Raw genomic sequence first — 72089 nt, 5'->3', positions numbered from 1 at the left:
CAAGCGATATTAAGAAGGAGAAGAAATATCCAGTGTAAAAATCATAGACTTTAATAAGTAAATGACAGACATGACACCCTTAACATCACCTGTTAGTGTGCATGTGTTGGAGCCTTGAGTTTAACATTTCTCCCACTAACTTCTAGGGTTTTTGGAACCAGAGGTGGCCATATTTGAATGAGCCAGCTTGATGAGCAGGTGCATCCATTCATGGCACAGACATAGATGCCAGTGGTTAACTCTCCCTCCCCCTCTAGTACAACTGCCACAAAACAGGAAATTATCTATATTTTGCAAAGTTTACCCTTTTAAGATGGAGGTCTGTTAGAAATTACTAACTTTTGGAGTTCAAATCATAGGACAAGCCATTGTTTTTAGTGTTGTCTTGGACGTTGCCATTAGTTGGTTTTTGTTTGTTTGTTTCTTTTTTTTAGTCCACCTATACTTGCAGACTTACTTCTTATGTTGAATTCATGGCTCAATAGCAACATCGCAATACTTGATACAAACATAGCTAGACCAGGCTGATGACTGAATAATGTGTTGCAAAGTGCTGTGTTAGGCATGATCATAAAAAAAGTATGATAAACAGCTATGACTGTGTCAGGCTACCGCAAATGTGCCAAGACCTTTTGAATGAGAAACAGTATGTTGATTTGCAGCTCCATGTTTTTTTTGGTACAGTCCTTCTCTTCATCCTCTGAGTCATACAACCTATTTTAGTGCCTCTTAAATGCAACCCTTTCTTTAAAACAACTTTTTTTTCCTGATTAGCTGGCTCTTATAAACTGAAGTTTTGAACTGCATATATGTATATATGGGAACGCTGTACTTGCTACACATTTAAATCACCTTGTTATTTAGACATGGATTTACTTATTATGTATTAACACATTTTTACAGATGAAAACTATCTTTAATGAATCATTAGCATGATAAAGTCATGATGGCAATATTTAATGGAAGCACGTGTTTATGGATTGTGGCTTTCTGTTTCTGGAGTGCGTAATACCATAATTATTTTTCAGAGTAGGAATGATGTTTTTTTTTTTTCACATTATGATGTAAACTTTAAACTATAATGATGGTTGCTAAACTGTTCCTTTAGTATTTCTGGGAACATGAACAAGGAAAAGTATGTCAAAGTATGTGTCATTTAAAAGTTGTGGACCAAGGTTGAGTGAACATCCCCCACTGAGCATTACCTATTATAATTTTGGAGTGTCCAGTCAGACCCCATCAGAGGGATCAAAAGCCCCATGCTGTCCTTGCATCAGTTCTTGCCACATCTTGTTTTCATGTCCTTGCATTTTTTTATACAGCCCTCTCTGTCTGGGTAAGTGTGAAATGACTTTGGGGAGATAATGAATCAGCATTCGAGAGATGCAGCTGCTGATACTGTAGGTCTTGAAGTTTTCATTGCATTATCAGTAATTTCCTTGTTTAACTTTCTTTGATACATATCGTTACATGGGGACAACTACAGCTTGACGTGATCGACATGTATGGTGTTAATAGAGTTCATTGTGCACCATGCATGTAATTTAATTCCACCATTGAGTCTTAATGGACACAAACACAAAGGTGGAGGTGTATGGTGAAATGACCAAGCAAGAATAAAGTGTCATCCAGACCTTGCATGTTACCTTTTGTTACCTTTTTGAAATAATGAATTTATCCCAGACTCCATTTAATATCCATTAACAGAGTCCCTCCATAGCCAGAGAGTCCATATCAATTTATTGGATTGTTTAATGTAATCATGCATAATGCAGGAGGATTAATTGGAAATGGCTGCACCAAGAAAGGACCAATGCATTAAGGAGCTACTTAGAATCAAAAGAGGATTTGTTAAATGGTCCTTCAGTCTTGAGATACTGGTAAATTAATTCAATAGAAGGAGAGAGAGAGACACTTTTTGGAGGGTACAGTACCTTACTGAAAGATTAATATCTTGACTTTTTTGTAGATACAGAAGTCTTTGGAGAATTTTAACCAGTGTTTGTGCCTAGAGCAGAGTTCAGAGATTTTACAACAAGTGACACATAGTGCGATTTTGTTTTCATTTCTATTTTATAAAGTGCAAGCTGAAACAGAAAACTCTTTGAGGTGCTGAACCGTTGAAGCTCGGATTTCTAATAAGGTCTTTGTAACATTTCATTTTTGTGTGTAACCATGAGCAAATTTCAGTCAGACAAATGTATCTCGTGGTTAAAAGCAAGCTGCAGCAGATGTCAGAGTGTAATTGAATTCATTTCCAACTTCATTAATAGGTTTCCGAACGTGATTAACTAAGGTTACGTTTTAAACTGGAATTACACGGCATATGGCTCACGAAAGCACAATCTTTCATCTTCCAGGTTTTTATGTCCACATCATTACAAACGTCCCTGTAGGTGAGAACATTAGCGCATTAGCTGTCCATCCTTTGTTTGAAATAAAAAAAGATTTTTTGACCTCTGTTACCATGCAGTTGTGTGATCTCTATTCAGAGTAGACGCCATTATCATAACACATCAAGCAGACTGACAGACTGGACGTGTCCTGCCCTGGTGTGATGCACTCCTGTTCGAATAGCATAACCCATCCTGGGAGAAATACCTACTTTTTTATGATGTTAACACTAAATGTACTTTTTTTCTTAATTTTCCTGTGCCTGACCTTTTAGAATACAGCCTTGCTCAAAACTCTCATTAGCATTACTCTGGAACTAGCCAACATAATGACTTGGCTTCTCATTAGTTTGAGTCCGTTTGCCAAGTGTAGAAACAACTCAAGCTAAACCGGTTGGACAGTTGTTATCACCCCAGTTGGTCATACTTGTTTTGTTCCATGCTGAAATACAGAGCCTGTTTGGGGAATTTTAACTTTGTGTGTATCACAAAGCAGTCTGCTGACAGCATCAGCCAGTTAAAATGAAATGGAACTCATAATAATATGCACACAGAGAAGGAGGGAGAGATTTTAGAAAGGACAGCGTTCGACTCACCATCACAATCTGACAAGCAGACAATTATTTGCAAGTGAAATAGGGCATGTCGGAGAGGATTTCAAGAAAAATTACGGTGAAACTAATTACAAAGGTTAAGCGCACAATGAGTAAAATAAAAGCCGGGGTCACAGAAGAAGAGAATCTGATTACGGTGATTAATTTGGGAGATTAGGAAGTGCTTAGCCTATGTATGGCATTTTGGGGTTAATTACTTTGAGAATTTATCACAGAAAATGGTGAATTGTAACCACAGGTTGAGACCGAGGTGGCATCTATTGTTGGTTTAATGATTAGCTGTCATAAGAGTTCTTTATGAAACCCACAAAACAAGCAGATCATAAAAGTATCGCTGAGGAAGACAAGCTGTATCGATAAAATGCATCTAAAGAAGCATTTAAATTGAGAAATAAAAACATTGAAATGCAGCATATAGGAAAAAGGATTTGAAAGGGGTCACTGACTCTGTTCACCTCATTGCCTCAAGCAACTTTTCTTAGCTTCATAGCTCCTTAAAACCTCTGCCCGACGATGTCGGGCCACATATGAGCTTGTATTTGACTCAGATTTCAAATAGTATGACCACAAGCCGTAGATGACCTAAAAGTAAGCTCTTAAAGTCCACTCAAAACACTCTGGAAGATGGTACAAAGACACTGAAACAGTTATGATGCGGTCACTTTTCTTGGTTTTTGGTGAAAGCCTGAGTTCTGCAGAATCTGGAGCCAGTTATTTGTTTGAAGCAGGCCATGCAACATGTGAGAAATGAGGAGATGAAGGCATGTAAACAGCACTAAAACATACAAAACAAATAAAATACATATTATGGAGTGCATGCAAAGAATTTACCTCTACAGTAATTGTTCTAGCAAAATTGCTTATGCATAAAACCCCTCAAAAAACAAATGGAAGGAATAATTCAGGATAGAGTTACTGAATGAATGAATCTGTGAAAGATTTTGGGTCTGGATACTGTAACGAGTTGGTTACAGCCTGTGCCTGGCTTGTGAAAGCAGTGTCCATCTATTGTCAGGTGTTTTGTTATTCCAGCTCAAGAAAAAAAATGACAAAAATGTGTGAGCCAAAAACATTTTGACTCCTTGTAGAGTGAGCATGTTTCTCTGTTTCTGGCGAAAGAGAGGATGTTTAAATGTCCTCTCACTTCCTCACATGGTTAGCAGATGTCTGATATTTCAGTGTTATTCCTAACAGACACACTGTGTTGACTCATTTATTCAGTTATTTGGAGGAAAACACCCCATCCCGTGAGCCTTTAAGGCTGTGCCAGTTGATGACATTTTCAAGGGTTACAGATTGGGAGTGGATAAAACCCCTTCTGAGCGTCTCTGCACACTTAATTTCTTAAAATGAAGATGTTTCAGTGTCTCCAAGGCAGAGTGTTAGTTCAGCATACAGTTACAACCACTACATTTTACTGACTGCATCACTGCTGAACTTTAGCCAAACGACAGTTGTTTCAAATATATTATATGGACAGCAACTTGGAACTCAAACTCGAATTAAAATAAAAGATGGATGTATCCACCAGGAAGAGAACCATTGGTTTGTAAAGCCTGACAGGACTCACAGGAATGCAGACTTTATGTTAACCCACCAAAAATTCTAATCAAAATGTATTTACTTGACTTGAATATATTTTATATACATCATGAACAGAGAAAAATAAAGATGATTTTAAAAAAATGTATCTCTATTTGCTGTTCCCTTTATCATAAATGCATAACTTTACCCCCACATATAGTATTATAACAGTTTAAAATAACATTTGTCACGTGTGGGAATCCTAAGATTTGTTCTAGTGGTGCAGCGCGGGAAAAGGAATTAAGCCACAATATTTTCTATTGAGAGTTGCAGTAGATTTTGTTTCTGTACAGACTGTGATCAATTGACATGTGCTGCTCCTGCTACTCTGAGGTTTACTGCTCTTTGTGTATTCGTGCAGTTCATCAAGATATGCGCATACATTTTATGTACAGTATACAGTTTGTATTGTCTCTATACTAGACTGTATAATTTTTGCATAAAGGTGGAATTCAGTGGTTGAATCTAGCTTTAAATTCAAACTGTTCTGATGAACAGATCTGAATGAATCGGTTTTAGTCTGGTATTTTCATGGAATATCACATTAAAATATCTCAAATGAACGATGGCATTACATGTAAACTCTAAATTTCCAGTTTATCAAAGGTCACTGAGCAGTCCTTACATTTAAAAAAAGATCTTCCCTCATTTTCCTCTTTTTCTTACATCTTTGAAGTGAAGTTATCTCTGATTCTTTTCTCTTGCTGGGAAATGAAGGCAACTATAACTTTAGCTAGCAAACATACCGTGGTCCAGACTGCACAGAATCAGTTTGTGTGTTTGCTGATATTTGTTGAGCTGTAAAAAATGTTGCATTTTGAATTACCTGCCATTTAAAAATGTTTCATCCTCGTTAGTGATAAGGTTTTCTTTCAGTTGTTCTCTTCTTGGTAAAGTAGTTCTGCTGCTCAAGCTGTTACACACTTTAATACAAATCCTAAGCAAGCAATGTAGCTTTCTTAGGATTTGGACTTGGTAAATAGCTCCTAATTTTTCTTTCCCTGCAGTCTGAGCATTGCCAAGCACTGCCCAGAGAACCCACAGCATACTGCCTTTTCCTGCAAAAGAGACATTACAATTAATTAGCATGCATGTCAAAACACTAGCAATGGGCACTTCTTCCTACTGGTGTTCTCTCATACACAACTAACAGCATTCACCTGTGGGAACCAAGTGAGGGCTTCATTCATGGCTCATACTGGGCATGGCTGTGCAGAACAGGTTGGGGGATAATAACGCTGCGTGTGTTTTTACTTTCTTGGTGAAATTCCCCACTGGCTGGTCAAACACACAGCTTGTGACTCCATGTGTGTCAGAGGAGACATGTGGTGATTTAAAATTCTCAGCAGGGGGTGGAGGCAATTAGCAGTGATAGCTGAGCATGGGAGGACTACTCCAAAATGTTAGAAAATGGCTTTTAAAAGAGTGAAATTTGATATATCATACTTAAATAAATAACACTAATGAATAGAAAATGAATAGAAATGTATGATGCTTCTCCTAACTTTAAAAAATTTAAGTTAGAGGACTTGCAAGAGGATGCTAGGGTAGCATGGGATAACGTCCAGTAGCTGCCAAAAGAATGACAAGAAAAGGCAATTGGGGTATGTACAAGCAGTCTCTAATACCCAGAAACCCAAGTTTCAGAGTGCTTCTTCAGGTAGCTGCTTCTAATTTTGGCTCTGTACTGCATGATATTAGTGAGAGTCTATGTGCCCCAACACGGTCATCTCAGGCACACAGCTGTGAGCATAAAAGCCCCACCCAGCTGTTCAAACCTTCTGTTTTCCAGTGGTAGCCAATTAGAAGAACGATGGCTTCAAATAAAGAGGGAAGGGAGCAGCAGCTGGTTTGGAAAGAGTTAGAAAAGAGCATAACTGATCTCCTTCAGCTTTACATGAACAGTTTTACTGATAACATTTTTTTTTAATACATAGGAAACATGTTAAGACTTTATTCAAGCTCTTGGCCTCTCCAATCGTCTGATCGGGGACTTTGAACACTCCCATGCTTTTTTTTATTTTAATCCAGATGTGAAAACACTTTTGAGCTTGTAATACCTAAACTTTGGAACAGTCTTCCACATGAGGTCAAGTAAATCTGTGTTTTATTTTAAACGGGTGCTGAAAACTCTTCAGCTTTTCCTGAACATTTTACTCATTATTCTTGGCTATAGTTCACATCTAATGTGTGCAGGAAAGTCTGTGTATGAATGAATGGATGACTGTATATTTAAGATAAAATACAACTAAATTTTCAATGGCAAGGGGTAAATGTAGCTTTAAAAAGGCACAAGAATAGTGGCAATAAAAAGAACTATAAAAAACAACAGGAAGCATTGCCTTGTTGTTATTCCTGCAGGTAAAGTGCAGACATCAGTGACTTGATGTTAGGGATTTGGCTGTGTTTGTATGTACCGGTGTAAATGTACACTTCTCTAATGTAAGTTTTCTCTAAATTGTGAAGCACTTTGTAACTGTTTAAAAAAAGAAAGTGCGATACAAATAAAGGTATTATTATCATCATTATTTTCATGGCAAATGTCACAGCTGAGAGCGCACAGGCTGGAGTTTCCATGTAATTACCAGCACATGGTCACTCGGGAGGACCAGATTCAACCTGCCACTCTTTGATCATAACTGATATTGAATGGCATTTACCGCCTGGACAGAGAAAAACCTGTTTCTTTGCCTCTGTGAGCAGATGGCCACAGGATGGTGGAGAGTGTTGTTATTATTCAAAATACCGCACAGAGAATGTGGAATGCCAGAAGCTTTTTTACCCACCAGGAGAGCTGGAAGAGAGATCACAACTATTTCTGTGAGGATTTGGGGCATTTGTGCTTCATAACGGTAACCTCCTGTCAAACGCTGAAGAAAATGCTGTCAACTTTTGACATTTGCTGGATGAAAGGTTTTTTTCTGCTCAAGGACTGTCTAACTTAAAAAAACTAAACACTGAAGATGTTTCTTGAGATTCTGTTCACACTCTGTTTAAATGCTCCGAAGACGTCTGCAAATGAAAGAGATATTAATGTCAAAATTCAGTCAATTCATGCCCTCCCTCTTCTATTTGACTTGGAGCTTTCTAAGTTTCATCTCGCCCTTTCCCAGAGGTTGGGTGAATTTTACTTAAGGAAAAAAAGGCATGTTGAGTTGAGGGTGGAGCACAAAAGTTATCCATAGAAATTTCTGCAAGCCTTTGAAAGTGATTTTCAGTCTTGCCAGCTCTTACGGTGTGTTCACACCGAACGCGATAGGCGCGAGCGAAAACGCCCCAAACGCCCCTAATTTGACGCGTGCACATTCGCACCTCGAACGCGTGTCCAAGAAAAATCCATCGCGCGTCAAAATTGCATATTTTGACGCGCGTGAACCGGAAATGTGGGAGGGATGTGGGAGGAAGTTGTGCCAGACAGTATCTTTGCTAGACGGCAGCTGTCGAGCTAGCGTTTCTATTTACTGTGGAGAGCAGAGCAGCAGCGTTAAGGACGTCCTCGCCGTACCTGGGTCCATCAAGTCCTCCAGACGGGTGAGCAGTTTGGTGAGTTTCACCACTTGCTCCAGGAGCTGCGCCTGGATGACAGCCGATTTCAGCGATATCGCCGTCTTTCCCTCGCCCAGTTTGAGGACCTGCTGTCCCGCGTTGGTCCAAGCATCGCCCGCCTAGACACCAACTACAGGCGCTCAATCCCACCTGCAGAGCGCCTGTCCATCTGCCTGCGGTTAGTAAAAGTGTTTAATACGGTAGTCCTTTATTGATACCTGTGCTAATATGCTAAACTATCGTTTATACACTGCTAACATGGATGTGCTATGCTATCAATGAATGCCGTCGGTGTTTACTGATAGCAAACTGTGGTATGGAGACGACTGTTTATAATATTTCTAGTGATGCTTGAAAGGTCTCATCAAGTCCCGATTTAATTCAATTTATGCTGTTATCAGTGTTTGCATTGATAGCATGGCTGTGGTGTCTATCAGTGTATGCTCTCTGTGTTTGCTGATATCAAACTGGTACAAGGGCCACTGTGGGTTAATCTTTGTAGTGATACTCACTCCTTATTTACACCTGGTTTAATTCTGGTATAGATGAATATTTGTATGTAATCCTCGCAGCTGTCAGACTCTATAACAGGGGTCACCAGCCTTTCTTTAAACTGAGAGGTAGATAAAATTGTGAACAGTTTGGTTCATCTTTAGTTATATGGTTCTATCTTGATAAGCTATGTCTTATCACAGATTAATTTTTCAAAAATATTAATGATTTAAGCAAGGAAAGGGCTACATGTCAACATACAACTCTTTATTTCTATTAATGTCTTACTTCATTCCTGCCTGATTTACATGTTTAGGAATTATGAGTGATTGGCTCACTGTAGTGGTAAAAGTTGCTACCAATCAAATTATGATATGGTAAAGTTAAAACAAAACACAACTGACTGTCTTATATTATATCTAATATATATTATGTAATTATCCTTATAATTAGAAAATGTTTTATGTAAGATTTATGTTTTGTAATTTAAATCTGACATCACAAAAGTATTTTGGAATTTGAATAATGTATTTTGTAACTGCAGTACACATAATACTAATTTTGAACACTTTTGTCCAGGTTCCTTGCCACCGGGGACTCCTTCAGGACCATCGCGTTCAGTTTCAGAGTCGGTGTGTCCACAGTGTGCCAGATCACCCCCCAGGTAGCGACGGCCATCTGGGACTGTCTAGTGGGCGACTTCATGGCTGTGCCTTCACCTGGAGACTGGCGGTCCATCACAGAGGGATTCCAGGAGCGCTGGAACTTCCCTCTCTGCTGTGGAGCTCTGGATGGGAAGCACGTCCAGACAAAGGCCCCCCATATATCACATAGGAGACACACACATTGATATACACTAAATATTTATTTCATTTCTTTTTTTGTGGTGCCCAAATTTATGCACCTGCTTGATTTTGTTTAAACAATTATTGCACACTTTTTGTAAATCCAGTAAACTTCTTTTCACTTCTCAAATATCACTGTGTGTGTCTCCTGTATGATATATTTAACTGACATTTTTTATTGTAACAACTAACGATTTATACAGGAAAATAATGGCTATTAACAAGGTTGCCCAAACCTTTGCATCCCACTGTATTAGTATATTCTGTCATTAGTGTAATATGAAATAAATTCTACATGTGTCAAGTCGTGTGCCAACATTTGCTGTGTAGTAGAACTGAGACATTAGTCATTATAAAAATTTATTTGAAATAATATTAAAATTCTCAAACAGAAAAACATTAAACATAAATATATAAGTATTTACAGAGAGACAGGAATAAAAAGGACCCAGCTGCTCTCCAGAGCAGGAACAAGGCTGAGGAGGAAATGCTCCATTGCAGACTGGCGTGGCCTCTTCAGGGACACCAGGATGGCCAGCTCCACTGCCGATGGACCGTCCTGGGACCCGTCCCTCATCTGCCTCGGAGCTGTCCTCCTCTCTGGGCGTGTAAAACACAGCACAAAACACAAAGAAATGAGAAGGCTGCTACTAGATTTTAATTTCAACATTGAAAAAACAAAACAGGATATAATCAGATTAGTTGTAGATATTTAGTAAAGGTGATCACAAGGCAATCCCACACCGAGTAAAAAGCTATCAGTGCTTGCTGTACATACCTGTGGGTGCAGCAGCAGGAGCTCAGGGACTGGGGAGCCAGGAGAAGCAACAGGGGATGCTCTGCAGCAGAATCAGCTGGTTCTATCAAGACAATATTAACTGTTAACAGGTTGAATACAATAATCATAGAGAAAGTATATACAGTGGTCCCTGTTTTATTGCAGCAGGGGTTCTCAGAATAACTAGCCCCTCGCCACGCACTTTATACACTTTTTTCCCCACACACATGAACATTAGTCACAGTTCTCACAAGTTGATTCTCAAAGTGCAAACCTTTGTAGATTGCAAAACGTAAAAGTATTTTTATGCCGCGTTTTGTCTTCATCTGCCTGCCACTTTCGTGCGCCTTTTCCTTTTCCTCCCGGTGCAGGTGTCTATTTCCGAATGAGGGTCATAGTTATGAGTGTTTTTGTGCTGTTTTTTCTATTGGACGTGATGGTTATCAAAACCAAACATGATCAATTTGGCAAGCGCAGGAGACACGACACGGAGGAGATTTGTCAATCAGGCTGCAGAATGCAATGCTGTACGGTGCAATGAAAAATCAGCGAAAAAGCGAGGCAGTGACGGATGAGCGGGACCACTGTGTGCTGTTTATTAATAAACAATATATTCCTATATGACAACATGCATAAAACCAGAACGGTATTTGTACATCAGTGGGAAAATAGCGGGACAGTAGGCGGGCTTGCTAGCTTTAGCGCGGCTTCATCGGGTCAGTCTGAAAATTAAAAAGAAGAACAAATGAACTTACCAGGTTGCCCGATCTCCTCACTTCTGTGCCTCCAAGCTCGGTCCTTTTTATTCCTGTCCCGGTAGAAGTAGCAGCTAGCATCGTATAGTTCTGGACGATTAGCCACTGCGTTGATGAGTTTTTCCTCCATACTGAATGAAGAATGAAGGGCTTTGGTTTGATCTGCCCCTTTGACCTGGTTACAGCCACGTCACCAGGCTCCTGATTGGTTGACGCGGCGCGACTTGACGCTGGAGTTCAAATTTTTCCAACTCGAGCGGTAGAGGCGAAAGACGCGTATGCACAAAATGCAACACAAAAACTCACGCGCGTGGTTTTTTCCGCGAGTCAAACGCGCCAGACGCGCTACACTGACGCGCGTTTCAGGCGTTTTGGCGTTTTCGCGACGCAAATCTGCTTCAGAATTTTCGCCGGACGCGCAATCGCGTGTCATCAGCCTCTTTCCATTGACTTTACATGTAAACCTGACGCTCTGGCCGCCTCTATCGCGTTCGGTGTGAACGCACCGTTAGAGAAGGGAGATGAGAGCTATTGATATCTATATTTGTCCTGTTTTGGACAGTATCATTTTTCTTTCAAGAAATAAAGAAGACAGATAATTTTCCACAGAGCGAGCTAAAGATGACTGAGCTTGAGTTGCGGTAAGAACTTTATTACTTGATGCTGCACAGAAGGGTTTCATTTTATGCCACTTTTCTTTAAATAGCACGAACAACCACTAAGCTAATGCATCTTGTTAGCCTGCTGTTAGAGTTAATTATACATAACAGCTAAAAAAAAACACACACTGAAGAAGGTGAAAACGAATAAAGTCCGATGTTATGACTAAAGACATTATAATAAGAAAAATGTTTATGATTTAAAATTGGCAAACCTGTTGAGCTGATATTGATCCATTTATGTTGACTAATAATTACTGTAGTTTAAATCACGCATCCCTGTATGTGACCGAGACATAATTTGGTGCTCTCTCACTGATAGCCTATAGCCTCTCCTTTAATGCTAGAAGTGAAAAATACACTGTGCAGATAACCCACTGTATCTGCTTATCTGCACAGAGGTGGAAAGAGCTGTACCTATACTGCTGTTCAATTTACAGCACACAATTAGCAAAAGCAATACTGGGTGGATGTGCTGAAACATTAACCCAGCCTAACCTTTCACCTCCATTACCAGTTGCAACCACCAGGCTTAATAACTTTTCTGCCAGAAATCCTGTGTTTGATGTTGAAACGTGGAGTTTTTTTTTTTTCTGCCTCTCGAAGAGAGAGAATATGTAACCTGTTCCGTTTGTTTCTTTCTCTGTGTTTTCGTTAGTAGTCTAGCCTGCACAATTTTCAAGATTTCATTTTGTGTGATGATAGATACCAAAAACAAATGTGAAAATCAGTATACAGTTTATGTTACCCTCAAGTTGTTATGCATTGTCTTCAAACTTCACAAAAATATACTAGGTCTAAGAGAATTTGACCTTGACCTTCATTGTTAGTATCACAGGTCAAAACTGACCTTGAAAAAGATTTTCAAGAAATCATTTTAAGTAACATATCATATGAAAGGGCAGGGAGAGAGCTGTACAACACACTTTTTATTTTTCAATATGACAACCTATGAAGTCACGATGATGCCATGACAAGCATATTGTCCTTGCTCTGTGGGGGTAGTTGCAGTGTCTGAGTGCTCTTCTTCTTTAAATGGTAAATGGCCTGCATTTGTATAGCGCTTTACTCAGTCCCTAAGGACCCCAAAGCGCTTTACACTACATTCAGTCAATTCACCCATTCACGCACACATTCACACACTGGCAATGGCAAGCTACGCTGTAGCCACAGCTGTCCTGGGGCGCACTGACAGACTAACATATGCACGTCTCTGAATGTTGACGTGTGGTCACTACATTTTTTTTGTTTTGCAAGGTTTAGCTCTTTGGTTGTGTCTTGTTGGTTTTTTCTGTTTTTGCAATGTTGATTTTGAGTTTTTGCTTTGATTTTTTTAGTACGGCTGTTTTTGTTGTTTCTTGTTTCTTGCACCTCAGCGTAGGCCATAGCCTAGATTTCCCATAGTCTTTTCAAAGTAAAAGCCATTTAGAATGTCATTCATCACAATTTGTTACTGAGGCCGAGACTTATAGCTGCTTATGGCCATGCTGCCACATGTCAAAATATTACAGTGCCTTTGAATATGTATATTTAGTTTTTGTCTTTTCCCTTTTTACCTTAAGATTGTTAAAATCTCCCAATTCTTTTAATCTTTGGGCTGAAGGAAGGACAATACTCGGTGTATAAATGCTCAATCAACAATTATTTATTTCCATATAATTCAACACTTATGAGCACAAACCATCATGATGGGGAGACATGCATGAAGGGGATCACAGCAAATCTCAAACTGGTGGAGGGTTACTCAAGCTCTTATAGCCTGTAGTGGCCCCCACCTAGTCGTAAAAGCCTAAACATTCACATTCTTTCTCTCACACGGTGCCTAAGTTATGACCTCGGCTCCCTGTTTATCTGCTTCCAACAAGGTGGTGGGGGTAAAACTCCTGTGGAATGTGGTCTGTCTCCTCTGCTATCAAAACAGAAAGGCCCTTACTCTCTGCACGATGGTGCACGATGGGGCGATCGTGTTGGGAGTTCGCCTTGTAATCGGAAGGTTACCGGTTCGAGCCCCGGCTCGGACAGTCTCGGTCGTTGTGTCCTTGGGCAAGACACTTCACCCATTGCCTACTGGTGGTGGTCAGAGGGCCCGGTGGCGCCAGTGTCCGGCAGCCTCACCTCTGTCAGTGCGCCCCAGGGTGGCTGTGGCTACAACGTAGCTTGCCATCACCAGTGTGTGAATGTGTGTGAATGGGTGAATGACTGGATATGTAAAGCGCTTTGGGGTCCTTAGGGACTAGAAAGCGCTATATAAATACAGGCCATTTACCATTTGCACACAATATTTCTTATAACTCCGCAGTATAATGCATCATAAAACAATATGATTCATTCACTATAAATCAGCAGTCTAATCTAATACAAATCAATTTAATAAATCTAATAGTTATCACCTCTTCCGGAGAATAAAGCAAACTAAAACTACATAATAATTTCACAATCATTAATCAGGGGTATAACATGGCATAAGATAATATAATAATCTCACAAGATATTAGCAAAAAAATTAGATGACCTGGATAATTCCATTCATAAGTGTTTATATGAAACAATATTATTTCATACAAATATTTCTTAATCTTTTCTTTTAATTTAAAAATACATTCCTTTAACTTCCCTAAGAGCAACACATGACTGTGAGTGTTAAATTCAATTCAGTTCAATTTTAGTTATACAGCGCCAAATCACAACAACAGCCACCTCAAGGTGCTTTATATCGTACGGTAGACCCTACAATAATACATACAGAGAAACACACAACAATCATTTGACCCCCTATGAGCAAGCACTTTTGCGACAGTGGGAAGGAAAAACTCAATTTTAACAGGAAGAAACCTCCAGAAGAACCAGGCTTAGGGAGGGGCGACCATCTGCCGCAAACGGTGGGCTAAACTAAAACAGAGCACTGGTCAGGCAGTAGTGCCCATGTTTGCAAGTATTTTTAACTGAATTCATCTTAATTGAAGTTGTTGTCATTAACAGGACAAAGCTAATCACCAACCTGATGTTACCAAAACCTGCTGTACTGTAGTGCAGTACAATTAAAAGCTGGAATGCAATTTTTAACTTTTGAATTTTTTTGGACAGTATTTTAGTATGGATGTGACATGCTGCAGCGTGGTGCATTGATATATTCAGGCACTTTAAAATAATCTGCACTACATTATAAAATGTTTATTTTCTGATGAGGAACATTGTCTGCTTTTCTCACTCTCTAAGTTGCTGAGTTACTGTTTGCCTTAAATGAAGTTAAGCAAGCTGTGCATTTTTTGAGGGGAGAAAAAGGATTTAGAAAAACAACTCCCAAATCAGAGCGATATATCAGCTCAGATGCAGTTTATGACTGTATTACGGTGCACAATTATTTTCATCTTCTCATGCTGAATTGGGTTATAAAACTGACAGAAATGTATACCATGGCTGGAATAATAGATTCCCAAAACAGTAATAAGAATGGGAGGATGAAGATTTAAACATCAACAGAACAAACACTGGAGTGCTCAGCAGAAATGCTGCAAAAACCAATAACACTGGTGTGATTAGGCTGGCAAATGCAAGGTTTCAAGAATTTAAATTAGACTGATGGCTGTGTTCATGGTATCATCTGCTGCCAATGATACAGTCTTAATTAACCCATTAAAAAGCAGTGGTGTGTATTTATGTCCATAACGAGGCTTTTCAGAATAAAGGAAGCACATTATTGACAAAATGCTATCCCCACCAGCTCACTCTGATCATTATCACACCAGCATGATTCATTATTGTCATTTGCCAAAACTACTGCAACTTGTCAACACTCTGTGTGTAATGTGGGCATTCATCTCATTCACCCACGTAGTACACTGAAAAAGCAAGGAGAGGGTACTACTTACACATCTTGTGCACATTTTGGTTCTGTTTTTTTGCAGCAAAATCATCAAAACAAAAATGCATAAATGTGTCAAAATGGAAATGGAAATATTAAAATAAAAAAACAGAAAAAACTGGAAAAAGAGTGAGATGGTTTCAAGAGGTTTAAGCAAAAATCAGGTCCGATCATTAGTCTGGGTTTGAAGGCAATCAAAGTTGAATATTCTGCTCACCAAACATGGTTTCTTCATTTTTATTTTACACTCAGGCATTCAGTGAGTTGAAAGGATTCATATGCTAAAAGACAGATATGCAAGTTTTTATTTTATTTTAGTTGTGTAAGCTACTGGCAGAAAAAAGACGTGATGTGGACTTAATATTCAATTATTGTCAGAGAAAAACCTGGAAGGACAGCAAGAAACACAAACTCAGTTTATTTCGTGTACACGGGCGAGGCTTACTGCGTGGCAAGACACAAGCAAGTCGCGCAGAGCCTCAGTCCATTCTTTATTTTATAGCAGAGAATAGCTTACACAGCATCCCTGGGTGGAGCATATGTAATAGAAAAACATCTCTAGATATGGTTATCGCATGAGTGGCCGTTATCCATAAGACAAGAACTTTTGTCAGTTTTAAACCAAAAAATAATACAAACACAAGATATAATTGCAAATCTGAGAAATTACATTGTCATTTAAATCAGTAATTGATTGTAATGAACCACAAAACATTGTTTAAACACTCAATGTTTCAAGCAGAACACTTTGTCCCCCCACGTACTCACTGAAAAACAAGATGTTAATGACAGTAAACAATAGTAGAAGATGTTTCCTAGATAATCAGCCTCTGGTTTTTTTTTTTTTATCTTACTCCTGAATATATGCGTTGTTGCCAAGCTGTTTTTGTATTAATTGTGCTGTTATAATTCTCCCAGGGGATTCGTTTTTTCTCACACATTTTTTTCTTTTGCCTTAAAGCTGCTGCGACAGATGTAGAAATATTGCAAGGAAAATGAAAGCTGCCACTGCCCAGCTAAGGATTGTCTTGATTTATCTAAGGCAGATAAAGGACCTACTTTACATGTCAGTTTAATGATAAACGTCACAAAAGTTGTGCTTACAAATGAAAAAGCAATCCCAAAAATTGCCACCATGTAGCTGTTGTCACAATCACATGAGTTTCATGAAATCACCCAGAGAAATATTCAAAATGTTTCTGAGAAAAAAGCATCTACAAATAATATAATTTGTTCTCTCCAAGGAAATCTTGTTTCTTTCTTTCCAAGTTAGAAAGCTGTTCAGAGACAGAAACACACAACCATACAGTGAAAGAATAAAATGCAGATTTAAATTGTTGTAAAATTACACGGTGAACATTTAACCCATAGTTACACTCAAAAATGTTTAACTGTATCAAAACAAATGTAATAAGAAAGGCACAAGAAGCTGAGTTGCTTGCAGAAAAAGCCTGCAGAGTCATTGCAGGGGGAAGCCTGGTTAGAGCGAGACCAGTGCCTGTACACTGATTGTATCATTACAGGCACTTTTCATAAAGTACACAGAAAAAAGCAAAAGTCAAGCAAGGTTTTAACAAAGAAGGAGAAGAAGGGTGTTTTGTCTACTTCCTAAGGTCGCGGTGTGTTGCACAACTCATGCTTTTTTGAGCAATTACAGAAAATCTAATGTTGCTCCTTGACTGACAGAGTGAATAAAAAACATAATTCTTAAAATGTCAGACAAAACAACCTTCAGACAGTATCACAGATAAAAAGACGGACATGGCCACCATGATGTCCTCCACTAATTCTGTGTTCTTGTAGGCTCAAATTTATTTGGGCCATGTGTGAAGCACGACCAGATTGGGATGAGAAGGTAGAATCTGGATTTTTCAGGTAATGCTAGTGTTAGCTTGTTTAGTAACATCGTCTGGTGGTAAAATCTGAACAGACAAATACTGAGAAAGACAATATAGTACCCACCAGTTGGACTCACCCTGAACAATGACTGAGTTGAGATTTTAAGAGGAATCTAAGAATCAGTCATTGATGGGATAAAATAACTGTTGAAAACCCTGAACTTTATGTCTATGTCCCTTTCTGTTGGGGATTTTAAAATGGGAGGCTGTGGGGCCTGATTCATTTTGGAAGCAGCCTCATGCGGCTGTTCCTGCACTTTTCAACGCTTCTGCATCAATGTTGGTTTACCAATAATGGCCACTGAACAAAGCAGTGAATCTACTGACTTCTTTATTGTGTAAGATGAACTAATAAGTAAGCAAAAATAGGATGCATGATAGCACATACTTGTGTGCAGTAATTTCCAAATCCACCAGTGTCCAATAGGGATGAATCTTTTGGCTGACTGGTTGAAAAGTGGGCCTAAACAAGATCAAGATCAACAGGACCCTAAGAGCCTTCATCAGGAACTCAATGGGGATGTGGCGTACAACACTAGAGGCCAACTCCAAGCCCATAGCACAAGTCACCATCAAGTGCGGGATCTACCAAGGAGATGCTCTGTCCCCACTGCTGTTCTGCATAGGCCTGAACCCCCTCAGTGAGATCATTGACAAGACTGGCTATGGATACCGACTACGGAACAGAGCGGTTGTCAGCCACCTCCTGTACATGGATGACATCAAGCTGTATGCCAAGAGTGAACGAGACATCGATTCACTGATACACACTACCAGGATATACAGCAATGACATTGGAATGTCGTTCGGACTGGAGAAGTGTAGTCGGATGGTAACAAAGAGAGGGAAGGTAGTCAGAACTGAGGGGATTGAACTACCAGAAGGCAACATTGCAGATATAGAGGACAGTTACAAGTACCTGGGGATCCCGCAAGCGAATGGGAACCATGAAGAGGCCGCTAGGAAAGCTGCAACCACCAAGTACCTGCAGAGGGTCAGGCAAGTCCTGAGGAGTCAGCTGAACGGTAAGAACAAGATCCGGGCCATCAACACCTACGCCCTGCCCGTGATCAGGTACCCTGCTGGGGTAATAGGCTGGCCAAAGGAGGAGATAGAAGCCACTGACATAAAGACAAGAAAGCTCCTTACCATGCATGGAGGGTTCCACCCCAAGCCCAGCACCCTGAGGCTGTACGCTAAGCGGACGGAAGGGAGCCGGGGACTGGTGAGTGTCAGCACCACAGTCCAGGATGAGACAAGAAACATCCACGAATACATCACGAAGATGGCCCCAACTGACAGCATGCTCAGTGAATACCTCAGGCAGCAGAAACCCAAGAAAGAGGAGGGAGACGAGGAACCATCATGGAAGGACAGGCCCCTGCACGGTATGTACCACCGGCAGATAGAGGAGGTGGCTGATATACAGAAATCCTACCAGTGGCTGGACAAAGCTGGACTGAAAGACAGCACAGAGGCACTAATCATGGCAGCACAAGAACAAGCTCTGAGCACAAGATCCATAGAGGCTGGGGTCTATCACACCAGGCAAGACCCCAGGTGCAGGCTGTGTAAAGATGCCCCTGAGACAATCCAGCACATAACAGCAGGGTGCAAGATGCTAGCAGGCAGGGCATACATGGAACGCCATAACCAAGTGGCCGGCATAGTATACAGAAATATCTGTGCCGAATATGGCCTGGAAGTTCCGAGGTCAAAATGGGAGACGCCCCCAAGGGTGATGGAGAATGACCGAGCTAAGATCCTGTGGGACTTCCAGATACAGACGGACAAAATGGTGGTGGCTAACCAACCGGACATAGTGGTGGTAGAAAAACAGAAGAAGACGGCCGTAGTGATAGATGTAGCGGTTCCGAATGACAGCAACATCAGGAAGAAGGAACACGAGAAGCTGGAGAAATACCAAGGGCTCAGAGAAGAGCTCGAGAGGATGTGGAGGGTGAAGGTAACGGTGGTCCCCGTGGTAATCGGAGCACTAGGTGCGGTGACTCCCAAGCTAGGCGAGTGGCTCCAGCAGATCCCGGGGACAACATCTCTGTCCAGAAGAGCGCAGTCCTGGGAACAGCTAAGATACTGCGCAGGACCCTTAAGCTACCAGGCCTCTGGTAGAGGACCCGAGCTTGAAGGATAAACCGCCCGCAGGACCGTACTGGGTGTTATATATATATATATATATATATATATATATACATATATTAGGGCTGCAATGATACACAAAATTCGCGGTTCGGTTCGGTTCGGTTCGATACTTTGGTGTCACGGTTCAATATTTTTTCGATACAAAAAAAACTTTCATGCCTTTTTAATTTGTCATTTATTAAAATTATAAATATATATCTTAACTCAAAAGTACAGTTTTTAAATTTAATGTTGCTGAAACAACAAAATAATAAAAAAAGAGAGTTTATTACAGAGAAATGGCTCTTTCCAAAATAAAAGCTATACTATACGCTTCTTCTGGGGTATATTCTCAGCAGCATATTGAACATATCAGGTCCCCATAAGGAGAATCATGTGCTAACGGCTGTCTAAATGACTCGGGTAAAGTTTGTAGCATGCGTGCTTGTTGTTTTTGTCTGCTTCCACTTGTCTTTGCACTAGGATGATGTCGGCGTAAATGTGCAGTCATATTCGTTGTGTTCCCACTAGTACTGTCAGCATTAATCTCGTTAAAATGACATTAACGCCATAATGCGGCAAATCTCCGTTAATGAGTTACCATGGATCGCCCTGTGCGTAGGGCTGGACGGCGTCAACACGTTAACAAGCTAACTGCGCTAACGCACTAGTTCCCACCAATTGAGCATTGCGTGGCACATCCGACATACTGTTTTACTTTTGTCCATGATGCTCTTACCATCAGGGTCATGCTTCACATGAAAACCAAGATAGTTCCAAATGCCAGATCTGAATGAGGGTGGGGGAGGTTCAATTTCGGGTAGCGTTGAGGCAGTTGCCATGTTGCAATGAGCTTAGCTTCTGTCTTGCTAGCTTGCGCTGCGCTCAGTGGATCTGCACTCGACAGTGCAGCCTAGGCGGGGTAGTCAAACGCAGATCCACTGAGCGCTCAACACTAGGGATGGGTATCGAAAACCGGTTCTTGTTGAGAACCGGTTCCCACTGTTTCAATTCCTTGGAATCGTTTGCCATTTTTGCAAACGATTCCCTTATCGATTCCAGTCGCCCCGAATGACGTCACCACGTTGCGGAGCGTCGGAGCGTACCTGGCAGGAAACATGGCGCCTAAGCGGCTCAAACGCTTAAAAGTTTGTTTATACTTTACGAGAACGGATGACAACAGGGCAACTTGCAATACTTGCAAAGTAGATATTTCATTAAGGGAGGAAACACTACGAATATGCAAAAGCATTTGCTCACAAAACACGCGATGAACTTAAATGAATGTCTTTAATTCCGCTCCGGACTCGTGAATCTCAACCCAGCAGCAGCAGCGGTAACGTTTGCACGTCATCTCCCGTTAATGCGGCAGGTAAATAATCAACTAACAGTGCATATTATGTTAGCGCGATCTGCTTTATTACTAAACCTGCCATTACTGTACATTTAGGTGACAATGATGAGACAGACAGAGTCTGGCTGGCGCTCGCTGGCAGTTGTCGCTGCAGTCCACCGGTAGCGTCTCTTTTCAGGCCCAAATGTCACCGAGCAGTGACTAGTTTGTGGTCAAAACCTTGCAGCCATTTGCCACAGCAGATGGTAAGTGAATGTGTTTAATTGTAGGCAGGGACATTACTGGATATTCTTGTGTAATTGCTACAGAATAATTTATGTTATACTTTGTTATTGCTACAGAACAATATTTATTTTATTATTTTACGTTTACAATTTTCCCCGGGGACCCTGTGACACCCCACTGAAGAGCCGTAGGCTGTGGATCTCTTAAGATCTCACTGTTGGGTTTGTAAGGCCATGTTACTCCTAAATTTCTATCTTGTTGAAAGAGAAGATATAAAACAGTTCTAAGCTAATCGACCTTAGTGTTCTCCTTTTTAAAAACAAGAATCGATAAGAGAATCGATAAAGAATCGAATCGTTAAACAGAATCGAAAATGGAATCCGAATCGTTAAAATCGTATCAATACCCATCCCTACTCAACACAGACAGCATCGTCAGAAGAAAAGTTGATAAAATAAATATAAAATTTTGTATTGTTTGATACATATGCGTACCGAACCGAAAGCACTGTATCGAACGGTTCAATATCGATACGAGTATTGTTGCACCCCCAATATATATATATATATGTATATATATATGTATATATATATATATATATATATATATATATATATATATATATGAGTTTATTGAACAGAAGAAAACTGTAAGAATTCAAAGCTATTTCAGGGCTTAAATTACTTGAACCTAAATATTTTTGTTTTCATGTTGAGTCAGAGGGTTTAAAATTTGTACTTTTATATGCTTCTTTTCCAAAAGCAAAAACATATCTTTTAATAATCTGTACACGCTGACAAAAATATGAATAATTTTACAGTTAACAATAAAGCACTTCAAGCATCATGTGATTCAAGTGAGTTTTTAGAAGTTTTGGAGCGCTAACATCATTCACTACCCACCAAACATGTCTAAACACGCTAACTTATTCAGACATCAATGAAAGGAGATATTTTAACACAATCAAAGCATTTTAGATTTTTTTTTCTGATATTTTGCATTTAACAGAAAAATAGTTAAACTTCTGCATGAACGGGGTTTTGATCACTGAGCTGTACTTTCGATAGAAAACAGATTTTCAGAAAAAGAGGGATTTGTTCTAGGGATGCACCGATCCCGATACTGGTATCGGGTATCGGTGCCGATACTGTAAAATGTGTGCGTACTCGTACTCGTAAAAGTCAACCGATACCATGAACCGATACTAATGTAGCCCAGATGGGAATTTGGTAGTAGATACTCATAATTCCCATGGACTTGAACGCCACATAAGGTGTTCACAGTTCACAGAAGAGAACGGAATGGAGAGATGCACGAGGTTAGCTGAACCAAAGTGAGAGACTCGGCTAGTTTTACTGAGGTTAACTTGCACAAAAGAGTGTGTGACTAGAAAGCTAACCGTGTGAGAGCTTCGCAACAGAGTGTGGGTGAAGTGACTTTTTGTTTCAACGGTCGCACCACCGTCCGTGGAAAACTGTGTTTCCAGCCATGACCGCCGAGGCTAAAGGCTAGCCCGGACTGCTTGGCTGCGCCACGGAGGCAGCTGCTATGGACTGTCGGAGAGCTGGACAGTGACTGGCTAACGCGCTGTAGCAGAGACAGCATCGGGTCCGCAGGGAGTGGATTTAGTGTGGGACTGGTGAATGGCGACCTACCGAGCAACGGAACTGTAAGTCAGACTTTTGTGCTCTTACTGGGGAGAAGAGGATTTTTCTCCATCGTCCGGCGTGAGCAGCAAACAGGCCTGCAACAAGTGTGAATGTGAGTGTGTGTGGCGCCCATGTGTGAATATTGTATGTTTAGTGGATTTATATAACGTGTTTTGGAGTGTATATTAGTGAGTCACTTACCAAAAGGTGATAACATAAGTTGGGTTGTTTAATATAATTTGAAAGGGAATTATTTCATTTATACAGTGTATTTCATTTGGTTAAGGAATTGGAATATCATTTGAGTTTAAAAAAGGGATGTGTTGTACAGTATTTGTCTCTGCCCTTACGTTCAGTAAACGTTTCGTTTGTGTTAAAGAGTTGTGTGGGGTCGTTTCTTTACTACCGGTTAAGTTTAACTTGTGTGGCAGAAGTATCGGTTTTTGTACTCGGTATCGGCAAGTACTCAGATCCAAGTATCGGTATCGGATCGGTTTGAAAAAATTGGTATCGTTGCATCCCTAATTTGTTCTCAATACATGGTACACTAGCCATTTTGAGATGAACAGTCAGACTGTCTAGGGTATCTACCCGTCTTTTTCCCATGTGCCTACGGGGACAGACAGACAGATAACTAGTGGCATATTATAATCAAGGCTACGTTTTACACCAGCTGCTTCTCAGCAACTAGAAAAGTTCTGCTGTTTATAGTAATTGAATACTTTAACGTTATTCATGGTTAGTAAAGACTATAGGGTGTTTCAAAAAAAGGGTAGGCTTAAGCTGAAAAGCTCTTTCGGGCAAATATCCAGTGACACAAATATTATAAATAATAATTAAGTTGCATCAGTTTGTTTTGTATTAAACGTTCTTTTTGAAAGCTCCAACATTGCACAGCTGATTTTGTTTTATAAACCCAGCACACCCTCATCTTCAAGACTACTATTATCCCTGTTGACACCCCTCCACCCACTCTGCACTATATTTTACATACTCCTCATACTCTTACCCCTACTGTTGTGCCAATTTCTTCACCTTCCCTCATCAACTGAAGTCCAATTCCCTCCTTCTCGGCTTCAATCGCCCACTTTCCTCTCTTTATGATTTTCCACACCCATGTCAGTCTTTTTACTCCGAAAGAACGCAGGAGGCGTGTGATAGATGTATGTGCGGGGAACACGATGACAGAAGTGAACAACGAACCGTTCCAGGGGTCCATATTTCCTGTGCCCAGAGGAGCAGGTGGGAGGGAGCTCAGCACAGCAGGATGGCCTTTTCTCAGTCCCTCTGAAACCACGGTTTGTGTGTGTGCAAGGTACAATGTATGTCAATGCATTCACATGCATGCATGCCTGTGTGTGGTTTCCAGGACCATATGTTCACATTTAGCTCCCTCCACATCTGTGCTGGCAACAATAGCAGCTCACCCCACAGGAATGACCACAGTCTGTCAGGGCTCATCAGACAAGTCCTAAATTTAAATGATGTGGACGTTTGAGACCCCGGCTCCGTTTCATTGCTTTACAACGGAACCCAGTCACCTTTGCCCCGTACAATCAACTCCATTTTCTGCTCACAAAAAGTGCAGATCTACCAACCATGAATAAGGTCTAACAAAATTGTGTTCCCTCGGGTGATGTTACAGTGATGAGATCATTTTTTATTCATTTTCAGCCTGATTAAATATGAGAACATGGTGATTCTAAGTTTTATGTTCATTGTCTGGTTAATTCAAACCAGCTGTAGAAAGCAGAATCCATAAAATGAAAGTTTTGGCTATAGATTAAGAAGAAGTATTCAGTGAGTTGTTAGGGCAGGCATGCAAATTAGGAGCCCAGCTCAACGAGTGGGTCAGTGATCTCAAAGAGTGATATGAGCCTTCCCTTCTTTCAGTTTAATCTGAAACTGTATGACTCAGTAGGTATTCCAGTCACTGTTCTCAGTATAAGTGTAGGCTTCTTTAACCCTTAGTTATGGCACCTTTCAACTTTATTGCAGTTAATTTATGGCACACTTCCTGCTTCATAACTATGAAAATCATTATGTCAGTTCCATACAGAAGCAGAAGAACCATACAACAATGCAAACATCAAACGCCAGATATAAAATCTGATTTTTTCATAGATCAAAAATAAACAGATGAAAGAAGAGCTTGCCTTTTGTTCACACTGATGACAAAAAATATATATTTCTAATGTACTGAATGCAACCGGTAATTTACTTTTTGTTGTGTGGATTCCCATTCAAGGTGAGTTTAACAATCCAAGTAAAAGACTCTCAGCTCCTCTGAGCTGATTAGAGTATAATGGCCCATTGAATGGCATCATTTTATGGCTGGGTTGCTTCAGATGAGATAGAGAGCTGAGACACTCTTAAAATGAATTTGGAATCTCTCATTAGTTATTTCATTCCACCCTGGTTTTGGCAAGAATTTTAAAATAATGCACAAGGCCACGTTTGACATGAAAAGTAGATGGTCTTGGATTTTTTTCTCTTTTAAATATGCATCTATTTTGTGAAATTGGTGCTTTAATTTACACTCAAGTACCTTCTGCACTGTAGAAAAAAAAAAGAAAAAAATGGAAAATGTCCTGGTTTTCTGCCAGCATATTATCTATTTAACTTAAATTTATAGGCAGAAATGGTAAGAATTAAATGCACTGTTTGTAAAAGTATTTGCATTAAATTAATATAGAAAATTCCTTCATTTTAAAATGTTTTTTCTGGTATCGTATCAGCATCGGTATTACATACATCAGAGCTGCTTATTGTTTATTTTACTTACATTGATTTTCAACAGTTTTGGCCTCCTTATCTTGTACCTGACCATTTTCATGGTAAAGGTTTTTGGGTTGCTTAGTCACTTAACACTTGTGAATCATTCAAGCATAAAAACAACACCTAACCCAAGGGATGAACCAACATTGTGTCTAAACATAACAGAAAATTCAGCGAAAATAAAGATTTAAATTGTATCTTTAGGTACTTTTTTTAATCAGCCTGTTGCCAAAAAACCCCCACATAATTTCTTCACATTGCTTTAGCCTCCCATGCCTTTACACTGTATGAAATATGCCAACATGAACACAGTTTGACAGGCATGACAGTAGTTTTACACCAACAAAGTGTCAAAAGATGCCGTTAACAAAAAACTTGTGTATCTTGACGTAATGTGCAATGTGACCTTATAAAAATGATTAAACTGACAAGTGGAAATAAAGAAATAATAAAGAAGTGGCAGGGCTAAAAAAAATAGCACCTATGAGATACATCTGGACCTTCAGTAGATCTTTTTACTGTTCACCAAAGGTTCATCAGAAATGGTCTCACTGGCAGGATTTTCATGATGACGTTTTATTCAGTTGTATACATTACAAGAGAGTTCAAACTGTGTTGAAGAGTAAAAGTGATCATATCAAATATCATTTACTCTGTTTTTGCATTATACACTATATTTCCATTTATGTTTGCTGGTTTCACCAAATGGCTTCACCTGTTTCCCATTTTTCAAACAAAATACAAAGAAACAATGAAGCGGTTATTCAAGACTTTTGGACAGGACTGTATGTTGTATTTTGACTGTTTTTTGGAAATGGGATGCTGTGTCTAGTGGTGGAAAACCATGGGTGCCTCATTATAACAAAATAAAATATAAATAAATAAAAAATACTTATTAAAATAACACACAGTTGGTTATCTCGCTTGTTAGACAATGTAGCCAATATTTAATATATTTTAAAAAACACATGAAATTAATAAAAACAATGTAACACAGAAATAAAGTCTTACAGAAACATATCTGTTTTAAATTTGAATAACAAAATAAAATAAGAAATAACATTTTTATTCATCTGTTTTGACTAATCTGCATCGACACTTTGCACTGTATTACTGACGGACTGTTTTCTGTGGAGTGTGTCCTTTCAGTATGCTGACAGACAGTAAACGTTAACTAATGAGCACTGACAAACACATGGTATCACTCCTGCATGCCCAGAACAACTGTCAAAGCAGTAACTTGGAAATAAAACAAATCGAAGACCACAAAATAATGAAATAAATGTGGCTACAAAATAAAGGCTTGATCAAATGAGCCAGTATCCTAGGGGACAACATCTGTTAGAAAATCCTTGTTTTTCTCCAGAATAGGTAGGACACAGTAATTATAGGCACATGGCATATTTTCATGTGGAGCTGAACATTATGTGGCAAACAGAAGCCAAGATCAAATATTGCACATATATTTAGTGGTGTGATAAATCCTCACTGTTGACAGCCACTACACCTCATGTACTAAATGACAGAAGCAACATTTGACACGTATTCTTCAAACTGAGCAATTTCTTCAAGTCTTAAAACATGACATAATAACATACACTATTCTCAAAGAAATAATACAATATGAGAAGTATCATTGCACTGCATTATGTAAGGATGACGATCTGAAGCGCCACATAGATACATAGATACTTAGAAGTATTATTTGTAAGTTGGTAACCATGTCCCTCCATATAATCAATACCTGAGTCTAAGATAGCAACATGCTCCCTTCCTAGTGTAACTCTCAGCTGGCAGTCTCCTGTCTCAACTGCATTTATCTGTTTATTCAGATTCTGGTGTGGAGACAAATTACCGCAAAGAGACTAAACCAGTTCATCATTCTTAGATAAATTAATAGTGGATTGGAGTCATTAGTCACCTGCTTCAGATGTTATCAGCCCATTAAATAGTCGTTATCAGTTGTTGTCACTCCCACAGATTTGCTAGAGTGCACCCTCCTACACTTACTAGTAGGCTCAATCAGCTGTTATCACCTCGTTTCATAGTGTAGGTGTCACGTTCCAACAGCTTAAAAAATCTGCATAAGGAGGCGTGGCGGAGTCATGTCTTACTGGACTGTAACTCGTGAGTGTGAGGAGTGAGTGAAGCTAGTGATAGAGTTGCCACGTCTTTTCGATTATTCTTGTCACCATTGTTTAGAAAAACCAGTGGGTGATGTTGGGGTTTTTTTCCCAATCACCATCCTGGTGCTTTGAAAGCAGGTGTGATGTGCCAGGGGTGGATCTGATGGTGAAGCTGCACATTCATTGGCTAATGGCTTGTTAGTCACAAATTCAACACCACCACTGCACACCTTTGCCCCTTTCACCAGGCTGAATCCACAGATTCAAATCCCACTCAGTAAAATGAACACACATTGCTCATTTTCTGTACACTACAGAGTTACAATCACTTCAGCTAATAAATGCCTACATTCACAGGGAAATGGCAGTGCAGGAGGGATGATGTGGAGCCATCAAAGCAATATGTCGTGCATACAATTACATATTGTGAAACATTTGTTTCGTAACTATATATCTTTCAAGTAATCTATAAAAGGAGAGGTATGTGGAGAAATGTCAGCACACATGAAGATCACAGCATTTTTCACCAGTTGTAAAAAATGTATCAGTACGTAAATTGTGTTACTTTTGCTTAGAGGATGTCAGAAGTGATGGCTGGGATCCAGCCTCAAGTCTCTGCTCCTGTGGCCTGAAAAAGGCTCATTTCTTCAAAGAGAGTATTCCTAACAGAGCTGGGCTCTTCATGTTTCCCAAGACCACAGACAGGGAAGTAAATAAATAATACAGGCACAATATGTAATGAATTAATTATTTCTTTTAAAGTGGACTGATATTGTTCCTTTAAATCTGTCCATGGTAATATATCGCTCTCCAATGCATTCACACTCATTTAACGACACGTGTTCAATTAAAGTTTGTTGCCTTTTTATGCTTCCTATTGCAGATGAATACCAACCATACCTAGTATTACTTCACCTTTCAGACAAAGCAGTGAAGATGGGTTAGGAAAGGATGAGGGCACACTCTGGCTGTCTGCACAGAATTAAAATGTCAGACTACACCGCTGAGTCTGTGACCTCTTAACCTTGTATGCAAATCATGCAAGGGTTGACAGTGAAGAAGGTGTTGGGCTCCTGGGAGGAAATAAAGCTGTTAGACCCCTTAGGTGGTGAAATTCAGGATTAGGTTCTATATGGACTTTTCAACATGATAAGAATTTGTGATACTAGAGCAGCCTACAGACTTGAGTCAATTTATTGTATGATTAAATGTTCAGTTTTTGCACAAGTAAACTTCACATATTTGAAATAAGATATTAGATCCTGGCTATATTTTAAAAAGAGTTTTCTATTTCAGCTATTGTCCACTTGCACTGAGAACAAAATAAAGTTACTCTCTGGTTTTCAATTAGAACAGGATGTTTTCTAAATCACCGTGTGTTGCAAGATGTTCATCTTACTTGATCTGACAATTAAGTGTTTATCTAAAGAAAGGCACCATGACAAAATCAATGTGTTGGGCAAAGCCATTGATATCCAAATAAAGATAGTCAATGGTTCTTTTGATTGATATGCCAGTTCTGTTTGTGAGTTGTGATGGATTTTCCTTGGCTCGCTCGGTTTTTGCCTGTAAGCAGTGCTATTGATTCACAGGATAATGAATCTGCCTCGTGTCACTTTTCACGACAGCTGTCACTCCCCAACTCTGCACATCAGTCCCAATCAGGGGAGAGAAAAAGGGGAGTCCGATCGATTGACGTTAATTATGCGGATGTAAGGAGGGACGATGCACATTGGCGTGTGTCTCCTCCAGAGGAGTCGATAAAGGTCAGGCAATTAGTTTTTCCCCACAGTTTTTTTTTCTTCCAGGCATTCAATATTGTCACGCTGAAGATGGAAAGCACATCTTACACATCTCACTTTAACCTCATGCTGTAGATCCAGGCACATGTTCATAACCTTTCAAGCACAAGGTTGTCGTGTTTGAATTCATCATTGGGATGAATATTAAAACTTTCTGGTTGGTGCTTTTGGATTTTGGGGTGTTTTTTGTTTTGGGTTATGGTATCAGGAACTTTTTTTCCTTTACATTCTAACAAAAACTGGGCTTTTTGAGGATAACTGATGGCTATTTATTGGCTACGGCTATTTCATATAGTATGACTTTATGCATAAAAATCATGAAGTCTCAGTTACCAATCACTAACAGAACACAAAGCTTTGAGGAAAATTCTAAAAGACTGTAAAAGTTACTCAGCAAATGAATCAGGCTAAGTAATGCACTCCATAGTCTTCTGTCACCACATAAAGTCTTGGATAAAAAGTTTTCACTTAAAAAAAATAAATTCAAGATTAGTTGTATATTTATTGATGTCTCTGTTTAGCTTTGCCAATATGCATTCTGTATGTGTAACAGCAATAATAAAGAGCAATGTATGAAGAGGCATTGCAACCTTTTTGTGAAATTTATATATTCCTAGCCCGAAGTATTTTTAGAGTTGCACATTTGTTTTGTCTGCATTGTGCTTCAGCACATTCAGTTTGAAATAAAAATAATGGATGCTACATTAAAATGCCAAGTCTTAGCTTTAATTTAAACAGGTTTATGCTGTGCTGGTGATATAACCCTTTTAATACATGGTCTCTAAATACTTAATATTTGTGGAAAAAACATTTGCAGTCAAGAACTGCATGGATTCTTTGACCCACACACATCAGCACATGTTCTGTATCTTGTCTCGTGATTCTCTCTTGGGGATTGACTGCAGCTATCTTCAGCTCTTGTTGTGGGGTCTTTCTGGCTTTCATCTGGTCTACACTAGTTGAAATGTAGCTCAAATGGCAGATTGAGATCATGTGACTGAAGTCAGTTAAGGACATACCAGCAGTTCACCATGAAAAGCTCTTCAGTTGCTTCGGCCTTATGATTGTTTTCCTGCTGAGTGATGAAATGTTATTTAAGTAGCTTTTAAGTATTTTACCAAGCATGGGCACACAGAGAGCTCTTGCACATGTCTGCCTTTATCACTGTGTCTGTGCCAGCAGTGAGACTTCACCCATGGTCTGTTCCATTGGCAGCCATACATGCTAAAGACAGAACAGAAGCGCCACTCTTTGACAGATGTAGTGATATACTTTGGGTTCTGAGTTTTTGTTTGTATTTTTCTCTCTATATTTCCCTGTTTTTATTTCATCAGACCATACATTTATTTCATAGTTCTCTTAAATGTAATCTTACCTTTTTGTTTTTTGAAATGTGCTGGTGTTTTGTAGTGAATTCACTGAGGTCACTGAAGGATTTGTTGATCATCAACAAGAAAACGTGCACCTACATCCAGATCATCGTTCCTGACTTGCTTTTTGTTTTCTCTACATGCAGCTAATTAAGAAAGGGGTGTTTTTTATTTTCCTCTTTACGTCTGTTTTTATTTAAATTTGGCAAACTGCTTTGTTATCCCTGAAAGAAGATTTTAGTTTTCCTTTTTAGATTCTTTATTATCTTCTTCTCTTGCATGGTCAAATTGTTGACCTCTCGCATTTACATACATTTGAGTTCAAGTCAGTTCAGTTCATTGTTGTACAAGCAGAGCCAGTATGATGAAATATGTTGTATCAAACAGGACATCACAACACAACAGTGCAGAGAACACAGTACCATACAATGTAGGATAGTTACAGCAAACACAGTACAATACAGTATCACAAAATGCTCTAAAAGATAAGTTACAAATAAAAGCACAACATTTTTGACTTATTGGTAGCCAGTTATTACAACTCTGCTTCTATTATAAAAAAACAAACAAAAACCCCCCATCAAGTCTCAAGTGAGCATTCTGTGCATGATGTGAAAAAACAAAGAAACACAAACACTGTTCATTAAGAAAAAATACGTAACCATTACTGAACCTTTGCAGTTTGGTGAGAGACAGATTTTTACCTGACAAACAGTCTGCAGTCTACAGTCTGCTCTATTTATATATGTCTTTTCTGCCATGATTACAATTCCATGTAAATTATCCCCACCGCTGACTACACCTGCTGTATGTAAATCAGTGTAATGTTCAGTTCTCAAACTTGTCTAAATGGCTGATTCTCAGAATGGACCGAGGCAGACCTGGCTGCAGAAGCACTGCATTAGTGGAGAAAAGCATAAATGTGACTGAAAAAAGCGATACATTACACAATGCTCTTTTCTGTTGAGTCTATCAAGACATGTTATCCTTTATTTTATTATTTTTCAAAGCAGTTATGAAATTGACTTTGCGAAATGGCTCAAACATGAAAAAAACAACCGATAACTACAACTCATTTTTGAAATGTTGGCCATTTCTCAGATATAAACTGTTAGTGCAATTATTAATGTCTTTCTCAGACAAGCCTGTTCCCCATCAAGACCATGCCCAACACATTTAAGCAATGTTATTACACTGTATTCCCAAGAGAGGTTTTAATTCTCCTGAGTGTGGAATAGCGCCTTTCAGCCTCTTGTGTTGTACCAAGGATTGTAAAGATGAAAAGATATACACAAACACAAAAAAGACCAAACATGAAGCTGCTGTTAGCATGGTACAAAATACTTTCAGTCTCCGTAGCTATTTTCACTTTTTCTGACAGCTGTATATTATCCTGTCATTCTTTGAATCAGAGTGAGGCTGTTATTGTACCTGTATAGCACCTGGTTAAAAAAATAACATTAAATTAAGAAAGAATTTAAAAATGCACAATTCAGCATCACAGAAAATAGATTTTCTGAAATCCATGTCTACATTTGGAATGCTTCTACGCTGTCCTTGTTGCTACAAAGACAGTAGACTGCACATTTGACACTTGAATAGTAGAAATAGCAGGAATTTTTTTCTGCGAGTGTTTTTTTCCACTTATTTTACGTTACACATCAACTCTTGGCTTTTGTTTCTTCTTGTGATCTTTTTGGTTTATTTATTGCTGTCATTCGGTTCACTACCAGAGACATGTAGCAGTAAAGGGATATTCTTGAGTTCCATCTCCTCTACAAACACAAGGTTATTGGTGGGTCTGATGGATGCAACCCAACCATAAAAAAATGCTATCCTGTTGTCTTTGCACCAGCTAAGAAGGATAGCTTCAAGGGTAGGATAAACAAACAAGCACTAAAGCTTGTGCAGTGCATTGTTCTTAGAAGCTGGACACACAGCTTCTGCTCAGCTGTAGCCTAAGAACCCCAAAAGATGCAGTAAAACATCTGCTAGATCACAGGAATCAATTAATTAATCTTTGGTCTTCACACACACACACACACACACACACACACACACACACACACACACACACAAGGTTGTTGAACATCACTGAAAGAAACTGAAACTGGCTCATATTTCGGAAATTTCTAAAGTGCCAACAATTTGATTAATTAAAGAATTTTTGTTCATTTTTAACTGAGCTTATTACCATATTGGCTTGAATATAAGACTGATTATAAAATCAGCTCATCACCAGCATCTGTGTTTGAGAAAAGGGACTTTGAGACTAGTTCTGTAGTGGCAGGTTCTCCAAAATACTGTTGAAACAAGGGGAAGAAAGTCCTTAACACTGATGGATTTTCTCTAATAAAAGTGAACCATGGAGGATGATAACACCTAAAAGTCACATGTCAAGTTTGTTAATCAGCCACACATTCATACTCTTTCCTTTCAGACTCTTGGAAGCAGTTAAGATTATTTTCTATGATGGTATTTTCCAAACTGTGTTTCAGAGCTCATCATCTGTAACAGCTGTAATTCTTGCCTATTTGACAGAGTTTCATTTACTTCATTTCTGCAGTAAAGAAACACTTTGAACTCATTTTTAGTCTTCATGAATATATTTCTTCCACAGTAAGAAAATATGTTCATGTAATTCCTGTTACATGGACCTTCAAAACATCAGGATAAACTGAGCTAACTAAACACTTTTAGGGTTGAATGACACTGAAACACACTATAAGATATTTAATGAAGAGCATAGCTCAGTAATAAAAAACACATTTGTGAGTGTGAACTGGTCAGTAGATGCATGAAGTGAAAAGTAAAAATGGAGCATAAGAAGACAGAAATTGACGTGAATATAAAAAATTAGATGAATAGCAATTGGTGTTTTGCACACTGAAGAACATCAGCATTTTACACATGAAATAAAAGTATAAGAGAGAGCAGATAATACACTTTTCTTTCTTGGGTGGTCAAACTATCCTTGTACATGCCAGCTTTCAAATATGAGACATAAAACATGAAACTTACCTACTTCAACAAAATTGTGGTGAAACATTTGAGGATCAATTCCTGTACCTTATTCAGAGACTGCATAGTGTTTCCACGTACATCTTCTCCAATGCCTCCACTGTTAGGGTCCCTGGGTCATAGACCCAGTGTTTTGAAGTCTTCATTTACGTTTTCTGTACCTTGTATTTTCTAGTTGAATTTACTTATGCTCTTGAGTTTATTCAGTATTTCTGGTTGTGGTGATCTTAATTAGTATTCGGTCCTGTTCATGTTTGCGTCTCCCCTCGTCTCATCTGTTTGATTAGTGCCAGCCGTGTTTCCCAGGTGTTTCCTCTTTGTCCTGTTCCCCCTTGTATTTAGTGTCTGCATCTTCCTATGTTCTCCATTATTCCCAGCTGTGTGTTCTGCCTGCCTGTTTAGTTTCATGTGAGTTTTTCGAGTTTACTTTTGCTTCCATGAGTCTGCATTTTGTGTCCATTTCTGCCTGCCACACACATTGAACATGACATCCACAATAAAAAGAGAGCCACTCATTTACAGGTGATAAATCCCTGTGGTTTTAGCAGAACAGGGAAGGTCCTCTTTACTAGTTGAAGCAGCATTATAATCATATGGAATGTCTGTAATGGTCACACTGGATTACCTTTATGAGTTAACTATAAAAGTCTTTATAATAGTCCACCCAATTCCTCAGAGGTAGTGGTGTAATGATTCTCTAAAACAAGAGTTCAGTTCTTAGCATGATTTTTTTAAGGCTTAAAGAGTAAGAAAAAAAATAGTGTTTACCAAAGGATCTAAAAATACATTAAACATCAGTACTCTAATATTTCCAGTTCATTCTTTGCTTGAAAAAATCTTACCATTCGCACTTTCAGACCACTACCATGCTTTAACCAGGTATTAACAGCTCCACATCGCTAACTGATATAAGCAACGTGTGGCCATAGCTAATTAAGCTATTACAAGTAGATTTTTCTACAGGACAATTGTATTGCATATGTAGTCTTTTTCTCAAGGTTGTCATATCCATGTCTGCACACTGATCTCTGTGTGAATACTATGAATACTGTGTGTATTTGTTTTGTTACACAATAGCTTGTAGGTTCCAGTATGTTTCAGGTTAGGTGTCAAACAGCACAATTATAAAAAAACAACAAAAACAATGTTCTGTGTACTAAAGTGTACAATAATGTAAGAATTCAATTATTTATAGTTAAAAAAAAAATCATGCAGCTGTACGATGTTGCAACTGGAATACGAGTACTCCACTTGTACCTGGACTTACAGTCCAACCAGAATTCTAGTAGTACTACACACCAAACTAAGAGCCTTAGCGTCTGTGTTAGTTTGCTAGAAGTAGGCCACACCTCATCTGTAAGACTACCATTTTTTATATGGAAACATGAACTGTGGCGAGAGAATGTTCCATTTAGTTTCCTGGCATTGCACTATTGTGGTTACAATAAGGTTTGTCAAAATGACCAAATAAAACCTTCGATCATCCTGAAACAGTTCCCTCTGTCTGGGTTTCTGTGTCTCTTTTTTCCTCGGCTGCTCCATCTTTCTCAGTTTCCTCATGTGCAGGCTGTAAATAGAATTTATCTCCATGATCAGCTGAGAAATTAAATGTACCCACTCTGGCCTCAGTTTGCTTCTTGCATGGCATAAATAATAGGATGTGTACTTACCGGCTGTAAAACCATCATAAGTCTTTTATATGAGGCATCATAACCCAGGTATTATTCCTTTCTTTAGTTCTTTTTGTGCTGATTCATGGTGATTATACAAGGCCGCAAACATTCAATTCATTTATTTTTTACTGGTTTTTAAACACCATGAAAAACTTTTTATAAAGGCTAAAGTGCTGATATAAGATATGATCTTTGCCAAGTCCACATGGGTGTTTTCATCATAGCACATGCTATCAGTAACACGTCTGTGCTCAATTTCATACCAATCCATTCAGCGCTTATATTTTCATTGAAAACCACAAATGGCTGCCTGCTGATTTCACCAGTGGAAGGTCACAGCCTGTCAAAGTCAGAGGGAATCTTATTCTGAGTACCATGGATGTATCAAATGTCTTTGCTGTTGATCTAACAGTTCTTCAGATACATAAGTAGAGAACAATATACATATGCATCTGACACTGGCACTGTATAAACTGTAAAAACCTGCAAACATGGAGGATGAGTTTAACAAACTGAGATGCACAAAATGCAATTTTTGACTGTTTTACACAGGATGCATCAGAACAGAATGTGTGATGTTTAGAAGTGAAATCTAAAATCATTCTGATTAACCCTTGGATGTCTCTGTTTGGTCCATTTGTGGTTTAGTTTTGCTCGCACTGGGCTCATTTATTTATCACACTACTTCTTTGAATTATTTTGGTTTAATAACTATGCAAGTAGAAACATAGTTACTTATAGCATATTAGTAATGATTAAACTTGTGATAACTTGTTGTCACTTTTTTCCCCACCCAGTCACAAAAGGCTGATGGAGTATTGTTGTCACCCAGCCACTGGGTGGTGTGGGCAGCTACGTTTGTGACTCAGAGCTCACAGGTCCAGTTTTCTGAAAATTTTGCGACTGCAATAACTCAAGAAGTAGATCACCTAAGATTTTCAAATTGATACCATAGGTGTATCTACTAAAAATCCTGGACAATTTCAAATCTTAGTGACCTTGATCTCAAAGAGTAAGTTTTCTTGGCAGTGGCTATTATTATTACTACTTTTTTTTTTTTTCTGATGTCACAAACATCACTTGAGGGCAAATTTCACTAGCTGGTTGCACACCTAGTGAGTCTGAGATGAGCAGGCGTTTACCCTTTACAGCTGAAAGGTTTGCTGGACAAGGATTTGTTTCAAAATGCGTTCATCACTTATTTTAGTGTATTGTTTATATTATCGTTCAGCTGTGCCGGATTTAATTGTCGCTTAGCTGTTTTTGTGTGCAGCTCTGTGTCTTTGGGTGTTTTTTCACTGGTAATTGTTAATTAGTTGTAGATGTGAGCGTGAATGATCGGTCATGATGTCTCTATGTGTTAGAGTGACAATAGTTTGGTTAGCTTGTCAAACTATAGCAGGACTAACAGAGAGCTGGGATGAACTTTGGCCCCTGAACTGAAAAAAGTAGTAAAGAAAATGCATGGATGGAAAATCCTGCCTCTCAATAACTAAGAGAAATGACATATTACACATTACCCCTTCATCAATCATATGTGCCAACTTTCACAATGTGCGTGAAGTCATACTCACCAAAAATGCTAACAAAAACATGCTAATCTCTTTCTACAACATTATAAAATACAGATGCAGATGTAACTTCAGGTTTTATACCTCATGTACACTATGCAAGGTAAAATGATAGACTGAGTTGCAAAATGTTCTGATATCATCAGAGCTCAGCATCACATAACCTCAGGCTGATAGTTCCTACATGATTACACTTTTACTTCAAGTGGTTTTGGCACAGGGGAGACATCTGGAGAGGGGCTCTTGTTGTTAAGAGTATTTTTTGTAACAGCGGCCAATTTTCTTTCGATAGACTATGCTTTGTTTTTGATAGACTATGCTTTGTTTTTGCTACTATGGGAGTTTTTGCAAGTGCGTAGTACATTTGCAAATAGAGGTTCTTTCAGCACCACGGAGCTGACAGTATCAGGTCTGCCAGTCCAATGAGGTGGAACGCTGGAGGTAAATGAGTGTGTCAAAATACACGAGAAAAGGGGATTGGGAGCAGTAAATGTAGATTATTGCCAGAGGGTTTCATTTCCTTCAAAACTGTATGCATAAAGGTGACTGGGATTCTTTGAAAAGTGAGCTTCATAAGGGAGCTTTTGCAAATCGCTCTTAGTAAATAACTGACGTACATTTGAGAAATAAAACATTTTGGGTAAGTGACATATCAGCTCATATCGCTGGTCTTCAAATCTGTCACACAGGAGTTAATTGTATAAGACCATTCACCATTCATAAAAGACCATATATGTGCCTATAAAGTTATTATTCTAACTGGCTAATAGAGAGTTGCAAAATGGAATTGTTATTGGTGTACATGTCTTTATGGAGATTTATTTTTTCCTTAGCCAGGGTTTCAGATGTTAGGGAAAAATAAGCCGTAGGAAAAATATCAGATTTTTTATTAAAAATTGAAAGAAAAATGCACAACAAAGTTTTGGGCCATCCAATAATGCAACAAAATAGAGGAAGCTGACAATTCAATTTAACTTGCTTTTTAATTATGAGTCCAATTGGAATTATTCAATTTTAGACATGTTACTTTCTCCACAGGTAAGTTCCTGTAACTGTAATTTGTGTCGCTCTATTGCATTGCAATGACCCCCTGAGGCTAATTGGGCAGTGTGGTATTTAATGATTCATCCACACAAAATCAGAGATTACTTGCTTATTACTTGTAAAATCATGAAAAATGGTGGAACTGTCAACTAAAACAAACCAAAAAGCAAATCTGAATTAGTATATTGCCTTGTTAAGTCCTGTGTTTATATGTTCAGTAACACCCAGGATACTATTTAAAAATATACATATAAAATGGGAAAAATACCAAGGAAACCACACTGTGCTTACAAATTAAAGTCATAAAAATGCTATGCCTATACAGTGCTATGCAAAAATTTGGGCACCCCTGATAATTTTCATGTTTTTCCTTCATAAATCATTGGTTGTTTGGATCAGCAATTTCATTTAAATATATCATATAGCAGACAAACGCAATGATATTTGAGAAGTCAAATGAAGTATATAATTACTTAAACTAAATTAGGCAGGTGCATAAATTTGGGCACCCTTGCTGTTTTACAGGGAGTGCAGAATTATTAGGCAAGGTGTATTTTTGAGGAATAATTTTATTATTGAACAACAACCATGTTCTCAATGAACCCAAAAGACTCATTAATATCAAAGCTGAATGTTTTTGGAAGTAGTTTTTAGTTTGTTTTTAGTTATTTTAGGGGGATATCTGTGTGTGCAGGTGACTATTACTGTGCATAATTATTAGGCAACTTAACAAAAAACAAATATATACCCATTTCAATTATTTATTTTTACCAGTGAAACCAATATAACATCTCCACATTCACAAATATACATTTCTGACATTCAAAAACAAAACAAAAACAAATCAGCGACCAATATAGCCACCTTTCTTTGCAAGGACACTCAAAAGCCTGCCATCCATGGATTCTGTCAGTGTTTTGATCTGTTCACCATCAACATTGCGTGCAGCAGCAACCAGCCTCCCAGACACTGTTCAGAGAGGTGTACTGTTTTCCCTCCTTGGAAATCTCACATTTGATGATGGACCACAGGTTCTCAATGGGGTTCAGATCAGGTGAACAAGGAGGCCATGTCATTAGTTTTTCTTCTTTTATACCCTTTCTTGCCAGCCACGCTGTGGAGTACTTGGACGCGTGTGATGGAGCATTGTCCTGCATGAAAATCATGTTTTTCTTGAAGGATGCAGACTTCTTCCTGTACCACTGCTTGAAGAAGGTGTCTTCCAGAAACTGGCAGTAGGACTGGGAGTTGAGCTTGACTCCATCCTCAATCCGAAAAGGCCCCACAAGCTCATCTTTGATGATACCAGCCCAAACCAGTACTCCACCTCCACCTTGCTGGCGTCTGAGTCGGACTGGAGCTCTCTGCCCTTTACCAATCCAGCCACGGGCCCATCCATCTGGCCCATCAAGACTCACTCTCATTTCATCAGTCCATAAAACCTTAGAAAAATCAGTCTTGAGATATTTCTTGGCCCAGTCTTGACGTTTCAGCTTGTGTGTCTTGTTCAGTGGTGGTCGTCTTTCAGCCTTTCTTACCTTGGCCATGTCTCTGAGTATTGCACACCTTGTGCTTTTGGGCACTCCAGTGATGTTGCAGCTCTGAAATATGGCCAAACTGGTGGCAAGTGGCATCTTGGCAGCTGCACGCTTGACTTTTCTCAGTTCATGGGCAGTTATTTTGCGCCTTGGTTTTTCCACACGCTTCTTGCGACCCTGTTGACTATTTTGAATGAAATGCTTGATTGTTCGATGATCACGCTTCAGAAGCTTTGCAATTTTAAGACTGCTGCATCCCTCTGCAAGATATCTCACTATTTTTGACTTTTCTGAGCCTGTCAAGTCCTTCTTTTGACCCATTTTGCCAAAGGAAAGGAAGTTGCCTAATAATTATGCACACCTGATATAGGGTGTTGATGTCATTAGACCACACCCCTTCTCATTACAGAGATGCACATCACCTAATATGCTTAACTGGTAGTAGGCTTTCGAGCCTATACAGCTTGGAGTAAGACAACATGCATGAAGAGGATGATGTGGACAAAATACTCATTTGCCTAATAATTCTGCACTCCCTGTATTGATTTGAATACCTTTAGTACTAATTATTGAAACATAACATTTGTTTGGTAAGCTCATTGACCCTTGACCTACATACACAGGTAAATCCAGTCATGAGAAAGGGTATTTAGGGTGGCCAATTGCAAGTTTTTCTCCTCTTTGTATCTTCTCTCGAGAGTGGCTACATGGGAGCCTCAAAACAACTCTCAAATGACCTGAAAACAAAGATTGTTCAACATCATGGTTTAGGGGAAGTATACAAAAAGTTATCTCGGAGATTTCAGCTGTCAGTTTCGACAGTGAGGAAATGGAAGACCACAGGGACAGTTTTAGTTAAGGCCGGAAGTGACAGGTCAAGGAAAATCTTAGATAAGCAGAGGCAGAGGATGGTGAGAACAGTCATAGTCAACCCACAAACCAGCTCCAAAGACCTGCAACATCATCTTGCTGCAGATGGTGTCACTGTGCATCATTCAAATATTCAGCGCACTTTGCACAAGGAGATGCTGTATGCCCCACAGCATGATGGAACCACCTCTCTTGGAATGCTGTGTTCTGTTTCCACCATGCATACCTCCTCTTGTTACTGGGAATCTTGTTAAAGTTGAGGGTCGCATGGATTCCAGACAATATCAGCAGATTCTTGAGAACAATGTTCAAGAATCAGTGACAAAGTTGAAGTTGCGCCAGGGCTGGATATTTCAACAAGACAATGACCCTAAACACTGCTCAAAATCCACTAAGGCATTCATGCAGAGGAACAAGTACAATGTTCTGGAATGGCCATCTCAGTCCCCAGACCTGAATATTATTGAAAATCTATGGAGTGACTTAAAGTGGGCTGTCCATGCTGGGAAACCATCAAACCTGACTGAACTGGAGATGTTTTGTAAAGACGAAAGGTCCAAAATACCTTCAACCAGAATCCAGACTCTCATTGGAAGCTATAAGGAGTGTTTGGAGACGTTATTTCTGCAAAAGGAGGATCTACTAAATATTAATGTAATTTTTCTGTTGGGGTGCCCAAATTTATGCACCTGCCTAATTTAGTTTAAGTAACTATTACACACTTTTTGTAAATCTTATAAACTTCATTTGACTTCTCAAATATCACTGTGTTTGTCTGCTATATGATATATTTAAATGAAATTGCTGATTCAAACAACCAATGATTTATGAAGGAAAAACATTAAAATTATCAGGGGTGCCCAAACTTTAGAATACTTACTGTCAAACTCTCAGCAGCAATTCTACTTTGATGTGTTTTTCTTAATTGATAAACTGGGAATGAGGAAAAATAACTACATACATAAAAAATGCCATGGACTAGATAGCTCTGAAATGCCCGGCCTCTTTCGGCCCAGAAGATTAAAGATAATCTTGACTTGAAAGCCTGAATTTTATATTTGACCCAAATGTGTCTAACACTTAGTGAATTCTGGTGGGGCTGCAGGCATCACTGATGTCGCATGGGAAGATTTCTATTAGAGGCTCATAATGCTGACACACAGTGTGATCAGGCGTCATACTTTGACATATTTGAAGGGTGTAAATGTAGCTTAGCTGTTGTATGAGGATGGAGTCACATCGGCAGAGGCTGGCAAATAATAAAAGTAACCGAAAAGTACAAGGTGTCAAATATCAGTAAAAAAAAGCCTTGAGGCACTGCACAAGGAAAATTAACACCTTATCAAAGCTAAGTTAAGATAAAAGCAATAAGACTGCTGGCAACTATTTGAAAGATATACTGCTTTTCATCACTGCCCAAGGAGATGCCTCAGCAGTGACGCTTCACATCACCTGCTTTACCCAATCTCCTATGTAACACTAGCTCCAAGGAATTTTCAGATTTTCAGTTAAATAATATCAAGGTATTTCACAGTTTTTTTTTTTTTTATGCAGCTTTGAGAAACTGAGCAGAGTGCAAGGCAACAATGTTTTAAACAGCAGTAATTCCAAAGCACAATGTCATGACTTAATGAATAGACAACAAGGGAATGAGTGGGAGGGTGGGGTGCGCTGCTTTTAACCATGTAAAGCACTTTGTGCTACAGTTTGTATGAAAAGTGCTTTATAAATAAAGATTGATTGATTGATTGATTGAAGAAACTGCTTATTATCTGTTTAAAATAATACAATAATAAATAAGGCTTGAAATAGTAATATTTTAAGTAAGCACACCTGTAACTGTAGGACTGGTGCAAGGCACTGACATTTCTTTTTTATTTCACATATTATTCAGCCATGCTTTTTTGCAGATCTAGTTCCTAGTTCCAGAATTACTGATCACCTTTTCTTTTGTCTGTTTCACAATTTCTTTCTTTTTGCTTTTTTTAATCTCATTCCAATGTGGCATTGTTTCAGTTTTACAGTTTTTCTCAATTGCCTTGACACAATTGTCACATCAGAAATGTCATTCTCACCCCTATTAATGTAGTTCTCATAGCAGTTAAGGCATTTGTCATAACATAGACTCCCTTGTGCAAAGCACACTTCTTTTTTCAACCTTGTTTCCAAAGTCATTTCTAATTGTGTCTGTTCTAAACCTTAACATCTTCAACTCTGCCACCTTCAGCTTGGCTCGTCTTTTATTCAATGCCATCATCTCCAAACCACACAGCAGGTCTCACTACCATCTTGTAAACCTTCCATTTCCCTCTTGCTGCTGTCCTTCTGACACAAATCACCCTGACACTCATCTCCGCCCCCTCCACCTGCTTGAACTCTCTTCTTCGCCTCTCTTGTGTACTATTCTTTGCTTTCCATGGTTGACGCCAGGTATTTAAACTCATTTACTATCTCCACTTCTTGCATGTTCACTCTTCCTCTCATTCCCTTCTCATCATGTATTCTATTTTACTTGCACTTTCATGCCTCTGCTCTTCAGTGCATACCTCCACCTCTCCAGGCTCTTTTCGAGCTGCTTCCTTTCACTGCCGATTAGAATGTTGTGAATATCGTACTCCACCCTGACCTCACCTCTCAACCTCTATCACCACTGCAAACAAGAAGGAGCTCAAAGCTGAACCCTGATGTAATCCACACCCACACTGAACCAGTCTGTTACACCTACCACATACCTGGTCACTGTCTTGCCATCAAACAGGTCCTGCATCTCCCTCACATACTTCTCTACCACTCCTGTCATCACCCTTGTTCTTGAAAATTGGTGCCGGCACACTTCTTCTCCATTCCTCATTCTAGTTGTGTAAAGCAGTCTGATCACTGTCCACTGTCTTTACTCATAGATATCTCCATACTTCTACTGATTTGTTATCTGAACTGATTGCATCTACTCTTCATCACTGTCATAGATGCCCTCACTTCCTCGTTGCTAAGCCCCTGCACTTCCTGATTCACCCATTGTTGTCTATCTGTCCTCCTTTGTCTCATTTCTATTCATGGTCTTCCCACAGTACTTCTTCTATCTTCTCAACACAGTCTTCAGTTGTTAGTCTTAATCTGTATTCCTGTCTGCTTTATTCATCTTCTTTGACTATCCCACTTTTCTTTGCTAAACTCTTCCTTTGGATATTTTCCTCTTTTGCCACCAAGTCTCCTTGTCCCCTTTCCTCTGTTCAGAGGATACACCAAACACCTTCTTGACAGTTTCCCTCAACTCTACAGCTCAGCTGTACTTAACTAGTCCTCTAAAGTTTGCCTCCCACCCAGAGCTAGTCTCAGTTCCTTCCTTAACTGTGTGCAACATTACTCCTTCCAACTTCCACCACTTAGGCCATGCCTCTGCCTTCACTCAGTCATCTTAAAGTCACCACCTTGCAGTCATGTGTGTCCTTCAGATTTTACCATCTGCATAAGATATTTTCCACCTGTGTGCACATTCCTTCACTCTTGTATGTTACCCTGTGTTCACCACAGCCATTTCCATTCCTTTTTTTTCCCTGAAAAAATCCACCACCATCTGTCCTTTTTTTTTTCCCTTAAGGCCATACTTACCCAACACCTCTTCATCACCTTTTTTCTCTTCACCTATATGTCAATTGAAGTCTGCTCCAAACACCACGATCGCTCCCCGGGACACTCTCTACCGCTCCCACCCACTACCACTCTCTACTGAACTTACTCCAGAATTCATCTTTCTCTTCTAACCGACATCCAGCCTATGGAGCATACGCAATGACATTCAACATGATCCCTTCCATTTTCAGCTTCAAACTCATGATCCCGTCTGACACTTCATCACAACACTATTCATGTACTCTTCCTTTAAGATAATCGCTCCTTCATTGCTCTTGGTTTCTACACCTTACTCTTGCTTCCCTTCTACCTGGTCTCCTGTTCACACAATATATCTAACTTCCTTTTCTTCATCATATCAGCCAGCTCTCTAATTTTACATAGTAAAGTCATAGTCCCTAAATGTAGAGTCTATACTCTCACATCCACATTGCAACCTTTCTCTTTCTCTTTCACTCTCTTGACTCCCCCCCCACCTCTCTCTCTTGTCATTGGCCAACAGTAGCACAGTTTCCACTGCACCCTGTTGGCCAACAGCACCAGAGGTGGCCATTGTTAACTGGTGGTAAGAGTATGCTGGATTGTGGCTTTGCAAGAGTAAGATTGTTGCTTTTTACTAAAAAGTTGTAGTTAAATGGGCTGACTAAAAAAGTTGAAGGGACATGGCACTTTTCTTTGATGACAGATGTAACTAAAATTGCTATAGGTGTCCTCAGTAAAATGGCCATGGATGTACTTAATATGGTGGTCACAGGAATATTTAATAAAGTTTAATTTTGAGAGAAAGAAAGATAAAAAAGGTTTACATAGACAGAAATCTCAAATTTTATTTCATTAAAGGCCCTACAAAGATATTCGTCCATGTGTCTGGGGGGGAGAAAAGAGTTTGATTAGAAAACACATGACAAGTTTCAACCAATGACACTCGAATGTCTCTGCTTGTCAGCTCTCAATTTTAACACCTGTGTAAGCACAGCTGCGGTTAGTTGCCATGGCGATGGCGCTGATTGCTAGAGAGAAATTAAAACCCACAATTTGTATGTGACATGCTTTTAAAAACCTGAATATGAACAAGTTGCTTGCTTGTCTTAAGGGGAGAATTAAAATAACATTTTAAAAAATCTGTTTTTCTTAGAAAGTCCAAATTATAATGTGATTGTCTTGGACTTTAAGTTGGGCACTCCATCCACTTCAATGCTTCTAGAAAACAAAAAACAAAACAAAACAAAAATATATGTGTGTATATATGTGTGTGTATGTATATATATATATATATATATATATATATATATATATATATATATAGACTTTGAGAATGAGCTTGTTTAAAAGAAGATACATTTGACTACATTTTGGTGGAAAAATGAAAAATGATGACTCTAGAATGAAAATCTTGGGCTCACCGGCAGGTTGTGAAGAGAAAACTTCAAGAAATATTTTTCATCATCTCCCGCTCTGTTAATTATTCCAATCTAGCCATCCTATTCACTATATATTGAAAACAAATGCGTTCATATTTGCTTTCAACTAAAGGGCAATTTTACCTTTAAGAACTTTAAGTTTTGTGATTGGCCTTATACATTCAGTGCCACAAAAAAGTATTAACCTCCCTTGATTTCTTATTTTTTTCCCCATTTGTCATTTTTAAATGTTTCAGATAAACAAACATGTATTTATATTAGACAAAAATAACCAGAGTAAATGGAAAATAGATTTCTAAAATGATTTCATTTATTACAATTTTTCTGAATCTCATTGACGAGCTGAAACATTTAAATGTGACAAATATGCAAAAAACAAAGAAATGATGGAGTGGGTAAATACTTCTTCATGGGACTCTATGGAATTTTCTTGTAGATCTTGTTTTAAGTAGAAACTGTTTTGATTAGCTGACTGAGATGAGAAATGCACCAACACAAGAAATGTGTTCGTGATTTCAGAACTGCATTAAGAGTATGGAAAATGATTTTCCTCATGTTAGAACTGCATCAGTGTGACTGAGAAAAAATGCAATAAAATATCGGAAACAGTTCAGGGGAAAATGTTGCAAATGAGTGCATCCATTAGCTGATATAATATGATACTATTTCAAATCAACATCAACTTGATGAGGCCATGTTTAGATCAATAAAGAGACACGTCGAATGAGTGTTGTTACATTTTTTTTTTTTTACCAAGCTGTTGCTGTGGTAGTTTTGCTGCTAAGTGCATGTTCTTCCTCATGCTGAAATGCAACCATACCATTACACCACTTTAGTGGTTGTTGCTTTCTAATTTTACACACCCCACACCGAAATCGCCTAAAGTACCATAACTGCTGAAATCTATTTATAATATCAGGTGATTTTTACCTTTAAAGTCATTACAGCTCAGGACTATGCTGCAGGGGGAAGCTATTCTCAGACTGCTGGTGTTGGCTTTGTATTTAATGGGGCCTAAGGGTGCTACAAGAAGATTAAATGTGGCCAGTCAGGGTCCTACTCATGTCACATAAAAAAGAACAAGGGCTGTGGTGCGTGACATTTATGAGATAGTTGACCAAGCAGTGAGTGTTTGGGGATGCTGTTTGCTGTTTGTCTCAGGTGTCTGCAGCTCAGAGAAAGACACTGACAGATGAACAGCGGATTGTAAAGTAAACAACATGGTATGCAAGATAATTACATACAAAAACAAAAGGCCATCAACATTGGCTGTACATACAATGTTTTGTGTTTTGTTTTATTTTGTTTATTATAAGATTAATTTCAGTCTTGTGTCAAAAAATGACAGTAGCCATTCATACGCCCTCTACACCATGGAGAGAACAATCAATATGTACCTATCTGGGTTTGTAATCATCATCATCCACATGTGACAATTTGTGTGTAATTGTGCATGCGTGTCAAGATTCGTATCTACAGATTTAGCAACATCTGACAACAGTGTTTTTCCAGGATTGCTTGGCGTATACATGCCTGTTTAATTAGTTTACCATCCCAAGCATTCTCAGCCTGTAAGAATAGCTTTTTGTTGCTTTCTAAAGCTAGATGAAGGAACGGTGAGAAACAAAGTTGGTTAAATATTGAGGTCCATAGTTCACCCATTTATATGAGTAGTTGTGACATTTCAGAATATGTTTTCATGTAAACTGCCCATTCTCTTTAAATGATATTACATTGTTATCTTACATATTTTTACTCTCTCTCTCTAATATGCCTTGTGTACATCTTTACAATATGTTTACTAAAAATCCCCCTCCCAGCCACCCACTCTTCTTCTACTATATTTTTTGTAATGCATATAATGTGTGGGTGGTTACAGATACAGTGCTGTAGCCAAATGTAAATGATGCTTACATATGTAAATATGCAAATGTCATTTCCCACACACAAACTGACGTCCACAAAAGTATAATGTAAGGTGAAAAGTCAAGCACCTCAAGCAAATTACAAAATATGAGAGTTAACTTGCTGTGATGGGATGGATATCAAAAATGCAAAACACACAAGATAAATAAAAAAAAAAAAAAAGATTGTTAAAGTTCCATTACACTGGAGGTTACTGGAAAGGACTGTGTAGTGGTACACACAATACATAATGGTCATGCATAATGAAATATGCTATTGAACTGTTGGATAATATTACCAACATGGACAAAATGTTAAAACTGTTTTTTCATTGACAAGTGGAACAGGCAATAAGAGCACTTCTACAGTCATTATACTGCAATTGAAATAGAAATGAGAGTTATGTAAACACATTTCTTCATAAATGAGACACATACTGTATGTGCACATGCATATTCTTGTTTTTCACTTTGAGTCCCTAAGTTCTTAAACATCTTCCAATATTTTGTTCTAGTTATGACTAAATAGGACCTTTTTAGGCATTTCATTTTTTAAAATTAATTAATTAATTTATTTATTTTTGTCTTAAGTATATATGGTGTTTATGATAGATATTCATTTTAAACACTGCACCTACACTGACCTCTTTGGAATAATGAGGTCAGTGTAGGTACATGTAGATAAGCCAAAATGTTAGACTTCAGACTTCTCTGAACACAGACTTTTTTCCCTGTTCTTGGCTCTGCATGATGTCAGTAGGAGTGGATATCCCAAACACTGCAATGGCCCACTCACCTGCTGTTCAAACATTCTGTTTGTGATTGGCCTCCAATAAGATTTATTTTGACCTGTTAAAGTAATTCTGTTTGTGTTAAAGAATGTTTAAAAAGCAAGTTTGTTGTAAACTTGTTCATATTTTAGAAGACATTTTCAAGAAGCTGATGCAGTGCAGTACGAACTAATTATAGTAATTAGTAAAAATATATGGTATCTTTTGTTCTATTTGAGTTGTTGGTCATCTATCACAGAGGACCATTTTTTTACTCACCAGGTGACAGGAGCTTATAACAGACCATGCAATAAGAGCTGTACACATACGACCTTTGCCAGCTTAAAAAATCATCACTAAATTGCTGTGTTCATCTGAAGCTGATTCAATGATACTGGAAGGAATAAAAAATATATTACAAGCTAAAAACAAAATGTTCATTTATTCTCCTCGTAGCTACTGACAAACACTGCATTTTTACTGCTTACACTTTAACTTAGTGGTTCTCAAACCAAGGGTCTGGCATAGAGCCACTGCAGTGGGGGCATGAACAACCAGGAGAAAAAATATGGAGTGAAACAAAATTGAATGAGAAAACAAAACAAGAGTTTGCTGATACTCTTTTGCTGACCTTTGTTTCACTAAAATTCAACTTGCATTCTTTTTTATTTATTTATATTTAATGATTGATATCAAAAATGGGGGGGGCGGGAGTACGAACTCTTTTTGTTTCTGCTTGGCAGCATTGCAAAGTCACTGTAGGTTTGTGAGCTTTAAAGTAACTTTGGAATTCAAAGGAAAACCAGGGGAGTGTGTATCTCACTAATACTGATATTCAGTAGTGTTTTAATGTGAAACACACCCACATTTGAGTGATGTTCTTTATGTCCACTGTGGTTAAAAAAAGAAAATAAAAAAAGTGCAAAGTAGTGACCTTGTGACTGAATGTGGGGGGTTTCTGCTGGGAAAAGCAGCACAGCAGCATAAAACCACAGGGGTTCTGTAAAAACCAAGAACCATAAACGGGAAATTACACTTGGAACAAAAGTAGCTGAGTAGATGGTTGGTGTTTTCTTGTTAACAGCGAGTCATTCCACACAATTTAACTGGCACCTTGGGAAATGCGCCATTTCTCTTTTGCCCTCTGCTCTTTTTCACAGCAGCACTGCTCTTGACCCCCTCCTTCAGTTCGACCTCTCCATGTTAGAAGCTTTATCGATGGTTATAAACCCGGCCTCCGCTTTGGCAAAATGGCCAATTTGTATCGCAGTCTCAGTTGTGTCATATGAATTCAGTCCTTGTTTCGCTGTGTGCCTTTTGTGCCCAACAACATCATTAAATTTGTTGTAATTTTGCCTTCTCCAGCAGTGACAGGACAGAAACACTAGGGAAAAAAAAGATCCTGTAACTGCTCTGCCAGCTACACACTGTTACAACACCTTGCCATACATCTGTCAGCTGGTAAGCATGTGCTCTCAAGTGACTTTCAGATAATTGCCACATTGTGACTGACTTGATTTGCATACATTCATTTAATAAATCAGACACTAAATTGGAAAAACCTGTGTGACAGTTATAACGGCGCCAACTCCAGGCTGCATCTGTCCCGTGACCCCACTAATGAAAAGGATGCAGTTCAAGTGTGGGACTGTGCAGCGATGTGCAAAGAGCACTTTTGGATTATATTGTAGCTGAAGTGTGTTAATGGGAATTTTATACTTAATTTCTTGTTATATACCTTCTCACTTCAGTGACAGAGGCATCTCCATAGAATATGTATCGTGGGGCCATCTCAGTGAAATGAATAATGCCTTTTCCATCAAAATAAACAACACTTTACTTTGGTCTTTATAACAATTCATAACTTTTTTCCTTTCTGTATTTGTTATAAAAATAAACCACAAAACAAATCTGCTATTTCAACTAAGCTGGGCTTTTTTCCTTATTCCTCATAACTTTAAACAAATGAGTGCCTTTTTTTTGCCACTATGAAATGAGTGATCGCTCTCTTCCACATCCATCTTCATGCTTTTGTTAGCCAGTGTCAAATGGGGCATCCGTTCTTGCTCAAAGACTTTGAATTTAACTTTTTTAAGGTCATGTAAAGTTTAAGAAAAACTGCTGGGACTTCAGTCTGGCTCATTATCTGCTAACATTTACTTTTTGAACCAACTTTGAAGTTTTAAAGGGGGCGAAAACAGAGAAACTATTTTAACATTACATGAACCAGATCTTTACTTTATTTCTTCCTGGGGAAATATTCACAAGTAATCCTCTTAAAGGGAATTCCCAAGTATTCCCAGGCCTATAACAAGAGCATCAACCAGCTTTAGGTTTTAGAGTTCCTAAACAGTTAACCATAAGAACAACACACATTGCTGTGATGATAGATAAATGCTTATCTATATAAATGTTAGTCAAAGCTATGATTTTTGGTCTTTCAGGAGCAAGCCCTAACAGTACAAATAAAATTATATTAAGCTATGTTTATATGAAATCAACTCATTTTCAGCAGAATGAACCTGGTGGTTAGTTTTGACTTTTTAAACATGTTATGAATCAGTAAGTTATTTTGTCCCATTTTATGTTAAGTGATGCTGGTGGACAACTAGTCAAGTTCGCTTCAATTTTCAGCTCACATAGTTTTTAATGTATTTGTATTTAAATAAGAAATAACAAGTATTGTTTAAAATAAGTACCATATATTCTGGCTAATCTTTAGAGTGATAATACTTAATTTTTAGTTCACTATTTAAAGGGAATCCCACCGGCAACAATTGTTGCCCTTTTAACCCCCTATGACATTAAAAAAATATTTTGTGTAGGGGAAGCATGCACTTAATTTGCAGGGAAAAGTTTGGGATTAAATGACACCAAAAATATACAGGTGATTACATATTAATTTTTACATATTTATATGAACATGAAACTGCCTAGTGTGAAGTATCAGATTAATAAAATAACATTTTTTTTTTTTTTTAATTTAACTCAAGATCCTTGGCTAGCCTGTCAGATGGCCTGTCACACAGCAATTGGCTGCCTGTTTTAGAATGACTGTCAATCAAAACAGCCACTCCCCAACCGTAAAACTGGCTAGTCATAGCAAACAAATTCACCTATTGTGCAGCTTCCTTATGGGAGGAAACCAGCACCCAAACCGTTTAGCATTGCTGAAGTTGGGTGTTTAAATCTGAGGGATTGACTCAGCTTTTGGTGACAGCATTTTACTTAATACTTAAAAATCCTGCATGTTCCCATTTGGTCTCCATTAACTGTGGCTGAGTGAATCTGCTTTTTATATGCTGGTCACATGTGGCACTTTTATTCTATCATACTGTGTTTGTGGCTCCACAGCGGCATTAAAATATAGCCTCATGGCCTAAACTACAAGCTGTTACTATGGAAACATTTTAATTGAAGAAAGGCAATTAGGAATAAAGAGAGGGAAAAAAGAAGAAAAGAAAACTGTGATTACAGACACAAATTCCTGTTGTCTAGGCAGGTCCATTACCAGGCCACTGCTGATTCACATCATCAGAATGGCTGGGAAATTTGTTAATGAGCAAACATTAGCCTTAAAACCCTATCACCACAGTGCTGTGTAGGAAAGGCAAAAATGTTCTAGCTGAATGAATAATTGGCACACATTTAAAAACTGGTTGGCCCAAGATGATCTAAGGCATCATTGCATGTAAACAAAATCAGTGTAGGTGTTAAGTGAAACGAGTGTATTCAGCAAAGCTTCCCTGGATAAATAAAAGGTAAAGTGGACATGTGGTGGACATATTACTGCTGTTAATGGTCTGGCAGCCCTCTGGCATGTGTGAACGTCAGTTGTATGTTTGAAAATAAATTCATTAAAATCGCCACATAATTATTTATGCTGTTGGCTGCTAATTCAGGACCATGGAGAACACCATCTTCTACAGACAGAATCAGCACCAAGGACAGCACCAATTTTGGCCACAGTGTAAAGAGGTAGTTCGCGCTGCAAATTCAGTCTTTTTCAGTCTCTTGTATTTATTTAATTATTTACTGTATTAACGAAGGCAACGAGGGGTGGAACCAGTCAAAAAATATCTTAAAAGTCATATTCAGCTCTTGTGTTTTATTACACAATTCACCGGGATGACTGCCAATATGCCCGGGGGTCAGCTATCTCACGATTCATGTGAAAATAGACATTAAAAACACAATTTTTGAATACTTTCCACTCAAATTCATATCCAGAGGGCACATTTGCCACATGAGCCCTGTGCTGTTCTTTATTTTAATGTCTTTAAGTAATATTTGACTGCTAAACCCAAAAACCTTACTTTTTTTGGCACTTTCTGACAGTGACTTGTTTACCATTCATCATTAATAACCCTCAGTAATTCCATAAGTTTAGGTCAGTTTATTGAAATCTTACTGATTACTAATTATTTGCAGATTTGCTTGAATAATAATCTGCAGCAGATTCTAATTATTTGTTGTGGTGCTTGGATGTGTTCTTTTCATTAAACTCTGGCTCTTTTCTTTCTTCTTTCTAGTGAAATACTGGAATTTGAGAGTTTTCAGTCTGTTGATAAATTAAAGCTCCCTCTTCAGACTGTGCCCATTACACTGGCTTCTGATTGTGGTGCATCACTCAAGCTGCACAGCTGCATCAACCCCCTCCTGTCAAACCCTGCCACATGCTGAGGCCTGGGCTACTCTTGACTCCCTCACAATATGGCTGCCTGGTGCGCTGCACACACACACACACATCAATTAGAGAAAGGTTACCTTGTGCTGCTGCTGGCTGGTTGTCTTCCTGGCACCAAAAGAGGCACAGAGTGAAAGTATGAGCAGAAGAGCTGACTTCTGTGGGCAATTTAATTCTACCCTCTTACTCGCAACACCTCCACCCCCACGCCTCTGTTCCACCAGCAACATTAACCATCACAACCGCCACTCTGTTCCTGTTTTCCAAATTTGGCCTAGCTATTTTCAAAAGGTCACCTTGCCCCTTTTTGTTTCCTTCCAGATTCTTTTCAAACAATAAAAGTGCAAACATGGAGCAAAAATTAATATTTACCTCGGGACCTTTAGAGGAAGTGTGGTTTTTCAAAAATGCAAATCTTAATCTGAGCAATGAACTGCCTTGGGCTCCAGTGCTATTATTTAATTAGACATGGTAGTATGAGGTTCAATATTTATTTGGGAGAGGTGTTGTGTTTATGCCGCTGGATATTTACTGGAGCAGCGGTTAAAATCTTAAGCCAGTCTCCTTTGTTCGTCAGATTAGACTTCTTGCCACCATGACCATGGGCAACTGGTGCAATTGGCATCAACGTATTCATTATAGAAATGCACTGTGCATAGTAAGGCTGATGGGAATGAGCACTTGCGTGTCTATTTCTTCTTGTATATGTGTAAGTGTCTGTGTTGCTGCACGTATATAAGAGAGCACACTGACTATTCCTGCATTTTGGTTAACCAAAGCATACTTCTGGTAAAGAATGGAGTCTGTAGTCTTTAACTCCGTGTGTATGTGTGTGTGGGTTTTTTTTCTCCTTTCACTGTGGGCTCATTTTTCACACCCATATAAAGTCCTGTACCTTTATGAAAAAGAACAATCATGGCTTGAAGTGGTGTGTTCTTCAAAAACCTCCTCTGGCACACTGTCTGGAAACTGGTGGTACAAACGGTCCGTAGCTAAGTATCCATCATAATCACTTTTATTTTATTTTTCAACAACTCTATAAAAACTTGCTCCCCTGTTTTCACTGCCTCTCAAAGTTTAGTTTGTTCTGCAGACAGGCTCATGGTCATAGCTGAGGCGTCTCACTTCTTGTAGCTCAGAATTACAACTATTATTATTAATATTATTATTATTGCAAACTGTGTCATTTTGGCAACTATTGCATTAGACACAGTAAAGGATAATAAAAAATAATAACTTTATTTGTATAGCACTTTTTATAACACAAAGATACAAAGTGCTTCACAGTTAGTAAAAGCCTACATTAAGGATAAGTCAGCGTAATCAACCATACTGTTTCACATATATTCCAATATACAAACTTTCATTTACACAAATAGATAATAAACTATGACTAAAAATAATGGGAGAAATATTAAGAGAAAGCTACTGAATAAAAATGAGTTTTCAGCAGTCGTTTAAAACAAATCTCAGATTCAGCTCACCTGATGAGGAAAGCTTTCCCAAACTTGGGCTGCTACAGCCTGAAATGGGTGATTATATTTGGATTTACAGCAAGGGCGTTGATTTGGTTTTGGCATTGCTGGGGACGGATTATTCAACCACTGAACCCTGCCCGGTTTCTCTCCCCCCCCCCTTTTTGTCTTTGCTTCTTGATTTAAAAAAAAAAGGGAGAACTATACTTGCCTACATATCCTATTCTACATGCTTTTAAACCATTTAAAATGACAATTGATAGTTTTTTATGTGAATTATATAATGTTAAATTACTATTAAACAAATGACTAAGTATTTTAGACTTTAGTTTACTTCAGCCATATTCCATATAAATCAGGTATCATACAAAAATAAAAATAGTTTCAAATACAATCATGACAGTAAAAGAATATAACTTTAAGGACTTAACAACATTACTTCAGTTATATCGTCTTGATGCATGCTCAATCATCCAGGTAATTAATTTTCCAAAAGCTGATTCTGTTCATCTGGACGTAGCGTTTTGTGGGAGAAACGTTTCGTCACTCATCCAAGTGACTTCTTCAGTCTCAGCTGACTGCAGGTTTCCCCAATCGTATAAAGAGTACATTTGCATAATGACTTAACTTCAGTTATAGTACACCAACATCTCTGATACATTAGCACTAAGGGAACACTGAATGACCTGGTGGTTTTTGTCCATAAAACTACTCATCTAAGATTACCACAAAGTAAAAGATCTCTCAGCAAAATTATGCAACATTTTAGGCACTGTTGCCCCGATCAAATCAGTGAGCTGGGATTTTTTATTCTAAACATGACCTACTGTTACAGCAACAGACATGGACTACTGGTGTCCCACACAACAACTCAATTTCCAGTATGTGAAGGAGCCAAGCACATGCCTTCTCCTCTTGTTAATCTATAGCACCAAATCATCAGTCAGTCACCTGTGACCTCGCCTCTTCACCTCTGTCCGAGCTACAACATGGCAGAGCTGCCTCTGTCACCTGATAAATAACAGTGAGACATTCCAAATACATGCAGTCACACGTGTGCTTCAAAAACAGTAATGAATCACCAAGTCATCATCCAATTTCACCTGTGATCTTGTATCACCATTACTCTCTGAGCTTTGTGTTGGTTCTTCTGTCACCTGACAAATAGGACATACATGACAATAAGAATATAATGTGTAGGTGCTTCAGTGCTTCTGTCAATGTGTGCAGATCTTGACTCAACAGTAATGTCTGTAGGGTGATTTTTAAAACAATTTGTGCAAACTGCACTCTAAGGTGGACTATTTGCAAAATCATGACAACCTCATGATATTTTGTCTCAAAAATTAACCCTATGAAAATATCAGTACCATTACAATGAAATTATTGTGTCACCAACATTTTAACATTAGACATATAATTTTAACAGCCTCTGTAAACTAATATCCTGGCTTGCTCGAGGCTGCCGTTTTCTCTGACAGTTTCAATCAAAATTAGAAATGCTACTCTGGGAGACTAGGATAACTAGTAGTGCTGCATGTTGTGCAGTTAGTTTCCAAAACACGTTATTCATGGTTACATACAATTTTAGACTGATGTGGGCCAAAGCCTAGCATAGCCTGTAACGTTATTATGACGGGCACATTTTATGAGTGAACTTGGCTTTAAGTGACTTACAGGTTTCTTTGAAAAATACTTTGTTATATCCAGGTTCTTCCTTTTTTGCTGCCATCCTCCTCTCCTCCTTGCAGGTCCTCGCAGTGCAGGCTTGCCACTGCTAAAACTAAACAGAGCTCCCTGAAAGGCACAGCCAATCACATTGGCCATATTTGTCACATGAGGTAGGACTCCAGTAGAGAAGTAATTTAACTCTTTCTGCACCACTGGGTGAATGAGACGTTGACAGATCGTTTTTTTCTTTCTATCGGGTTTGTTTTTCTTTACTCAAAGAGATCAAATTATTGGTGGGGACAATTCAATAATTGCTGTATATTGGTGGGGACATGTCCCTTCCGTCCGTGCCAAATCTACGCCCTTGCTTTACAGTAAGAAGATGGAACAGACCTTGATCAGATGATGTGAGATGTCGGCAACACTAATAAGGTCTCAGTAGCTCTCATATATAAGCAAGGGCCCATCAGTGTAGGGCTTTATATGTTAATAATAGGATTTTAAAGCAGATTCTGAAGTTCACTGGGAGCCAGCGAAGAGAAAAAAGAATAGATGTGATATGTGAGTGCCAACTCGGTTTTGTTAACAGCCTTCCTGCTGTGTTCTGCACCAGCTGGATATGGGCTATGGAGGACTGAGAGATGCACATGAAAACATGAAAACAACAATCAACACAGGAGAAAATTAAAGTTCCAGATGATTGTATGACAGCAACAATTTGATTTTTGCAATATTTCTTAGATGAAGGAAACAAGATTGGATCAGCTAAGAGATGCAGGGGTGTTCAAAATGCAGATGTTGATCAAGGATGGTACCAACGTTCTTATCAGATGATTTGTTCTTATCAGAGGAGACTGATGTACTGACTGACACCCTTAAAGGAAATCTTGTGCCAAACACAAGAATGGGTGTTACTAGAATTGACAATACAGTTGTTGAGGTTGGTTGGCTTCACAGAAAAGTACACATGTGTGTCATCTACAGTACATAGCAATGATGAGGGCGTCTTTTGAAACTGCTGAGTAGATGGCCCAGGGATAACACACATATAAAGAAAACTGAACTGGTCCAAGACTGGAGCCCTGGGAGACAAAACGGGGGGAGAAGATGAGGACACATAGACTCAAATGAATTCTGAAATATCTGTCAAACTGTTTAGGAGCAGTGCCCGTAATGCCAATGCAGTTTTGTAATCTGTTAATATGAATGGTGTGATCGGTAATAAAGGCTCAGATAAATCTCATAAGAATAAAATCGAATCTCAAAAGGTTGATTCTGTTCATGTAGACGTACATCCAGATGAACAGAATCAACCATTTGGGATTTACTTATCTGGATGACTGAGCATGTGTCAAGACAATAAAATAGAATTTTCACCTTTATCAGTGAGGCAAACGCATATCATTAGTAATTTTCAAAAATATTCTTTGAATGCTGTGATTTGTCGGCAACTGGATTGCAATTTGCCATTAAAAATTTTGTTTCACTCAAGTAGCTGAAAGAGCTGATGAGCAACAGCTTTCTAAAGGGATTGTTTTAATGAAGGGAAGTTTGGAAATTGGCCTGTAATTATGTATAACAGAGGAATCATGGGAGGATTTTTTTAAGCAGAGGGAAGAGGTTGGCTGTCTTAGAGCAATCTGGAATCCAGCCAGATGAACGGGATTGATTTATAATAAAGAGAAATCGGGGAGATGACAGGTAAAACCTCTTAAATGAACTTAGGGGGGATGATGTCAGTTGGACAGGAAGAAGTATGCAACTTTGACACTGATGGTGTTGAACAAGAACTTGGGTTGTATTGACTGTTGTTAATCAAACCAGCAAATTTACTTAATAACTCCTTCATGTGGATGAAAGAGTTAGAAAGCCTGTCATATGGAGGTGGTGTTTTTCCTCCTGTATTCAGCTTTTCTGCACTCTCTTCTGTGGCGACAGATATGATCGGTGATACAAGGTGAAGTATTGGGATGACTGGGGCTAATCTGGCTTTAAAGGACTCCTAATTCTTGCAGACGCAGAGTCAAACTGTAGCAAAAAAAAAAGCAAAAAAAAAAAAAAAAGCAAATGGATCAAAGGGAAATATTTGATTGGATTAGTCGGATGTGGAGCAAACATTAAGAGGGAGAGAAACCAGATTCCAGGTAAGACAAAAGCCTTAAATGTTAATGATGGAATGGTGAAAGAACACTCAAAAGAAATGAAAACAATGGGAACACAGAAAATCAAAGGGAGTGGGTGGGATTTGAAAAAGATTAAAAGGATTGAGACGGAGGCAGAACAGAGTAAATCCTGTGAAGCTGACATGGCAGCAGGAATTTCATGTGAGCCAGAGCAGATCAAAAGTTATTGCAAAGAAGGGGGGAAAAGAACAAGAAATTATGAGGAGGGAAGAATGGAGGAAAAGAACGATGACAGCAGAGGACTCCGAACTGAAGAGGGGCAACAACCCATGAGATGACTTTGGGTAGACACTAGAGGGCCACATCACAGGAAGAAAGACAGAAAAGGACAAGCAGGGACACATCTGTGCGGACACAGCCAGCCATGTGAGACCGATGCTCTGTGGGGTCACCTGTCAGAGCACGGACTGCTAGGAACAGGGGCAAGGGCAACACCACAGGAGGCAGGTAGGAAGACAGTTGTAGAGAAAGAGAGAGAGGGAAAAAAAGAAGCAGGGGTGCAAAGGGTGTGAATAGAGTTCATGCAGACAGAAGGAGAAACACACAAAAGGATTCTGATGCAAGTGGAAAATTTAACCCCCCGCAGAGCTGAAAGAAAGCAAACTCCAAAGACACATAGTGACTGTATGACATGCTAAGCTTCAGTTATTAGTTTCAGTGTTACTGTTTTAGTATCTTTGTTTGGAGGGCATGTGCCGGAGCTAAGATTTAGGAAAATCACTCTAGGAATTACTATAAAAACACATCACCTTTTGACTCATAGACATTCAAAGTCTCACAACTTTGAAATTAATCTGAGTGCTAGCATCAAATATTGCCGTTCAGTACACACACACACATATATACATATACATATATATACATAGACTAAAGAATATTAATTTTGAATCAGGATTTTAATCAAATGGATTATTCAGGTGCTTGTTCGTATCACTTTTTAGCATACTATATTTCATGTACCTGGAAATGTTATCCACAATTTAGCCTAATTGCCCAAAACGTTGTCATCACTACCAACTTCTCTTGATGTCACATTTAAATAAAGTTACGTTTTTTGTTACTACTTTTTTACTACTTACTAATAACCATCTCAGGGCATCAAACAGAAATAATAACCTGTGGACTGAAAGATGAAGTGACAAAAACTGCAGTTTCTCTAATGTCCGTTTCATTCTAGCTCCAAAAGTGTGTCACGCACGTACGTACCAGCACGTTTAACACGTCTGTGATAAATTATAAAAAGGGTAACGAGGCTTAAAATTAGGGGTTTGGTGAACTCCCAACTGTTTTTGAACTTTAAATTGAGTTATATAACACATCCTGATGTGAGGCTGGTAGAAATTTAGTAATTTATTACTGTGGTATTTGTGGTCTGAGTCTGGATTTATACAGTTTATGGATTCAGCTTGCTAACAAGCTTTGAACTGTAACGTATCACCACAAAAAAGCTAACTTTGAGGCTCCAATTAACAAAGTCCAGAAGTAGATGATGTCACTGTGGCTAGATCCACTTTTCATATTTGGTTTCGTGTTTAGACTTCACGGTAAGCGTCACACAGTGTAGCTCCCGCTGGACTCATGGCAGGTTTGAATGGCAAATGCTAATGTTGCGCTTGTTCGCAGTGATGGGCAAAGAACCAGGTTTATCTCAGCTTGGAGACTTCATTTATTTTTAATATTGATGCATATAACTGTGTACCTTTCTGCACGAGTCAATGTAACACTTGCCAAAAAAATAAAGTCAGAGAATGCAATGCACGCAACAATTAAATTAATTCAATACGTAAAATAATATAGTTTTAATATGTGGCAGGAGTTTTCATTTGTTTGGTGAAGTTTCTAAAAACGCGAACTTTGAGCCTGGCACTTTTGAGACAAAAGGCTGTTGTGTATACTCAAAAATCAAGCAAAAGTAAAAAAAAAACAAAAAACAACCAAACAAAAAAAACAATTTCCTGTATATTTCACGCAGTTGAGTCATATGTTTCAATCAAGCTTTACGATCCCGAGTAGCGGGGCAATCAACAAAAATAGCCACCTCTGCAGGTGGGCGGAAACTTTAAACAAGTGTAAACAAGCCATCTATGGAGTCAAGAATCTGGCTTCTGGATTTCTTCACTTTACTCTTTCCTTGCTTGTTTGTGAGCAACATCATTTCCCCTGCTGACAGAGTGATTTATGAGACATAGATGAATAAATACATTCATATGAATGGCAGCACGGTGGCACAGTGGTTAGCACTGTTGCCGCACAGCAAGAAGGTCCTGAGTTCAATTCCAACATCAGGCCAGGGTCTTTCTGTGTGGAGTTTGCATGTTCTCCCCGTGTTTGCGTGGGTTCCCTCCGGGTACTCTGGCTTCCTCCCACCGTCCAAAGACATGCAGCTTGTGGGGATAGGTTAATTGGATAATCCAAATTGCCACTAGGTGTGAATGTGTGAGTGAATGTGAGTGTGAATGGTTGTCTGTCCCTGTGTGTTGGCCCTGCGACAGACTGGCGACCTGTCCAGGGTGTACCCCGCCTCTTGCCCTATGACAGCTGGGATAGGCTCCAGCGCCCCCCGCGACCCTGAAAAAGGATAAGCGGAAGCGAATGGATGGATGGATGGATGACAGAAGTGATAATTACAAAAAGCAAAGAGTTAATTGGTGAAGGAAAGCCACAAATACTGGCACAGAAAAAAGCCAAAATATGAACAATGCCTTGGGATGAGTCACAGAGAGCTGAGAATGGCTTAGGAAGCCTTGCAGATGCTTCCTTTTATCTCTTTGTGCTCTATTTTAGCCACTATACCACAATGACTCATAGGTGCATCATGTGCTCTCTCTTTTTTCATTGACACACCCCTCCCCTTCCCTCCCCCTTTTTTTTTTATAAAGATGCGAATGCTGATTAAAATTTACAGTTTCAAATAGCAATGCCAGGTGACTCAAACTGGGCATTGTCTGATCCTGGTAGAGGGGAGAATTGTGAAAAAAGCTTTCCTTAATCTAAGTGTATTTATCTATATCACCCAACACTGTTCTACATATAACTATGTGTGGAAATATGTCTCACTCATATTTAAATTTGTCATAGTGGAACAACTTAGCTAGTGATAAGAAAAACTGTTAGATTTGTATTGTGATTGTCATTTATGCTTAGAAATATTTACTCATATATGCTTAGAAGTATATAATCATTTGTAGATTGAAAGAATGTCTCATCCCAGGAGGTCTGTAACAACTCTGTGTAGCATGAAGAGGGGAGTGCGTTCACTCCTCTTCAGAGTGTTCTGGCATAGATCACACACCTCCTAGGAGAGGTCGTATCTTCTCTTGCTGATATATGGTACAGCAAACATACGTATATCTGTTTTAGGCTAAGTGCCTTTTGTTTAGATGGACGGCTCTGGGGAGTCTTCCTGGGGTCACAGTTTGACCCCCACACACAGATACACACATACACACACACACACACAAGGTATTCTTTGTTCACATGTATACCTATAAGATGTTATATGTTAATGAACCTATGCATATTCATGTAACCACAATAAAAGAGCAGTGTTATGGGAGAGCGGACGAGAGCAACTGGGGTCAAGCGAAGGAACGGCGCCTGTCCAGTTCTCTCCCGTGCACGTGAAACATTAAGAATGTTGCCTACTCGTGTCTTGCTTGCTGTGTAATCACATTGCCTTCAACGTTCCAGCGAATAGGTTCAAGCTACAAACCTATCAAAAACTATTTTCATAAGTAACAATTATGTAAAAGAAAAATAGGAAAAATCTTAATTATGAGCATAAATTACTACAGGATTTAGATTTGGCTTCCAAAAGCAGAAAATATTACATGCAACACAGAGGCCCCATCTGATTGCAGTAAGCTTTATTGGTACCACTGGTGATTTAGCAGTCAGGCAAACGTCCTCCAGCTATGCCTGGCTGAGACGGGAGCTTCTCAGGGGAAGAGAGAGGCAATAAAGTGACTGAATGCTTTGGCCTGCCTATGACCAGTTTTTGCTGACTTGCCAAATAAAAAGTAGGACTTTAAAAGTGGGAAACATGTTGATTTGTCACACAAAAAACTGGTGTTAGATGTCATTTGCAGTGCTTGCACAGACCCCTTGAAGAGAGACAGATCTAAGCGATGTAAAAGAAAATGAAAGAGTACGTGATAAAATAACTGTCAGAAGCAGAGAGGCTGTTGACGGAGTAACTGGAATGCACTAATCCAGATGCAGATAACATTTAACATTTTGCGATATGTACCATATTTCATAGAGGACTTGTTTCAAATGACTTGAAAGACTAAAATGTTGCTTCTGATCTCTAAGTGTTAACGGGTGAGCAGATTGTGGGCAGTAACGTTTGGTTGCTGTGCACAGTTGGTTGTTTCCGAATTTTGACACATAGCAGTACCGCTAATGGACTACTAGAAGCATTTACCAGTTATATGCTCTAAGCTACTGATATCCTGAGGTTTTTATCCCATCGAGAAAGACCATCAAGAGATGTCAAGAAAAATCACACATTAGCTGCTGCCTGTAGAGGTTATTATCTCTATGTCACCACAGCTGACTCATTCTCAATGATTCTTTTATACTTGATTGCACTTTGTGGCTACATACCGTACACGATAGAAAGATTGCACTTAAAGATTAATTTTTTCAGGCTGAAAGACAGCAGCCTCCTTGACTATCCATGAAAACAACAAAACAGAATAGCTCTTGTACTACAGAGTAGCTAGTTTGCATTCTTATTGTGTTATTACATTAGTTGCACAACCAGGCTGTTTTTAGTTTGGCATACATCTTTTAGGACGCATCATCCAAATAAAGACTTGCATTGTTGAATACAGACAAGACTAAGACAGAGCTGGAAGCTTCCTACACACTTTGTGGTTGTAAACCAGATCAAAACTTGTGCAAAATTGAGTTTGTAAAATTATGTAGGAATTTGGCTTGCACAAAGTCTATTAAGGCCTGACAAGTTAAAGAAAGTGTTAAACTAGAAACAAAAGTGCAATCTTATTTTTTGTATTAGCTAAATATTTCGTGTATATTTTAAAGAACATTAAGCTGCTTTAAGGGCAATCCCAAAAGTAAGGTCTCCTATTTTTTTTTAGAAAGACACAAGTGTTTATTTTCTTTAATATTTACGTCGTTTTAAAGGTTTAAGAATTATTTATTTTTCTACATAATTGCCATTTCAATTGATGCATTTTCATAGACGCTGTGGCAGTTTTAGAATTGCTGTGTCATACCAGGTCGCCACCATGTCCTTCAGGAAGCGTTGAACCTCATCTTTCATCTCTTCGTCAGAGCAAAATCGATTCCTGACCGGCTGATTTGCAAACGTTCTTGACATTGTTACGAAATAAATATATATTCTTAGTGCTTATTTTCTGTTTATATTGTTTTATAGAGGACAGTGTAGGAAAACGCCACACATTCTAACTCCTGTCAGTAAAGCGAAAGCATTTGCCAAGAATGTTTTCATTAATCATGTTTCATTTAATGTTTTCATTTAATACTCCTATCAGTATTCTGTGACTTTTGTCACAGAATACTGATAGGAGACTGCACGCTTTGTGCAGAGAACAGGAAGCGTGGCAGACAGAAAGTGAAACTAAGCAGAGTGCACTCCAGATCGAAACTGTGTGTGACGTATAGCCGAACTATATATACGCCTTTTGGCTTGCAATGCTTTTAGACCTGTGGGTGCGTGCTCGTGTCTACAGCTCTCCGTTTCCGGAAATGTACAATAAAGATGATTTTTTGAGCTTGACCACACTGAGTCCGGTCTTTCTCTGTCAGCAAAAGAATTCAGATAAAGAACTGAATTTGATAACATACATGCACAACTTTCGATATGCTTTTGTCAATTGTCGATGAATTTCAGCCAGTTTAACGCCTTTTTTCAAAAATTGAATTACTGCGAGAACTTTGAACTTGGCGGTAGCGTTCAAATGGGAGTTCCATTTTCAAGGCCTACCAAGCCAAGATTGAGCATCGCAGCGAAGCTGCGCATGAGTCTTTAGGACTGGAAGAAGCACCTATCACAACAGTGTGGCCAACAGCCCTACGGATAGTTTCTCTACATCCCCACCACTTTGGAGACCTTACTTTTGGGATTGCCCTTGTATGAGCTAAATAAATAACATGAAGTTTAGAGTGTTTACTGAATCACTTCACTTCTTGATCTTGTTTTCCTTATGTTTTTGTAATATAATAATATAAGCTTCTGCCATTTTATTCAGTTTCCCTTGACTTTTTTTGTCAGCACTTGTCTCTAGTTATCAGCATGTTCTCTTGTTCTATTCTTCCAAGGCCAAGTTTTCCAGTCATTCCCTGTGTTTCCGTTGTGTTCTCCTGATTCAGGTTTGATTTTCTTGTTTTCTTTATATTCTGTGAACTTTACCATCAGATTCCAGTGGAGGGAAATACATGCACTTTATTATGTACATCTGTTCTGCTGATTGTTAATATCCAATCAGCCGATCGCATTATAGCAAGTCAGTGTGTTTAGGCATCCAGACATTCACACTGGCTCACTAATGCTGGACAGTAGGAGACTGAATGTTGTAACAGAAATCAAGACTCATCAGACCAGGCAGTGTTTTTTCAGATGGTGGAGCAGAATTTGGCATAAACATCATGAACGCTTGGATCTGTCCTGCAGTTGCTACAGATCTGCAGCAACAGTGTGATGCTATAATTTCAGCATGGACCAAAATCTCTGAGGAATCTTTCCAGAACCTTGTTGAATCTATAACGTGAATAATTATGGGAGTTCTAACAGTAAAAGGGGTTCAACCCAATACTGGTAAGGCGAACCTAACGAAGTTGTTAGTGCATGTAAAAATACATATAATTTATTACTTGTATATTTATTTTGATGGGATAAACTATCAAAGTTTATTTGAAATGCCTTAAATTCCGAGGTGCTGTTATTAATGCCTCATTTTGCATTCAAAATCTTCTCTCTTGATCATGATTATGAGCATGGGGACTGTGAGTGAGTGTGTGGGCTAGAAAGGAGTCATACGGGCTTGAATGTCACCCACTGACTAATACATATGACAGATGCCTACACTGTGTCACAGACATATTGATTCATTTCTAGTGAGTTACTGGTGGTCTAAGATTGCATTGTTTGAAATGTTTTGTGTTTGAATTTAGAGTCATTTAGAGGAAAAGCTGGAACAAACAGAGCAGCATTAATGATCTCTAAATGTAAGTGTCATTCAGTTCTTCGATGGAGTGCAAGTTTCATCTGCCGTCTGTGAGCATCATTTCTCAGTTGAACACAAGTTTAAACTTTTCGAGCATAAACATTTTGTTAACATAAAGATTTTCATAAAAAGTTTTTCTTTTCTCTTGTTATTTCAGTTATTTTTACACGTTCGAAATAAAATGATTCCATCTATCTGTCAAGTCATTATAAGATTCTGTATATATTCAACGAATAACAAAATATGAGCTGGAGAAAAAGCAGAACCATGATAAGGTCTATTTTTTTCCAGTTCATCTGTTTTTTTTTTCAGTACATGCTGTAATAACTAAAGAATAATTATTTTGAATCAGGATTTTAATCAAATGGATTATTCAGGTGCTTGTTCGGATCATTTTTTAGCATACTATATTTCATGTACCTGGAAATGTTATCCACAATTTAGCCTAATTGCCCAAGAGGACTTGGAAAAAGCTGATTTGTTGGCAGTGTGGCAGTTCATTAGTTTGACTTTAACTGTCAGCATTAGTTAAGATTGGTTCTTTTTTCCATAAATAAGTATGCAACATATAAATCCCACCCCACATGCTGTCATTATTCACTGTGTGTGGAGGGAAACTTGTCATCTTGAATCATGCTACATCATTCAACTTCTGTTCAAATAGACATTCACATCTCATAAGTTTGCATTGCTTAATCCCAACAGGCAGCAGTAGAGTGTATTGAAATGTACACAAAAGCATAAATGAGGTCTGCTGAGTTCCCAGATGTTTAGACACTGTTGTTAAAAGAAGAGGGGACTCTTCTGCCCAATCCTAAACATTGTCAGATGTGTTGCCATTAAATTCTTTGTTTTTTTGTCATTGACATTTTTTATATTTTCTGTTTTTTAAAGTAGAACCCCTTTATTTTACAGTATGGCTTTATGCGATTTGTAAATCACTGGATTCTGTTATTATTCACAGTTCCTAACTTCTTTGGAACTGGAGTTGTAGAAGTGTGTTGGAAAGCAAAGTGAGATTGAGGTATACATTTCTAAATAGTAAACTGAGTTTTAAGTCTTATTTTGGTAAAGATTAATCATCAAAACTATTTTGTTGGAGTCATGAGGTGACCTGTCAAGGGTGTACACCGCCTCTTGCTCTTTGGCAACTGGGATAGCCCCCAGCACCCCATCGTGCTCCTGAACTGGATAAGCGGAAGAAGATGGATTAATAGACTACTTTGTTGGGGGATACGGAAACATTATAGTTTTAGACAAAATACATCCTTTAAGCACATGTTACAAAGCTACAAAGCTTTCCAGCTTACCAAAGTGACTTGTCAAACATAGATTTTAGACACACATTTTTAAACACTACACAAATGTGGCTGAAATAGTACTTCTTAGGAGTTAGAGGACTCTTTGGTAAAATAAAAAAGGTGAACTAACTGATATTAGAAGTGTAGGCAAGTCTTTAGGTATTGTTATCAGCCGTAGAGTTAAATTCGTCACCAATTTTGGACGTGACAAACAACTTGAAAGTTCCACTTTGTGCTGTGTGTTGCTTGCTTGTCTGCTTTTGCACCCAGTTAGTACAAGTCCAGCCTACCTGTCATAGCTTTGCTATGTAAAGTACCTGACCTGAACAAGCATTGCTTTGAAAGACTTGAGCAGGTTGGCATTTTCATTGAAATTCCCAGTCGGTGTGTGTGTCAGGGGCACTGAGATGTGTGATGCAGCCAGTAATTTGGTTGCTTGTGGTCTGACAAGTTTCTACAATCTAAGTAGGACACTGTTCTGATTTTAGTCCTGTGCCCAATCTTTTGGAAATGACTTACATTACGTATATTGCAACAATAAAGTAGATTTTATATTTTTGAGCAAATGTTTTGCAAGATTTTTATAACTGATGGTTAGTTTATGTTTAATGTTACTTTAATAAAAGACTTACTTAAAAAAAATTCTCAGCGGTACTCAATTAACAATATATGAGTATGAATCAAGCTTAAATTGATGTTAAATACTTTATATAAAATTAATAAATACTTACCTATATAAAAAAAAATACTATGTTGACAAAAAACTGTAACCAGATTGTACATAATGGTTCACAGTGTACTGTATGCTGCTGTATTTGTTTACACTAAATTGAGGTGAACTGCTAATCTTTGTTAATGTCAACAAGAGATTGTGTCACTTTAAAATGCCAAGTCTGTTTGTTAATAAGTAGAGTGCCTTTCGTCATTATAATTTGTTGTCTATTGACTATACTGACACTCGATTGCCAGTACTTTGGATATTGTTCCCCCATTCTCTCTCTAATAACCCCCCATGATTAGCACAATATTAAAGGCACAGGGACACTAGAAAAAGAAAAAAGGAGGAAAAATTGTAAATGGAGAAAATAGCTGCTTTGTTGACAATAAAGGAACACTTGGGGCCTCATTACAGATGAGAGTTGCCATTTTAAAATGACATATGCGCAGAATCTACATGTCAATGGTTCCCTAGTGTGCAGTGTACTGATAATACTATTGTAAAGAAATGATTTAGCTAAGAAGGCAGAGACGCACACTCCCAACTTGCACGAGCACAAAGAAGTAATGCATGCATTATGAGAGAGAGCTATACTTCACTGACATATGGCTTTATGACTAGGGTAAAAATCTTCTGTCAAATATCCAGCAACTTTATTGCCGCAATAGTAATGCTAGTGGATTGTACTGCTATTGAAGCAATGCAGTCTAATGGAAATATGGTAATTACATCTGCACTATGTGTCATTTATATTCTTCCCCATTCCTTGTTTGTACAGGACACAATTCTGTCACTGTAACATGTGCGTCCGTCTCAGTTAATGCATGTACACATGTGCAAATCCGTTTGAACACCTTTTTTTACCTGCTAGAGGTTTCATATGTCCCAGCAAATACTTTTATCTCTTGTAACTTTCTGTCAGTTGCATACAAACATGAGGCAAAAAACAAAAACCCACAGAATCTGATTTGAAGTGAGAGTCAGAGTGCAGAGGAGGTGTTAACAGGTGGACGGGGAAGAGGCTGGTCCGAGGCTCTGTGACAGGACCAACAAATTTGGCCTTTAGTATGAGAAATGATGGACTGAAAGATGAAATTTGTCATGAATTTTAAAATGCATGTGACTAATAATCAGAGTGTGATGCAGTGTTATTCACACAAATGTGTGTGTTTGTGTACATGTGTTTAGTGCATCAGCCTCCAGCTGCCCCACAGCTTACAAACTGTCTGCAGCTATCATGGAAGAAGGCCCTCATTGTGTGACGGACAAAAGCGGCGTGTGCCACTGGTTGGAGATAACAGTGATTTATGAGGGCCTGTCTCTGTGGCAGCAGGCAAACATGCACTTTGGGGGTCTGTCTGTGAGCTGACCACCATTATGTACCTGTAAGAAGAAGCTGGCAGGAATGTGCAGCATATTCACCTTTACACTGACCAGCCGACTGGATGTGCTATTGCACTGAAACCTCAGGGGAGTGGAGAAATGGTATCATGAATTAAAGGATAGAAGGGATTGCATTTATAGCGGGCCACTAATGCAGAGTGTGAGAGAACTGCAGTTCTGAGAGCTGCTGTGGAGGAATCTGGTACTGGAGTGTTCCAGAGGTATTTATTTTCTGATTTCACACATGATATCTTAGCAATTAAGAGCATGGATAAACATCCATTTTAACTGGAAAAATGGCAATATGTGAAGAATCTTTTAACATGTATGAAATTAGCTGCTCTCTGATCTGACTTTGAGTTATCCATCAAGAGGAAAGATAAAGGCTGGACTAAGACTACACAGTATTTTTATTTGTCAAGATGGGTCGCCGTGTCAGATTAGGCGATTAGAGTTATAATAGCTTGCCTTTTCATGAGCGACTGACATAATAAAACTACACATTGCTGCCCAATCAATCATGGTTGCAGTCTTTCACAGTGTGCACAATGTCATTGGAAAGGAGGTGCTAGGTAGCAATTTCCAGGAAGACAATGAAAAACAGATAACAGGCTGAACTGAAGCTGGATTTCAGTTACACTTCACTACACAGGCAACATCATTCCAACGATGAAAAACAAAAAATGCTGGTGACCATCTTCTGCGCAGACTGGTCATCCTCACAGATATGAAGAAACCTTTGTGGAAAACTAAATAAATCACGCGTTAGTCTTAGTATGATGAATAACCTGAGCAGATGCAGTCCATTGTGACTTACTTTGCAACATAAAATGATCCACCATTTGACTGTATGACACCAGCTTTCATACCCGACTCAAACAACAGCCTACAACATCTGGGCCGGGGCATAGTGGAGCTCAGACATAATTACTTTTCTGCTCTATGCTGTTTTGGAGCGTCTGAGACACTGAGGGTCAATGGGAAACAGTGCAAAATCTTTGATTGTCAGGCTGACTTTAGGCTTCAGGGATCAAAGAAAACATTTAGCCTTGTTAATAATTTGCACAAATTCTCACCTTGTGTCTGCCTCCACGACTCATGTCTAAAGCTCAACGAACCATAACATGACAAGAAATGATGCAGAAATACACAGGCATGAGAAAGAAGTTTGTGTGACTCTGGCAAAGAAGAAAATCTTGCAGTGCTGCATTTTGAAAACATCAGAAAGCTACAGAATTGAGAGCATCAGCAGATGCCTGTTGATGTGCCTGGACTCTTTACAATCTAAATTTATATAAAAAATCACTATGTATTCACTTCACAGTCCTTGATGTGTTCAACTGATATAATAGTCTTACTCAAAATAGACAAAACAGGCACCAGTTTATTGCCAGTTTACTGTGACGTAATAACACAGTCTTTGTTGCTTCAAGGTATAACGGCGCCCTAAATCAATGATTTCATATCTTTTGGTCCCACAAAGCTGATTTTGTAAAAACTAAATATGTGACAATACAACAAGACAACTGACTCCAGAGCAGGTTCAGGTTAAGGGGATTCAAATTTTTTCACAGCATTTTTAACCTTTTTGTTTTTATAGCAGATATTGATTTGTCACAGTGGGGGAACACAGAGTATTAAAAATGTCTTCATTCAACATGATGAGGTCCTGTATTTGCAGAAACACTTTAGTGTCTCATTAAAACGTAGGCTGCAGGTAGGCAGGTAACATAAATCAAGGTTCACATATGCATTCTCACAGACATGGCATGCACTTATCCCAACCACTCTCAGCACATTTGACAGCTACATTATTAACCTGGAAGTCCCTTCAGTGGCTGATTCCTATCTTGCCTCCCTGGCTCCTGTGAAGGAGGATGTCTGACTCACTCTCACTGTCTGGAGGAAGTTCAAATAAAGACCCGATAAGGGTAGAAAATGATAAGTCATCCAAAAAAAATTTCACACTACAATAGAACTCAGAGTACTGCAATAATCATAAAGAACATCAGTTTGCTCATTCATATGCATTTGGATACTTTATGTGCTACCCCAAGACAGCAACATGTGCCAACAAAAAAGATTAATTTTACAAGCCAATATATTTTTTATGTGCAATAAATAAATAAATAATAAAAAAAAGAAAAGTCAGAGGTAATTTCATATTCAAGGAGTAGGTATTCATGCCCATGAAAGTATAGCATCCTGAGGTACAGAAAAAGCCTTTACTTGTAGAGTTTTTGTAAACATCCAGAATTGTCTGTTGGCTGATGAGATGTGTTGAATTTGTTCATCAAACACAACTGATAGCCAGCAAAGAATGAAAGAAAATCCTAGTTTTAGAGCAGATGTTGACCTAAAGTTAAATGTAATTGCACAAAATTGAATACAGGAGTTAACGTAAGCTGTCATGTTGGTACAAGTTGTCTTTTGATATCATCTCAGTCTGAACTTGCTACATGTGGGAAACTGGCCAGAACCACCTGAAGTGGTGTTATCAAACCCAAACCTGCTCTTTTCCTAAAAACCTCACTGTAAAGTCTGCTGAGAGAGTGAAACGAAACCAGAAAGTGAACGAAAACAAATCAAAAGAAAAGTAGGGAATGCAGAGCTCCCAGATAAAATCAGAGCCTGTTGGCGGACAGTTTTGTGATTTACATCCTTGACACTGCCTCTGACTTCTTATGCAACCTTTGTCTCACTTTCAAACGGGTCATCTCACATTTCCACAGCTTGCAGCAGTAATGCACCATTACCCCAGGTTCTGTTGTGAGTGTCGGCACTACATCAGCCGCTTCTGACAGAAAAGAATGATTTGACGCCCTGAGAGAGAAAACCAGGTAATAGTACCAATTGTTCCATTCAGTCACTTCCATCACCAGCTAGCACAATTTCTCCCATTATTGAAATAAAAGAAAAATAAAATAGCAAAAATTAAAGTAGTTTCATTCTAAAATGAGAAACATGTATTAATGTTAAATCATTCTGAAACAGCAGCTGACACAACTGTGTCTCTTTTTCCATGAAATTCTGTCTTTTCTATTTCTGTAGCTTACTTCAAAGTTCACCTGACATCGTCACCATCAGCATCGCTGTTTTCATGCACCTATTTTTGGTCACCCTACTGCGGGGGGTGTGATGGGGGT

Source organism: Oreochromis niloticus, linkage group LG16 (assembly GCF_001858045.2).
Source record: "Oreochromis niloticus isolate F11D_XX linkage group LG16, O_niloticus_UMD_NMBU, whole genome shotgun sequence".
Classification (NCBI taxonomy): domain Eukaryota; kingdom Metazoa; phylum Chordata; class Actinopteri; order Cichliformes; family Cichlidae; genus Oreochromis; species Oreochromis niloticus.
Note: the sequence above shows the minus strand (reverse complement) of the source record.